The sequence below is a fragment of the Schistocerca americana genome, chromosome 5 (genome assembly GCF_021461395.2).
Source record: "Schistocerca americana isolate TAMUIC-IGC-003095 chromosome 5, iqSchAmer2.1, whole genome shotgun sequence".
Lineage (NCBI taxonomy): Eukaryota > Metazoa > Arthropoda > Insecta > Orthoptera > Acrididae > Schistocerca > Schistocerca americana.
Window position 1 is genome coordinate 518,364,582 of NC_060123.1, and position 72,089 is coordinate 518,436,670.

Consider the following 72,089-nt stretch of genomic DNA (forward strand, 5'->3'; position numbering starts at 1 on the left):
GGTCCCGGCGGAGGTTCGAGTCCTCCCTCGGGCATGGGCGTGTGTGTTTGTCCTTAGGATAATTTAGGTTAACTAGTGTGTAAGCTTGGGGACTCATGACCTCAGCAGTTAAGTCCCATAAGATTTCACACGCATTTGAGAATGCTCAAGGTGGGCAGACAAGTGAGGTGGTCACCCCTTCAGAATAACTAAGTGGGCTCGCCCAACGCTCAGGAGTTTCTGCTCAAGCTTCACCTTACACTTTTATACAATCTCGTACGCAGTCTTGGAGTGATGTCAGAGCAGTGCATCTCGTGTGAAAGTGTCTAAGTTGGAGGATTGATGTCATCTGCAGCTGGCTGCGTGGAGGTGCCCACGTACTGAACTGGTTTCTGTTGTTCAAAACCCACAAACGCCTTGGTCTGTGTTAGGATCACGTATAGGTAGGGCTTCAGAAGAGTCCCACATCAGTTTCTCCTACTGTAATCTTCTCGTACTTGGTAAATGTTATCCCTTTTATCACGATGTGGTAGTCTACAGTGTTGAGTGACGTAGTGGAGAACTGTTAAGTGTGATGGTTTGATGCGTAGTTGAATATAAGATGGGGCTCTAAGGTCATATCGTTCACAGAGTGAAGACTGTCCGCATCAACCCCGTGAGATGCTGCTGGAACCTGGTTGCCTACTACAGGATTGCACTACAGACTATTTCTTGTTGTGCTAATAACAGCTTCGCAAGGACTTACAGGCGTTTCATATCATTCTTCAATCATCAAGTTTGCTACCTCACGCATTTCAGATTTTCTGAATTGTAACTTTTTCTGTGCTTGTTTCATAGTGTGTCAATAAAAGCAGCGCATTGTGGTACCCAAGCATCAAAGAAGTGTTCACAAAATAGAGAAAATTGTTGCATTTGATAAAGTGTTTACGCACTGATGGTGTCGCATTGCAGATTGTTGATGAAGGTACGAGCATATGGTATAGGTCCATTGATACGTGAGCGGCTGGAAGACGTCGTAAGTAGTAGAACCCAGTATATTGTCTCCGACGGCGAGTGTTCCTCAGAGACAAGCGTATCGTCAGAAGTGTCCCAAGGAAGTGTGATAGGACTGTTATTATTTTCTATATACGTAAAACGTACTGTCGACAGGGTGGCCAGCAATCTAACGTTGATTGCTGATGATGCTATGGCATAAAGGAAGGTGTCGACTTGAGTGTTTGAGGATACAAGATGACTTAGACAAAATGTCCAGATGGTGTCATGAATGGCAGCTAGCTCTAAATCTAGAAAATGAGTATGAGTAAGAAAAGTAAACCTCTGATTTGCGGATACAGCATTAGTAGTGTCCTGCTTGACACAGTCACATCCTTTAAATATCTCGGCGTAACGTTCAAAGCGATCTGAAATGGACTGAGCATGAGAGGATTGTGATAGGGGAGGCAAATGGTCGACTTCGGTTTATTGGGAGAATTTTGAGGAAGTGTAGTTCATCTGTAAAGGAGAACGCGACCTATTCCAAAACGAATCTACTGCGGCCTACGTTTCAAAAAAAAAAAAAATGGTTCAAGTGGCTCTGAGAACTATGGGACTTAACTTCTGAGGTCATCAGGCCCCTAGAACTTATAACTACTTAAACCTAACTAATCTAAGGTCATCACACACATTCGTGTCCGAGACGGGATTCCAACCTGCGACCGTAGGGGTAGCGCGGTTCCAGACTGTAGCTCCTAGAACCGCTCGACCACTCCGGCTGGCCGCCTACGTTTCGCTTAAGGACCAAGAAGAAAAGATAAGAGAAATTATGCCTCATATGGACGCACATGTGGAGTCGTTTTATCGTCGCTCTATTTGCGAGTGGAAAATAAATTATTAGCAGTGGTTCAGGGTACCCTCCGCCACGCACCGTACGGTGGCTTGCGGAGTATCGATGTAAATGTAGATGTAGACGAGGATTACCTTGGTACGGTCTCAGGCTACTTTAAGATGATTCTATTGGCGAATCTGAGGATGCGTTTGAGAGGTTCCCCACATTTATCTTGTCGTATATTGGGCATGATTACACTTTATCCAACCAACCCAAAAAAGTACAGCCTCCAAAACATATTTTGTTCAGCGTAAGTTACGCCAATGATCACTAAAAGCCAGATATCATTAAAGTAACGCAATAATTAATTAACGCGAAGAAATGCGGAATTTTACAAGCAAACAAGGTGTTACACTGGCATAAAACTTGAATAAGCCTTTTGTAAAATTTATTGTGTTTCTCCACTTCGTGGAATTGACGTCGTATTTTTGTTGGTGTCCAGTAAGATTTTCTCAACCATTTTGACTTTTTCCTATTTCAAATTTTTAATTTTTAGTTTCACTCTAACATTTTAAGAATGTGAATAAAGTATTATTGTGAATACTGTCTAGCATTAGTTCATAAACAATGCAAAATCCCGGATTCAGTCGTATGGTGATGTAATTTCAGATCATCGAATCAAAAACATGGAATCCTTATTCGCGTTAACAATTTAAAAATATTTACTTTTGATATACTATCAAAATGCGATACTGCATAAAGACATTGCAGGAATGTAGCCACTGTACATGGTTGCTGGGAGCTGCAGCCCGCCAAGAATTCTATATCTGTGCCATGGTCTTCATAGCTCTTGCAACCTACATCCCCGATTATTTTCTGGGTGTATTCCAATCTTTGTCTTTCTCTAGAGTTTTTACCGTCTATAGCTTCCTCTAGTACCCTAGGACTTATTCCATGACGTCTTAACAGATGTTCCTCCGTCGGAAGTTCGAGTCTTCCCTCAGGAATGAGTGTGTGTGTTGTCCTTAGCATAAGTTAGTTTACGTTACATTAATTAGTGTGTAAGCTAGGGATCGATGACCTCAGAGTTTGGTCCCTTACTAACTTACCAAACTTCCCAAATTTCTTAACAGATGTCCTACAATCCTGTCCCTATTTCTCGTCAGAGTTTTCCATACATTCCTCTCCTCGCCGATTCTCCAGAGACTCTCCCCATTCCTTACATCAGTCCATCTATTTTTCAGCATTCTTCTCAAACAATTCCATTCTCTTCTCTTCGGGTTGTCCCACAGTCCATGTTTCACTACCATACAATGCTGTGCTCCAAACGTACGTTTTCAGAAATTGCTTCCTCTAATTAAGGTCTCTCTTTGATAGTAGTAGCCTTCTCTTGACCAGGAATGGTCTTCGTTGCTTTCACCGTCATGGGTTATTTTGCTTCCTAGGTAGCAGAATTCCTGAGCTTCAGCTACTTCGTGATCACAAATTCTGATGTTAAGTTTCTTGCTCTTTTCATTCCTGTTACTCCTCTTTACTTTTGGCTTTCTTCGATTTATTCTCAGTACATTTTCCGTACTCATTAGGCTGTTCATTCCGTTCAGGAGATCCTGTAATTCTTTTCCACTTTCACTGAAGATATCAACGTCATTTTAGATTCTTGTCATTGAAGTCCTTTCACCTCGAACTTTAATTCCAACCGTGATCTCTTCTTTTATTTCCGTAATTGCTTCTTTGATGTACCGATTGAACAGTAGAGGTGAAAGACTACATACCTGTCCTACACAATCCTTATACTATACTAGGCATGGCCTTCACCTCAACAGGAAAAGGAAGGGAAAACTGTCTGGGGTAATAGCAAATAACTTAAGGGGGAGCATCGTCACAAGTCGTAAAGTACCAGTGGTTACAAGTGACAGATCAGCAGTTTTTAGGGTAGGGAAGGCAGAAACAAAGATGTTCAGAGACAGGCTGAAAATGACATTTACATTGATAAAACAGGCAGTCAGAAAGAAAATTTTAACTGATTGAAACTAGTCATACTCAAAAATTGACGGGACAATTAGTTTCATCCAGTAGTAATTCAATCAGTGCACAAAATCAGATATCCTTACTGCATCAGAATATCCGAGTACTAAGGGGTAAGCGTAATGAGTTGCTTATTTGTTTTAAAGTATTAGAGCTGAGAAAACTAGTTGGTATAATCTGCCTCTCTGAACATCATGTGACCACTGATATAGATATGTGAAATGTTACAGGAATAAAGTTAGCTTCTTCCTTCTGTAGAAAAAATATGGAGATAGGAGGCATTGACACATTGTTAGAAACTTCTCTGATTTCAAAACACTGATATTAATAAATTTTGCTCAGAGCAGCACTTAGAAGCTTGTGCAACAGAAGTAGTATTTCATAATAAGCCGTTTGTAAAAGTAGGTATATATAGATCAACTTCAGAAATTTTTATCTCTTCATAAAAAATCTAGAAGCTCTGTTGTCCCATCTCATGGCATAAACGAGGAAAATGTCGTTGCTGGTGATTTTAATGTGGGTTTATTGAAAATCTATGTCAGTGAACAATTATTGCAGTCAGTAACACTATCATTCAGTTTAGTTCCTACTGTGAACTTTGCAACTAGGATACGTAAATGCTCTGAGACTGCTATTGAAAATATCTCTGTAGACAAATCTAGGGAAAAAGTCATGTCACAAGATCAAAAGTAAATGGGATATCTGATCATGACATGCAGCATCTTGTGTAAAATATTGAAACTTGTCAGGATAAAAAATGTATAAAATCTGAGTACAGGAGTGTAACAAATAAGTCAAAAATTGAGAAATTCAGGAAATTGCACAAAGACATGAACTGGATAGTTGTTTACAATACTTCTGACTCAAGTGGAAAATACTAAGCATTCATTAATAAAGTTTACACTTTTGAAAATAAACAATGCATTACACAAGGAATAAAGATATCATGTAGGACAAAAAGGAGACTGTATCTACTATCTAGGAACAGCTCTGATGTTGGAATTGTAATGCATTTCAAAGAATATTGCAAAATATTGAAGCAAGTAATCCAGATATCGAAGCTGGTTTATTATGAGAAAACGATAATTACATCAGGCAACAAAATAGAAACTGTATGGGATATAGTGAAGCCTGAGACAGGTGGGGCCAAGAAGGAAGAGGAACAGATAGTTCTAAAACTAAATGTGACTTTGGTAACAAGTCCATGTAGTGTAGCAAAGTCCATGTAGTGTAGCAAACTCTTAAACAAGTACTTCATTTCTGTTACTGATAGCTTGGGGTTATCAGGTTTGGTGAACAGTGCAATGGAGTACATGAGAACAGTCTTCAGTAGAATGGAAATGACACTCACATTTCCCAAAGAAGTTGCATCCATCATAAAATCCTTAAAATCTAAGTATTCCAGTGGGTGTGACAACATATCAATGAAGTTAATCAAAGGGTGCTCATGTGAGTTGAGTTCTGTCTTAAGCTATTTATGTAATCAGTCTCTTATCAGCAAAACATTTCTGGACTGGCTAAAATATGCTGAAGTTAAGCCTCTTTACAAGAAGGAGAATAAAGAAATACCATCAAACTATTGACCAATTTCACTTTTGCCAGCTTTCTCAAAAATATTAGAGAAGGTTGTGATCAAGAATCTCCCTAAGCATCTGACTGCAAATATTATATTGCCCAAGTCACAGTTTGGATTTCTTAAGAGTTCTGAATAGAGAAAACTATTTATGCTTATGGTGAGAATGTACTTAATTCATTAGATAATAAATTAGAGGCTACTGGAATTTTCTGGGACCTGTCAAATGCCGTTGACTGTGTGAACGACAGCATTCTCTTAAGTAAATTAGAATATTATGGTGTCACCGGCAGTACTGTGAAATGGTTTCAGTCTTATCTATCTAACAGGAAACAAAGAGTGTTGTCGCAAAATAACTGTGCAGTAAGCAGCCAGTCTTGATCTGATTGGAAATTAATTACATGTGGTGTTGCTCAAGGTTCCATCTTGGGTGCATGACCTCTTGTCTGTTACACTGCCAGATGCTACGTTTGTTTTGTTTGCAGATGATACAAACATTGAAATAAGTAGCAAGTCAAGTAAATATTTAGAAATAGCTGCTAATCAAATTTTCACCGATGTTAATAAATTGTTTAAAGCTAATTCACTGTCATTAATCTTTGAAAAGACCCACTACATGCACTTCAGAACCTGTAAGAGATTTCCTCCCAGCATGTGTTGTATAACATATGAAGACATGCAGATCGGAGGGATTGACAGTGCTTAATTTCTGCAGTTACAACTCGACAATAAATGCAGTTGGGAAGGGCATACTACAGAACTGCTTAAGCACCTAAACAAGTCTGTATTCACAGTGAGAATGATATCAGATCTAGGAGACATAAATATAAAAAACTTGTGTACTTTCCTTGCTTTCATTCTGTTATGTCTTACGGGATCATATTCCAGGGTAACTCATCAAACTGAGCAAAAGTATTTAGGGCGCAAAAGTGTGTGATAAGAATCATTTGTGGTGTAAATTCAAGAACATCATATACAAACCTGTTCAAGGAACTTTGTATTGTAACCACTGCTTCTCAGTGTATTTTTTCCTTAATGAAATTTGTTGGAAGTAATATACCTCTACTTCCAACCAGTAGCTCCATACATAGTATCAATATTAGGAATAAGAACAATCTACATAAAGATCTAAAATCACTTACCTTGTTCCAAAAAGGGATCCAATATTAAGCAACATACATTTTCAATAAACTGCCAGCGACCATTAAAAATTTGGTTTCAGAAAAGCATGGTTTAAACAGAGTTTGAAAGACTTTTGATAGGCAACTCCTTCTACTCTATAGATGAATATTTTAACAAGACTGTTAAGCCAGCTAAAGTAAAACAAATTCGGTTCTGACAGCACTTGGTCACAACAGTTAAGATTAGGTATTCCGTGTATGATAAATTTATTAATAGTGCGTAACAATGTTTCATTCTGACTGTGTGTTAATTCTGTAAATATCAGCTGTTCTATTTTACCGCATTGTATTCATCTATTTCGACAATCTCCTGAGAAATGATCAGAGTAGTAAGTATTACTTACACTGGAAGTTTTATGTTCTTATATTATACTTTCTGACATGTTCCACATCCACGAGAATCATCTCATTTGTTGGGCCTATGTAACTAAAACTGAATATAATTTAATATAATCTAACCTTAATCCGGGCACTTTGTTCTCAGGCTACCACTCTTATTGTTCCCTCTTGTCTCTTGTACATTTTGTATATTATCCCTATTTGTCTAAAAATTTCGAACATCCTCCAACATTTTAAATTGCCATACACTTTTCCAGGTGGACGGATCCTATTAATGTGTCTCAAGTTTTCGTCAGTCTTGCTTCCGTTATCAACAGCTATGTCACAATTGCTTCTCTAGTGCCTTTACATTTCCTAAAGCCAGACTGATCGTCAACTAACACATCTTCAATTTTCTTTTCCATTCTTCTGTATATTATCATCGTGTGATAATCTCCCCCTCGTAGAGGCTTTGAATTTATTCTTTCCATCTATCCACTCTCCATTCAATATTGGAATTCCCATTACACTGTTAATGCTACAACCCTTTACAGCCCTTTTATTTGGCCGAAGGTTGTTTTGACTTTTCTGAATGCTGAGTCAGTTCTGCACTTCCCGTTTATATCATTCCTAAGTGACATGTGTTTTTATATTCCTCAATTTCCCTAAAAAATTTTGTACTTCCTTCTTTCGTCGATCTCTGTTGTGCATGGTTTCTTTGCTGTTATCATCTTTATATCTTCTCTGTTTCTCTTGACAACTTCCGTGATTACCATTTCTAGAGGTGTCCATTCCTCTTCAACTGAACTGCATACTGAGTTATTCCTTACAGTATCTATACTATCAGAGAACCCCAAGTCATTCTCCTCATTCATTTGTACTTCCGTACCCCACTTGTCTGAAAATTGATTTTTGCTGACTATTCTCTTAAACTTCAGCCCACTCATCATCACTACTGAATTGTGATCTGAGTCTACATCAGCTCCTGGGTACGTCTTACAACCAAACTATGAAGTAATCTAACTGAATTCTTCTGTATCTTCTGGCCTTTTCCAAGTATACCTCATCCTCGCTATTATTATCTGAAATTTATTTCAGAGCTCAATTAGTTTTTCTTCTCACTCATTCGTACTACCAAGCCCGTATTCTCCTCTAACACTTTCTTCTACTCCTTCCCCTACAACAGCATTCAAATCACCCGTGACTATTCGACTTCATCTCCCTTTACATACAGGATGACCCGTGCAGTATCTTCATATACTTTCTCTATCTCTTCATTTTCTGCCTGTGATGCCGGCGTGTATACCTGAACTATCGTTTTCAGTGTTGGTTTGCTGTCTATTCTGATTAGAACAACTCTATGATTGAACTGTTCACAGTAACTCACTGTCTGCCATGTCTTCCTACTCGTAACAAATCCTACCCCGCGTATACCATTTTCTGATGTTGTTGATATTACCCTATATTCATTTGACCAGAAGCCCTTCTTTCCATTTCACTTTACTGGCCTCCCATTATGTCTAGATTGAGCCTTAGCGTTTCCCTTTTCAAATTTTCCAGCTTCCGTACAACTTTCACACTTCTAACATTCTACGCCCCGTATCGTAGATTGTTATCCTTCCATTCGTTATTCAGGCTTTTTCTCATGGTCACCTCCCCCTTGGCAATTCCCTCATGGATATCTGCTTGGAGGACAAGCTTGCAATCTTTTGCCAATGGAGAGATCATCATAACACATTTTCAGTAGTAGGGCATGTGCCTGTGGATGCACATTATGCGTCTTTAATGCAAAGGTTTCATTGCCTTCTGCATTCTTCCGCCTTTATGTGCAGTGTCACATCACAAGAGCTAAAGAGGACCTGAACCTCTGTCTGCTTCTCCGTCCCCTTTGACAAGGCCGTTGGCAGGATCTTCCACCGCCATTGCAGATTTTTATTCAGAATTTAAGCGGCGGCGGGGTTCGAACAAGAGACCGAGGAAGTTTTGACTACTAGTCAAAGACGTTACACCTTGACCATGGGTACAGTAATGTACGGTCCTGATGTTCATGTGGCGCTACCGAGAGGAAAAACAATTGTCTTCAGCATATGGCTCTGGCCCATCGTATTGCATCTGGAGCAGCAATCTGTCGGCACCATAGTGGCACAACGAATTGTTACAAATCGGCTAGACTTGTAGCGAGCATTCCACTGAAGCCAAATCACCGCCATTTGCGACTTCAGTGGTGTCAAGCGAGAGCTCATTGGAAGGCAGGTTGGAGGTCTATAGTGTTTTCTGATGAAAGCTGTGTCTGTCTCTGTACCAGTGACAGCCGAGTGTTCGGTAGAAGGAGGCCAGTTCAGCTCTGCTGAGTTTGCAACCAACCTGTCTGTGTGCTAGACACAGTGGACCAACACCTGGAGCTATTGTTTGGGATGAGATTTCGTGCGACAACTCCAGCGTCATCCACAAACAGCATTAACCGTCCGTGTATTGAACGACCAGGTGCAACAGGCGTGGAATTCCATCCCACAAACTGACGTCCGGCAACTGTACAACAAAATGCGTTCACGATTGCATGATTGCATTCGACTTTCTGTCGATTACACCGGTAACCAATGTACCACAATTTAACATTTGCAATGGTTTATGTCGCGCTTACATAAACCTGTGATTTTGCAATGTCAGTCACTTAAATATTTTATCTAGACAAATGTATTCCCGAAATTCCATTAATCTAGATTAATTACTTTTGGTGCTGCGATTATTTCTCAGTCATAGGCACTGAAGTCAGCTAACAAATGACCGCAATTACCTTAACATTATACACACACACTAACTGTTATAAGGAATCGATTTAACAGTTGTTAACAGAGCGCGAAAGCAGAGTTCTGCATAAACGCAAAATAGATTAGCGCCAACATGAATGATTTGCCTGGTAGTTTGATAAGAATTTTAATAAGTTAATGTTTATAACACGGCTGTTTGAGTAGCGCAGTATTGCAGCGGCGGTCTAAAGAAAGTTATGAGTTTGACTAGTTCTTGTCGTTCCGCTTTGAGATGCATAAAATATAAATCATAGTTTATTATTCCGCAGTTTTGAACGTATAATAAAATAATACCTGTCTTCAAATTATCTGAAAATGTATATTTCATATGTTTGAGATATGTAAATATCGTAAAATATGAGCTCATTGGAATGGTGGCCTCGTTCCAAGATTCTTACTTGACTGTGGCGGTAGGTCATGTGAGAGAAATTTTAAATAGTCGAGCAGAGTATGTTTCGGGGCTTTTTTGATGTTCTTGTCTGGATGGGTGATGCAGCTGGTAAGGTTTGCATGGCCAGTTAGTTAGTGAGCTAACTGATAGTTGGAGTTTTTTTTCTTTTTGCAGTTTATCAGATTAAAACTTAGAAAATATTTGAACAGTGAGTGCTAGTATAGCTATCAGTGGCTGACCTTTGCTATGGTGAATCGTTAATTCATATAGTCATTAATGAACTTCCTGAACGTTAGGAACTATATTCAGTTTAAGTGATTTGGGTGCGTTGCATAATACCTTTGGCTGACATTACTCATTCCCTCCAAAGGCTCTAACTGCTTTGTCATTTGAACGAACATGACACACCTTGAATCACTGAAAAGTTGTAGAAAGTAATCTGTTTCACTGATGCTTCACTTATATTATTTTGTAACATGCACCAACACAATGAACGATATCGACGCCATCCCTCTGTCAGAGTGACTATTTTCCTCCTTGCCCAGAAGTTTTGGTTAAGTTTGAAACAGTCAGGAAAAAATTTTCTATTTAAAACGCTCTTAAGAAGAAGACTTGGATGTACAGAAGAAACACAAGGTATCCTTTTTGCGCCAGCATATTTCTTATAAACTCTACTGTGTAATTTCTGATTGAGCTATTTTTGGTTTCAAGAAATGTGAGTTCATCTCTGCTTTCAATTGAACAGCAGGAGGAAGCGTGGACTTCCGTTGCGTCTTAACAGGGTAGGGTTAGAGGATGAATCGGTGACTAGGGAACTGACAGAGCTGACCATTATATGATGAAACACTGGCAATCACTCTGTTGCCGGATGGTTGGTGTGGCACACTTGTTCGAGGCTGTACAAGAGGTACGTGTCGATGAGGAAGAACTGGCAGGATCCCACTGAACGATACAAAATCTTTTCCAGCAACCAGGTATATCACGTTAGTGGTAATGTCTTGCACCAATGTTTTGGTTAAATCTCATTGCTAGCAAAAACTTACACTGAGGTGACAAAAGTCATGGGTAGCGATATGCACATATTCCGATGGTGGAAGTATTGCGCACACAATGTATAAAATGGCATTGTATTGGTGGAACTGTCATTTATATTCAGGTAATTCACGTGAGAAAGTTTCCGACGTGATCTCAGCCGCACGACGCGAACTAGCAGACTCTGAACGCGGAATGGTAGTTGGAGATGACGCACAGGGCATTTCACTTCGTGATTCGTTAGAGAATTCAATATTCCGAGATACATTGTGTGAAGAGAGTGCTGAGAATACCAGATCTCAGGTATTAACTCTCACCACGGACAACGCATTGGCCGGCGGTTTTTACTTAACGATCTAGAGCAATGGTGTTTGGATAGAGTTGTCAGTGCTAACAGACAAGCAACACTGAGTGGAATACCCGCAAAAATCAACGTGGGATGTACGATAACGTATCAGTTAGGACAGTGTGGTTAAATTTGACGTTAATGGGCCATGGCAGCAGACGACCGATGCGGGTGATCTTGGCCTGTAGTGCCTCTCCAGGGCTCGCGACCATATCGGCTGGACCACGAAACCACAGACCCAGGTCATGCAAGCCGTTGGTGGCTGCGTAATGCTGTGGGCTGTGTTTGCATGGAATGGACTGGGCAACTGACTGGAAATGGTTATTTTCGGCTAGGTGGAGACCATCTGCTGCCAGTCATGTACTTCGTGTTTCCAAACCACGTCGGAATTTTTATGGGTGACATTTCGCAATGCCAACGGGCCACAATTATTCGTGATTGATTTGAAGAACATTCTGGCAATTCGATCAAATGATTTGGCCAGCCAGTCTCCCGACATGATCCGAACAAACATTTAAGGGACATAATCGAGAGGTTAGTTCGTGCAGGATGTCCTGGACTGGCAACGCTTTCTCAGTTACGGACAGCTATAAAGGGTTGCCGCACTACGCCGGACAAAAGGAGGTCCGACACGATGTTAGGAGGTATCCCATGACGTTTGTCACCGCAGTGTATTTGCATACAAGCAAATCAAAAAAATGGTTCAAATGGCTCTGAGCACTATGGGACTCAACTGCTGAGGTCATTAGTCCCCTAGAACTTAGAACTAGTTAAACCTAACTAACCTAAGGACATCACACACATCCATGCCCGAGGCAGGATTCGAACCTGCAACCGTAGCGGTCTCGCGGTTCCAGACTGCAGCGCCAGAACCGCGCGGCCATTTCGGCCGGCAACAAATAAAAAGGAATACATCGACTTACAAATGAAACATTAGGTATCGTTTTTGGGCAAATATATTTCTTATATACTGGAGCTGTACAAGTTTTAGTGAATTACTATTGGTTTTAAGAACTGTAAAAATAATCTTGTCTGCTGTTTCTTTGAAGAGGTAGCTGCTACTACTCGAGTTCTTCGACGTCGTTCTCGTCGGACTCTGGAGGTGGTGGAGGAGGCCTGCCTCCCCCGCGGGGTCCTCCGCGGTGGTGTGGGGGCGGTGGCCCCCAGTGGCCCCCCATGGGGCCTGGGGGACCGTGGGGGCGGCTCGTCAGCATCTGCCGCCGCCGCATCCAGTCGCCGGGCTCTGACCCGTCCACCTCCACGAAGCTGGCGTAGCTCGCCATGTTACCCTGCGGCCAAGAGCAGAAACCTCCCAACGTCTGCAGAGTGACTGGGGTGGCTGCCGCATTCCAGCATTCAAACACATATCTTCATCTACAGTAGCGACAATAAGTATTTTGACAAACACATTTTCGCTTGCGTCGTCCGCTTCCCTGCCCAGCCGGTCCGTCTTGGCTCACTGTACAGCTGCACACATCCATATAAACAGATCCGACAGGAGTCGGTGCAGTGGCAGTAAGTACAACAGTGACAGTGTTGTTGTGGTCGGTCAAAAGGAATTTTTGACACTGGTTTATTGTCGGAAAACGAATGCCTAGGCCAGTATTACGTCGAATACTTTTGGTTTACATTAGTTTTTGTTTTGTGTCTTCGCAGTTCGCAATGTGCCGAATGTCAAAGAGAATTCAGTAGACCTCAAAACTGCGGTAATCGATCCCCTACAGCGATGCAAGTCTCAGGCAGATTGTGAGTGTTTGGAATGAGGAGAAGCGGTTAACAGGTACCACAAATCATAAATGAATACCGGGTAGGTCCAGCACAGTCACACTCCGGACGAAGAATCTCATAAGGATGATGTCAAAGAGCGACTCAAAGAAGACTGCTGTTGATATAAACAGAGAACTGCGTGAATTCCGCAACGTGGAAATATCGAACAGTACGGTAAAACAAATCCTCCCATAGTCTAATCTTCATGGCTGCCGCCCAAGCAAAAAGTCATTAATACTAGCAAATAACAGGAAAGCTTGACTTGAGTTTTCCAGAGCGCATAATGGTGACGGTACTCACGCCTCTAGAGAACACCGCACCAGAAGCGATAAGCCGCGGTCGAAACACTAGTAGCGCAGCCACTGTATGTGTTGGTAGTATGAACTATGCTGAGGTCCGCTAGGGGCCGTAGCTGCCAACCTACGGGCATAACATATGTGGATAGCGACTCGTCGATGCCTCGTTAAATACAGGAGCACTGAGCTACGGAGCACAATTCTCCTAGTGTGCCGTGTCGTGTACGGTCTCCATTTACCGCCGAGTCTGCAAGCTGCAATTGTCGTCCGTAGTCTCCAAGACTTAAGCTCTGCAGGTATCGTAGGCCAGCTCTGGACTCTGCGTTAGCATCATTTAAAAGCACAGTGATAGGAATTTAATATTTTAGAGGACCTGTAACAATTTGAAAGGTCTATATGTGCTGTACATTTCACAGGAAGAAGATTTGAGCTGAGTATTTCTTCATGTTTAACAAAAATCATTTTCTTACTGTTTGTTGGGAGTATTTCTGATTCAAGATAACGCACACCGTCCTCCAGCATTTCCATCACTGTACACATCTACAGTGGTCGCACGTGCGATGAACGTCTGATTCGTATTCCTCCGACGGGACCCGATATGTTCGAAGACCATCCGACGCAAGAAACGCTGTCCAGTCCAAGTAACCACTGTTAAGCATGGTGATGGGAACGCCGTGGTGTAGGGATACTTCTCCCATTCAGGTGTCGTCCTTCTGGTGCCTACTGAAGACATTATGGATCGTTTCAATTGTTGTGAAATCTTGAATACACTGATGTTGTCCCATGCCAAAGATAAAATAGGACATGCCGGAAATTTCAGCACAACAATTATCCTAAGCACCTTTTGCTAATGTCAAAGACTTTTTGAAAAGGATAAGAGTAAACCATAGCCCAGATCTGTCGGGTTCGACATGTGTGGGAGGAAGTCGGTCGAACGCTAAGGCAACGAAAATTCTCCAGCCGAGACTAATTATTGTAATCTGAGCTTAAAGTATGGCAGAAAATCCCCCTACATTGTTTGGCTGCTTTCATTGTCTCCATACCATTACGCTGAGCGGCTGTAATTATAGCGGAAGTTTATGCAGCCTGGTAGCAATGGCTGTGTACACTGATTTGAGTTCCACAAGTCTATTAAGCTGTAACATGAATTTTGTCAAACTACAGAAGTTTTGTGAGTCTGCCTGTGATATTTCCAGTTACGAAACACAATGTTCTATGTTTTGTTACATCAGTGCAGTTAGCGCTGTAAATCAAGTGACATAACAGTTATAAAGATTTTTCTTTGAATAAGTTGTTTTCTCATGAAAAGTGTAATTGTAAAAATACTTACTGTCGCTACTTTATATCTACATTAGTACAGAGTATATGTAAAGTAAACATTTCGATCAGGTCCCCATTTAATTGGCTTCAAGTTTTAATCATGGCTGTCTATCTTTACAAGAAAGAAAATACTACTGTGGCACATTACTGTACACTTGGATCCGCTGTAGGGGCGCTCCTGGTGTCATTCTAACATTTGGATGCAATACCGTAAGTTATCTCTCCACTGAGGTATCACTTCTTTCATACACTGTGAGATCATCTCGTAAGCCTAGACAAGGCCTTACAATTCAGTATAATTTTCTTTTCTTTCAGTCTACGATCACAGAACTTGGTCCTTAGAATACCGGTTTCGGTCAGAAATGTCCATCTTGATATCTGCACTAAAACACGTAAAACCCAAATACAAATAGTGGGCAGTCTATTTCTTAAAGCAATTAAATATGCCACAATGAAAAGTATTACTTTGAGAAATGTGGAAAAATGTGCTTAAATGTGACGAGGTATACCTGTTTTAAAACATGTCCTAATATAATGGAGCCATAGTAGTATCATCAAAAAAATACACACAAAATCAGCTTAGCACAGTAGCATATATTTAAAATATGAGGTGAAGTAAGCCACTTTGCCAGAAGTCATATTATTCATAACAAAACACGTTTGTCATAAGTTCGTATGCTGTCGTGTCTGTAGGCCTGCATGTATTCGTCAATTATAAAATTTTACAAATGCAGTGAAATGAAAGAGTACAATATGTAAAAACTGTACTGGGCTTGTAGGGTGTATAAGTAAATACAAGAAATTAAGAACACTAACAAATTCAAATTTTAAAATTATTAAAAACGGAATGGTTAAGTGACAATATGTGTTTATGAGACACCCTTGCAATTGCTGCATCTTTACAGTTTATGTAGCAGGTGCATTCAGTATATGCAGGATGGGGCAACGATACGTCTTGCTACTGATGTAAGACGACATGTAAAGCGTCAACATGGCCCCAGATGGATAGGTCGAACAGGTCCTGTACCTTGACCTCTGGATTTCTCTGTCCAGTGTCATCTCAAAAGTGAAGCACACTCATGGATAACTTTGAAGGATTGGAGCATTGAATTGTGTACTCTCAGAAGCTGCGATGTAATCGTAACATGTGCTCCAGGAAGTGTCGAATAAATTTGTTTTATTTCCGTATGCGGTCAAAAAACTCTTCGGTCCTTATACTACAGCTCTCAGTCAGCGTTGACCACCCTGAGATCTGTAGCAAAGCATGGGAAAAAGAAATACAAGAAGTGGACAAACGAGTCCTAAAAGAATAAAATGTTCCATAACTGAAAAACTTACTTTAATATATGTGGAAAAATGAGGTTCAAATATGACCTATACTTTTTGAAAACAAGTCCTAATATGAGAGCGTGCTGGGAAGAAATATCTCCGAATTTTTAACGTGGTAGCTGTTAAAGCTTTTTAAATAAAACGAACTTTATTAACATTCGACATTTTTATGTACATGTGAGACGATCCTTAGTCTCAACAGTGTATGTTTTAGTAATAAACTTTCCCGAACAAAGAACTTTATGACGCCACTGCGCTCCGCTTGACCCTTTTGAACAGAATATTCCCAAACTGAAGTAACGCACTCAATGGGGTCACACTTGCCTGGCGTAATTATGTAACATATACCAATGTAACACAAACAAAATTTGATTGATATCAGTGCCATCTTTGTGCGAGGATGAGAACTCTCCTCCTCACCGTCGCACACAGCCATCGGAGTCTTTGGCAATCCAGGTGTTGGAGTGCTGGAGACCGTTACATGTTCCTGTTTTTCGAATGCATGGATAGCGAGAAGTAGTTGCTCATTGTGGAGCGTATGTCACGCATCTTAGGTGGAAGTGGTTGTAGTCTGATATCAGGGGTACTTCTGGCAACAGACTTCCGCACATAGTTCGTGGTACATCAGAGGTATGGAAATGGTGGTGCGCTTAATGGCACTTCTACGTGTAGCCTTAGTCCAGTAGTGTGCCAGCACACGAAAACAAATTGTGTAGACCATCATGGCTCTGGGGATGACTCGTCTGTCAACCCATATCGACGTCATAATTCGTGGTCACCTGTAGACATTAAGACATGTTTCATTGCCTTTAGTCCAAGTATGCCTCGGACGGAGTGGTATTACACCACACAGGAAATCAAACAGTGCTGTCAGTGGCATAATAATATTACACGAATCTGACCTTATGTCGCATTTCTCACAAACATTGTCTGTTTTCCCAACTACTGCTGGACTTGACGCAAACCAAATCGTTAATAATTCCACCAGCACTATGTGAGCAATGGAATCCGGACATAAAAATATTTAAAAATTGTTTTCAATTCAAGTGTGAAAAATGACATTTTTGTAGTCTATTTTTATGAGTTAACATACACAGAGCACTTAGTAAGTAATGCAACACATTTTGTTCTCGTTCAGTTTCGGTTGAAAAAATGCAGAATTTGTTGTAGTGCATGGTGAAATTTTCCCGCTTCAGCCCCTATACTTTCATGAAGTTTCGATAGGTGATGACGCTATACGTAGCCTTCAAAATGGCATCGGTAACGGATGAGTGTTTCAAGCAGAGAGCTGTCATTGAGTTTCTTTTGGGGGAAAAACCAGAGCATCACAGATATTCACAGGCGCTTGCAGAATGTCTACGGAGACCTGGTAGTGAACAAAAGCACGGTGAGTCATTGGGCGAGGTGTCTGTCATCATTGTAACGAGGTCGAGCAGAGCCATCCGATCTCCCGCGTGCCGGCAGGCCACACGTAGCTGTGATTCCCGCAATGTTCGAACGTGCGGCCACTGTCATTCGAGGTGATCGACGGGTCACAATCAAAAACCTCGCTGCTCAACTGAATATCTCTGTTGAAAGTGCTGACACACTCGTCCACCAGTTGAGTTACTCAAATGTGTGTGAGGCCTGGGTTCCTCGCACCCTAACAGAAGACATAAGGAGCGACGAGGGACAATCTGTACGGGGCTGCTTGCGTGTTAAGAGGCTGATCGTGACAATTTTTTGTCTAACATCAGCACAGGCGGTGAAACTTGGGTTCATCAGTTCGACCGCAAACTAAATGGCAGTCCATGGAGTGGCAGATACAGTCATGGTGCCGGTCTTCTGGGACTCTATATGGGTTATTCTGTTTGATGTCGTCCATCGTGTCGCATCGATCAACTCTGAAGTGTATTGTGGTACCCTCAGGAAATTGAATAAACGGCTTCAGTGTGTTCGTCATCACAAAAATGCAAACGAATTCCACCTTCTCCATGGCAACGCAAGGCCTCACACATATCTCACACCCGAGAGGAACTCACAAAACTTCATTGGACGGTTCTTCCTCATCCACTCTAGAGCCCCGATTTTGCGCCATCCCACTTCCATCTGTTTGGTCCAGGAAGAATGCGCTTCTCGGGAAGCAACACGAAAATGATTGGGAAGTTATTGATGTACCAAGACGGTGGCTCTGACGTCGGCCAGTAGAGTGGTGATACAATGCGGGTATACTGACCTTCCCAGTAAGGGTGCATTGAACGTAGATTATATTGAAAAATATGGATTTGTAGCCAAAAGAGTGGAGAATCACATGGTGTGTTGGAATCCTGAATAAAACTAATCTGCTTTCAGAAAAAAATTTGTCGCATAGATATTGAACGCCCTTCGTATTATGCACTATTTCATGTGTAGAACAGATGTAACGAGAGTAATTAAACACGAGCTATATAAAAAACAACAAAATTAAAATGCTAAATAGAAGCTTGTTACTTACGTTGGAAATTAAATCAGAGACGCACTTGAACTGGTTGTAGACTGTATCACAGTCAGGATTCTCTTCTGCAACAGAAATAAACATTAGTTTTAAGGAACATTTGAAATCATAACTGCTGACGGACATATGGTACCGCCTTTCCAAAAATTTTAGTTTATGTATCGTCAATTTTTTGTTGTTGTACATGCGTGCTGCGTCATATATTCTATATTATGTCCAACACACGAGTTAGGATGTTCACTTTGATGCATAGCTCATGATCCTGCCTTCGTATAAGAGTACGAAATCTGAAAAAATGGTTTAGTGTCGTTGTGTTCCCCTAATGCTGATTTATGACTTTGAGACATCAGTATTTAAAGAATTCATAACAGGATATTTCAAAGCAAGCCAGTGATCTTCCGAAAGAGTCACTTGTGCTGAGATTTACGCAAACAGAGTGAAAGAGGGCAGGGATCATACTGCCTTTTACATAGGTCTGTAGCATCCTGGATAGTAAGCTACATCAAATCTGTAGTAAGATGTCTAAGATTCCACGCGCAAAGTTGAAACGTGAACACAAGAGAAAGTTCTTATTATATCACTGAGACGAGGATTTTATATGAAACATACGTCAACCAAGTCAAGGACTTCAGTCTTTTACTCACACCCAGAGATACAGGTACGCACACTACGTCTTCGTATTTTCGTATAGGATATGCTGGCACAGAAACTAACGAAAAATATCGACAAGGTTACCCTTAGATGTATGGCGTATGCTGGAAATAGTTCCATCTCCTCCCTCTCCCCCACAAACATTTCCAACTAATCACCCCACACAAACAGTGCTGCGACAAAAATGGTCACCGTTCTTGTAGTATGAATCTGAAGTTCTTGCCAGATAAGCAGTGTAATGTTTCACACCATTCAGGTAAAGAAAAGTGGAGTACGAAAATATGAAAACCCGAAGCTCTCTCTCTACGAATATGTGCTAAATTTTCGTGAATGGAATGCACTCTCCAACCAATGACCAGATGAGAGGAAACGGCGATTTTGACAGGACAGACGTATAAGTAAAATGGTCCGCTGAAGATGTCTTTAACAGAATAGGTGAAACGTGTCTGAGACATAAGAATTAAATTGCAGCAATATAAAGGCGTATGAATTTATGAAACGACTCATTGGAACTAACAACGACATGATATACTTAATGATTGCTGTATAATGCATATGTCAATTAAGAGAATAATATACTGGTGCCAACAATTCACAAACTTGTGAGGTATCTGCGGATACTTTGAAGAAGCCCCACAGTGTTGTCAACTGGTGCGCGGAGTGCACGCAAAGTACCATGGCCCACACCTTTGTAGACAGTATTGTATGGGGGTGGGGGGTGGGAGGGAGGCAACAGTAGTGCTGGGGACTCCATTGTAAACGACCGGCACAGAATAAGTGGGGTGCAGTTTCGACAGTTGAATTTGATTCACAAAATTATGTCTTGAATGACTTGATAGCAGAGCTACCAGAACTGCAAGCGATGATATTAACAGGCTGACTTAGTATACCAATAATTTGATGAATATAGATGTTTGAAATCAATAGTTTGCCACTACAGTACGTAAAAAGATTTAAAACATGTCTGCTTGGTTCAGCGACCGTTTCTAAAGTAGAATTGAAACAAATGAGCCCTCGGTCATAATGATTTAAGTCTTATTGATCAGGTTTCAACACTTCTAAGAGTGCCTTCATCAGAATTAAACAATTAAAATGGCCTATAACATAGTTACAAATTTATAGGAAAAGACGTTTTTTATGCAAAAAGTGTAAGCGCTGACTAACAATAAAAGACAGAGGCAGTACTTACATGTCACATATAGAATAATTAACAGACCAGAAGGGCTTTAGTCACAAAATATATAAAAAAGGAAAGCGTGAATGCGAGCCACTATGGGCTGCTAGTACCTGTACAGCCACAGTTTTTTTTATATATATTTTGTGACTAAAGCCCTTCTGATCTGTTAATTATTCTATAAGTGATATGTAAGTACTGCCTCTGTCTTTCATTTTGTGTCAGCACTTACACTTTTTATAGATAAAAAATATCTTTTCCTATAAATTTGTAGCTATGTTATAGGCCATTCTAATTGTCTAATTGTGATGAAGGCACCCTTAGAAGTGCTGAAACCTGGTCAATAAGATTTAAATAATTGTGATCGAGGGCTCATTTGTTTCAATTCTACCTAAAAACAAATTTTGTTAATATTTGCGTACATTTCTTCTGTTGCTACCTCACTTATGCTGTGTGTGCGTGTGTGCGTGCGCGCGCGCGCGCGCGCGCGCGCGCGCGCGTGTGTGTGTGTGTGTGTGTGTGTGTGTGTGTGTGTGTGTGTTCAGAATCCAGCACACAATACATGAAGACAATACGTTGATGAGACCAATTATCATCTTCAAGAGTGCTCCCACATATCATACTGCAAAGTTTGCACACAAATACTTAACTCAACATTCCAAATTGGGGTACAACAGACGTATAAAAATTTATTAGAATTAATGCAAAAGTAAAAGATGTATGTATCCTATCTACTGAAAAACTGATATCTTTCGGTGTGAAAGACACAAACGCTTGAGTCCTACCTGGTGACAACAACTAACATAAAAAAAGAAAAGATAGGAAACCCATAAATTTCAAAAATCTCCATAGTAGAACTGATAAAAATCGTAAAAATAATCACTGAAGCAAATCGACTGACAATTTAAGAATTCGTTATGTTTACAAATGGAGGAGCTCCCAATGAGCAGCTCAATCTCATACACACTAGCAGATATCCTAATGAATCACTTTGAAACCGAAATTTTTGAAGAAATAATACAAACAGATATGTAGACAATATCATATGCCTCAAAGAGAAACCTCAAGAATATATAATCAATTAATACAAGCAGATAAATGACTTACACTACAACTTTCAGTTCACTACAAAAATAGAAACAGAAGAAACAGTACACTTCCTTGAACTCAAAATCGCAAAGTCTAACACTAGACACAGCTTAAAAATGTTTATTCACAGACAAGTAGTTTCGGTCAAGTGATGACTTTAATGTCAGATTAACATTACAGCAATTCAGAGAAAGTTTCTTGAGTCAGTTACGTAGTTGCCTACAATCCGCAGCATCTGCCACATACACACATGTCTGTTGCCTTAAGTATTCATAGTCAGCTCTCGAATAGATGTACCATTCCAGTGAAGAGCATCCTACCTGGTCAAAGTCGTACCACAAGCTCAATGTAGTGTTAATCTGTGACTTGAAAATGGTTTGTCTGTTAATAACTATTGATTACAGCAGTTTTTGTGGTTCTACAACGTCATTTCTTAAATGCATTGAAGCTTTGTACCACTTTTAATCCCACATTCCCTAGCCTGAGAGAACTGATTAAATAATGAATTATAGTGCAATGAAAACATAAAAGCCTTTGTGGCCAGGGGAAAAAAGGAACCAGACAATCTTTTACCATGAGTTTTTAAAACATTTCGGGTATAGTGGTGAAATGACCCAGTGTTCAGTTTTTGACAGGCTGTCCTCTGGGCCCTCTTACCACTAAATCTGTGTGTGTGTATGTGGGAGGGGGGGGGGATTGGTAGTTGCTACAATCATAAAAATGGTTCAAATGGCTCTGAGCACTATGGGACTTAACTTCTGAGGTCATCAGTCCTCTAGAACTTGGAACTAATTAAATCTAACTAACCTAGGGACATCACACACATCCATGCCCAAGGCAGGATTCGAACCTGCTACAATCATACAAATCCTCAATAAGACAAACCAATTGAAGACTTCAGATACTATTGATGAAACTCATTGACATCATTAATGGCCAAAACGTTTGAAAAATGATAACTGCAGAACTCAATTCCATCCTTGAATCTTGAAACTCAGGAAACCCTAGAACAGGAGCAAGCAGGTTTCATAGATAACATGCCCACGTCAAACTCAGTTATGAAACTAATATAAAACGTCAAATCAGGATTCAATAAAAAGCAGAGCTCATTACAAGGATTTGTTGTTCCCCAAGTAGCACATTATGTCATGTGGAACAGCAAGCTTACGGTCCCTGGTCAAATTAATGAGATCACATAAGATAATTCATGAAATGACGTAATATTATGTAATTTCAAAGGGAAAAATATTTTTAGAAAACTTTAAGTATTTTTTAAGACTATTTGCATACTTTCAGAAGGATATTTCATGAAATAGTTGTTTGATTTTGTCGTTGTTGGATTGCTGATATCATTTGGTTTTCTAGAAGAAAATACATATACCCAACACTTTCTGTTGTCACCTACAATTATCAAAAATTAAACAGTAAATTGGCTCTAAATAAATATTTTTGTTCATGGCATGTACGAAAAGTAGTTTTAGTTTATTTGAACCCTTTCTGAGCACGATTGTTGTTTTTACATTGTAAATTAATATTTGAGGAAACCTAATCCAATTATTGTATATTTTCAGACATGGGATTAGCTACAGACCTTTCATCAACAAAATAGGGACTTGCTAAATGGCTCTTGACTGAAACTAATGTCTCTCAACGAGAAATAACAAAAAAATGCAGAATTTCTAAAAATTGATTTGTTGATTATAATAATAAGTTGCATAGCACGCGTAGCATGCGCCACTTGCGAAATATAGTATTGGAAGATAGCACAGCAACAAATAGCGCCATCAGAAAGAAACTTGAAGATGCAGAAGCTTCCATCTCTATCAGTACAGTTCACAGATTACTGTCTGACTTGACCTACAAGAGTTGCAGAACAGTTTGTAAACCTAGGTAAAACACCAGGATGATGAATCAACGCTTCAATGGGCAAAGAAGTACAGGAACTTCATTGTGGATGTCTCGAGCTCAATAAGTTTTTTTTTAAATATTTTGTCTTTCTCTTATAAAGAAATATTCCATTTTCATTTCACATCATAACAATTTGTTATACTGGTATGCTACAGTGACAAGACAAAGTCAAGTAGGAGAAAGCCTTCAGAAAAGTACAGTGATAATTGTGTCCTAAAGAATACCGAGCATCCAATCTAAGTCACAATTTGGTCTGTAATTTGTAGCAAGGGACTGGGAGGGCTACATAGTTTAAGGAGCATTGAGACTGTAGCAGTACAACGTTCTACTAACGCGTCTGCTTCAGTTACTTCGAAACTGGTTCAACAAACAAGTAAAATCAGTATTCATGCAAGATGAGTTTCCTGAAGAGTAAAAATGCACCTCTACTGGACTGACCAGGAATTCTTTCTGACTTGAACCCGACGGAGAAAATTTGGGATTTGCTAAAAAGGTAAGTGGCCAAAGACCCCTTCACAACTAAAATAAATTTGATTAAAAGAGCCCTATTTCACTGGATTCACAGTCAACATTTGAAAGACACGTCCTTGCGATGCATAGATGGTGTGCTTTGCAGAGCGCACTCTGAGATTTGTGCAAAGCGTGGTTTGACTAAATGTTAATAAAAACCATAAAGGTGGATTATTTTTATTTTGGCATATGTCCTTGCAGTAACCAAGTATATTTGGCATAACAAAACCCATAAAAATTTATGCAAAGAATTATACATTATTTTCAGAATTTTTTCAAGTAGTCATATTAATTTGTCCAGGGAATGTGAATAAATTCAAAATATTTGGAAACATGCTAGGTAGAGTAAAAAGATTCCTGACTCAAAATTGGCCGAAGACACGATAGAATGAGGTACAAACGAGGTAAAAACCAAACAAAACTGGAATACCATAGGGACAAGTCAGAAGCCGTAACTATTTAACATCTAATTAAATGGCCTGACTGGAGTGCTGATGAAGAGTGAAAATATAAATGTGAGCACGTTTGCATACGACATCGTAATATGGGCAATTGGCCAAAAAGCGCAAACTAGAAAAACGATTAATAAGGCATTTGATTCCTGCAATAATCATCTTTCAATAGTAAAATAATCATCAGCAAATCAAAAGCTGCTGAAGTGGAGTATTAGGTAATTCACCAACCATACAGACTTTATTAAGGAAAGAAAATTCAAAAAAAATGAAAGTCCTTAAGGGACCACCTGTACCAAATTGAGGATGCACTCAGAACAGCATAAACAAAACATTCAATATATATAAATGAAATCTGTTATTAAATCTGGACGTGAAAATTTCATTCTACAGCACAAAAACTGATAGTCTCATTAGAGAGAAACCAGGATCAAGCGTCTAGCCTCATAACGAAACAGTCAAAACTACACCCAACAAAAATAAAGAAGCAAGTCGTATGTACATTCATCAAAATGAAATCATCACACAAAGCAAACTGGACAGAAGTCTGCTTTCCTAGCTCCTTGAAAAACACAAACATTAACAACAGGAGCATGTGAAACGCTACTGAACAACCTAGACACAGATATAACTACAGAGAGTGCCAAATAACTTGTCAATCCTTTACATTAAAAGGGCATGGATACTCTATAGGCAATGGAGAACATTACTAAGAAGAAAACTGCAGATACGATATGAAAGGCAACGGCAAACAACGGTGCTAAATCAAAAATACGCATAATCAGAATGGCTTATAATGTCTGCGAATGGATCAAAGATTTATGATACACTGGAGCCGAGGTGTACATCAAATTGTTCTCTCAGTACTCCGCTCTCGTGCAACGTATGAGGAGCTTTGACGGTGAAATTCGTGCACTCCATCTAGCAATTAACTTATAAACACAATCAACTTATTTACAGTAGCTGCGGTACTGGTTAATTCTAGAGCAGCCGTTGAGGCTATCTCAACAAACTACTCCACAGAAACAACACCCATAACTGAAATAAGGCACGCCTTAAAGTATGTCGCGGACAGAAATAAAGAAATAGTTCTTCAGTTGATACCTTCACATTTACAAATCGACGGAAATGAGACAACTGAAATAAGACACGCCTTAAAGTATATCATCGACAGAAATAAAGAAGTAGTATTTCAGTTGATACCTTCACATTTATCAATCGACTGAAACGAGACTGCTCACCGGCTGACCTCTTGGCCAGACAAGGAACATATCAACAAGCTAACAAACATCCCATTCCGCCTGACATACTTAAGAAATTAATTCACGAGACAGTTCTGAATCAAGCAAACTCAATAAATACACTACTGGCCATTAAAATTGCTACACCACGACGATGACGTGCTACAGACGCAAAATTTAGCTGACAGGAAGAAGATGCTGTGATATGCAAATGATTAGCTTTTCAGAGCTTTCGCACAAGGTTGGCGCCGGTGGCGACACCTACAACGTGCTGACATGAGGAAACTTTCCAACCGATTTCTCATACACAAACAGCAGTTGACCGGCGTTGCCTGGTGAAACGCTATTGTGCTGCCTCGTGTCAGGAGGAGAAATGCGTACCATCACGTTTCCGACTTTGATAAAGGTCGGATTGTAGCCTATCGCGATTAGGGTTTTTCGTATCGCGACATTGCTGCTCGCGTTGGTCGAAATCCAATGACTGTTAGCAGAATATGGAATCGGTGGGTTCAGGAGGGTAATACGGAACGCCGTGCTGGATCCCAACGGCCTCTTATCACTAGCAGTCGAGATGACAGGCATCTTATCCGCATGGCTGTAACGGGTCGTGCAGCCACGCCTCGATCCCTGACTTAACAGATGGAGACGTTTGCAAGACATCAACCATCTGCACGAACAGTTAGACCACGTTTGCAGCAGCATGGACTATCAGCTCAGAGACCATAGCTGCGGTTCCCCTTGACTCTGCATCACAGACAGGAGCGCCTGCGATGGTGTACTCAACGACGAACCCGGGTGCACGAATGGCAAAACGTCATTTTTTCGGATGAATCCAGGTTCTGTTTACAGCATCTTGATGGTCGACATCCGTGTTTGGCGACATCGCGGTGAACGCACATTGGAAGCGTGTATTCGTCATCGCCATACTGGCGTATTACCTGGCGTGATGGTATGTGGTGCCATTGGTTACACGTCTCGGTCACCTCATGTTCGTATTGACGGCACTTTGAACAGTGGACGTCACATTTCAGATGTGTCACGACCCGTGGCTCTACCCTTCATTCGATCCCTGCGAAACTCTACATTTCAGTAGGATAATGCACGACCGCATGTTGCAGGTCCTGCACGGGCCTTTCTGGATACGGAAAATGTTCGACTGCTGCCCTGGCCAGCACATTCTCCAGATCGCTTATCAACTGAAAACGTCTGATCAATGGTGGCCGATCAACTGGCTCGTCACAATACGCCAGTCACTACTCTTGATGAACTGTGGTATCGTGTTGAAGCTGCATGGTACCTGTACACGCCATCCAAGCTCTGTTTGACTCAATGCCCAGGAGTATCAAGGCCGTTATTACGGCCAGAGGTGGTTTGTCTGGGTACTGATTTCTCAAGATCTATGCACTCAAATTACTTGAAAATGTAATCACATGTCAGTTCTAGTATAATATATTTGTCCAATGAATACCCGTTTATCATCTGCATTTCTTCTTGGTGTAGCAATTTTAATGGCCAGTAGTGTAAAAGGAAGCATTTGGGAAAGCATAGAAGACTGTTGGGAGCTATTCGGGAATAAATGGAGGACAAAGTAGTGGGCAACTTTCAGCTAACAACCGGAGATGACTGCCTATCCCAGCATCTACACAGGACAGGAGTACTTCCAATGAATGAATGTCGATTCATAAAACCGGTATTAGGGATTCAGATCATCCACTTACATGCTCAGGTTTTGATGGAGAAGCAAGAAAGGAAACTAAGATGTGCATATTATACAGGGAACGCAGAAATTATATGTTTTAACTTTTCCAAACCTTTGCATCATTGTTACATTTTCTTCTCTAAGTCGTTATGTACATGTAAATTTTACTGAAACGCCTGAAACTGCATGTTACAGTTTATCTGTAATTTACGTTGTATTATTACCCTTATTTTCAAAGTAACTGTGTACGAAGTTATTAAGACTTCCAGATTCAAATGAAGTCAAATGCCAAATGTATTACGAAGTAATTTCCAAGAAAGATAAGTGTAACAACATCACAATCTCATTGCTCTCAAGATAAAAGAATTGACACATTGGAATTACGTTGACATCTGGGAATTACCGCATACGTATTACCGAAGCCTGAACGCAGCAGATAAGATAATCTTCGACTTTCCACAGCCATGTACAGTCAGTGAACAGAATCTGTCTTAGTCGCCCTCATTTTTCTTTTTTCTTTTTTTTCTTTTTTTTCTGTGTTCACTTTCATAATGGTTCAAATGGATCTGAGCACTATGGGACTTAACATCTGCGGTCATCAGTCCCCTAGAACTTGGAACTACTTAAACTAACTAACCTAAGGACATCGCGCGCATTCATGCCCGAGGCAGGATTCGAAGCTGCGACCGTAGCGGACGCGTGGTTCCAGACTGAAGTCCCTGGAACCTCTCGGCCACAACGGCCTGCTGTTCACTTTCCATATTCACATTTTCCTACGGTCATTTTGTGTGTTGTTCTTATTGACCGAACATTGTCTGCCAGTCCCTTAACTGATGGTTAACTACAATAATGCACGTTTGCCTGTCATTCCCGTGTCTTCTAATTAATTAATTCTATTAGTCCAACTGGAAACTCAAGGACCTCTGGGAACAAGCTGTATGTTCAGTTGTGTCTGTAGCCGATTCTCACTTTATTGAGAGTTTCTCTATCATCTCCTTTTAACTACGTGTGATCAAATGTGGCGCCAAGGCGAATTAAGCCTGCAGTAGGAGAAAAGTTCGACGCTTTCGGCAACATTCAGCAGAGTGAGCTGTGGTACGAGTATCCCTGAGTCACGTCGGCCAGTAGCGCAGGATCTATTTTCACACAGTGATATAGAAAATAGTTTAAAGGACTAAATACTACAAAGAATGCGAGAGGAAAGGACTCTATAGAGAATCTTTACTATAAGAAGGGAGATGTTAATGGGGCATTTGCTGCGGAACGGCACTGAAATAAGCAGTAGAGAATGGAGAGGCAGATAAAGACTAGAATATGCAAAAAATTGATTACAGAGGATGTTGGATACAGTAGCTACCTAGGGGGTCAGAAGATTGGCGCAAGATAGGAAAAAATAGCTGCAGCATCTATGACAGACACATGACTTTTAAAAAAGCGAACTTCGTGTGAGAGAGAGGTGCTGCGAAGGCTGAAACGTGTCACTAACCAGAGGTGACACAAGCTTCCACGTCGTTGGATAGCCGGTCCATGTCGAGGGTGATGTTCTGGCCGTAGACGGAGGCCATCCTGCCCGCAAAGTGCGCGTCCGCTTGAATATTCATCAGGATCTGCCTCGCGTCCAGTACACCATCTCGAACCTGTGACGAAACACACAAATTAGAACCACTTTGAGGTTAAAACAAGGCAGTCGGTTGATTATGAAAATACATACTTGACACATTCTAGAAGATTTAAAAATAAAAACAGAGAAACGGCGAGATACATTGCAGAACTTATGTAAGGAAACTTTTCTATATGTGTTCAACCATTACCAAGCGAGAGATATACTGATCGATACATCTGACTGTGCAAGACAGTGCCCCATCGAAATGACGATTTCCCTGTCATCTGCGTTTCTGAAGATCCATCTCCCGCGACTTTTTGTGTGTCGTGATCGTTGATCATGTGGTCCACCCAAGTAATTAAGGCTCTGGCCGTCCCCATCCCTTCACTTGCCACCGTCTGCTGTTCGTTATTGTCACGTGACACATAGGGCCATATTGGGTCCACTCGTTTCGTGTGTATCGTGGGATGTGTTGCTTTACTTTCCACTGCTGTGCAGTTGCACTTTTCGAGGCCACAATTTCGAATCAATGGAAGACACCACAACAGGGGAAGAAAATGTTTAAGAAACCAAAATATTGCTGTGCTTTAGAATACTGGTTTTGTTGTGTGTTACGAAAACGAAACAACGGAATTTAGAGCAATATTATGCCATTAAGTTTCGTGTTAAACTCAGGGAATCAGCGAGTGTGACATTTGAAAAGTTGAAAGAGGCTTACGTGAAACAATCCTTATCAAGAGCAGAAGTTTGTCGCTGGCAAAAATCATTTTTGGATCGCTGAGAACACACTGAAAATGAACCTCGTTCAGGGAGACCTTCCACTTCAATAACCGACGCAAACGTCGTACATGTGCGTGCTCTTGTGAGATTGTTCCTCCAGCACGTGCTGTCAAATATTAAAGATGCCCTAGGAAGGCCCAGGAAAAGAATGAACCATGAGAGAATGCGCACTTCAGCCAAATGGCTCTGAGTACTATGGGACTTAATTTCTGAAGTCATCAGTCCCCTAGAACTTAGAACTGCTTAAACTTAACTAACCTAAAGACATCACACACATCCATGCCCGAGGAAGGATTCGAACCTGCGACCGTAGCGGTCGCGCGGTTCCAGACTGTAGCGCCTAGAACCGCTCAGCCACACCGGCCGGCCCGCACTTCAGCCAAGTGGATGCTGTATCATGAGGAAGTCCAATGCCACACGACCACTTTCATCCCGGAATTCTAGACTTCAAGAGGCATTCCAGTTGTTCCATAGCCCACCCCCCTATTCACTTGATCTGACTTTTTTTTCCTGACATTGAAAAATGTCTCAAAAGGACGTCATTTTAGGACTCGAGAGAACATTCGAAGGAATGTAACCGGCACCTGAAAGGCCCTACCAGTTGATGCGTTTCAGCGCTGCTACCAAGAACAACGACTCCGACTTTGCAGGGACAAAATTATTGTTTGAAAAAAAAAACTTTGGTGGATAAAAAAACTCTAATTACTTTCCTCACATAAATGGTTCAAATGGCTCCAAGCACTATGGGACTTAACATCTGAGGTCATCAGTCCCCTAGACTTAGAACTAAGTAAAGCTAACTAACCTAAGGACATCACACCGAGGCAGGATTCGAACCTGCAACCGTAGCAGCCGCATGTTTTCGGAATGAAGCGCCTAGAACCGCTCGGCCACAACAGCCGGCTTTCCTCACACATCTCGTGATTTAGTGGCCTCTTAAACTATAAGGTCTACAGCTGCAGTCTAGGGCCTTGCAGCCATTCCACTGCCATCGCCTCTGCAGGTAAACTCCTTGCTCGTTGCCTCTACTTGTGTGGGCAGGCACTGTTGTCGTGTGCTCTCCCCTTCTGCACTGGGTCCACGCCACGGCACGCCTTGACCAATGCTATTTGGCGCGGCTGTGGGGCGTCTTCCTGCTGGAGTTGGCGGTCTTGTCTTGACGTTGGCGCCATCGCTTTCTCGGCTGAACGACACTGCTGGCTGCCTGTGATCATGAGTCGCAAGCTGACCACAGCATCCTTCAGCGGCTGTGTACGGTTTACACTGAGCTGGAATAAGTCATTGGATACCCTCTAATAACGTGTTGGACATTCTTTTCTCCGGCATAGTACGGCAACTCGACTTGCCATGGACTCAACAAGTCGTTGAAGTCCTCTGCAGAAACACTGAGCCATGCTGTCTCTATAGCTATCCATAATTGTGAGAGTGTGGCCGGTGCAGTATTTTGTGCACGAGCTGACCTCTCGAATATGTCCCATAAATATTGGATGGTATCCGCGTCGGGCGAGCTGTGTGGCCAAATCATTCACTCGAATTGTTCAGAATGGTCTTCAAACCTATCGCAAACTGCTGTGGCCCAGTGACATGACAGATGGTCATCCATAAAAATGCCGTCGTTGTTGGGGAACATGAAGTCCATGAATGCCTGGAAATGGTCTCCAAGTAGCCGAACACAGCCACTTCCAGTCAATGATCTGTTCAGATGGATCAGAAGATCCGGTCCATTCCTTGTAAATACAGCCCACACCACGGAACCACCACCAGCTTACACACTGCCTTGTTGACAACCTGGGTCCATAGCTTCGTGGGGTTTGTGCCACACTCGAACCCTACCATCAGCTCTTAGCAGCTGAAATCGAGACCCATCTGACCAGGCAAAGGTTTTCCAGTCTTGTAGAGACCAACCGATATGGTCAAGTGCCGAGGAGAGGCGCTGCAGGCGATGTCTTGCTGCTAGCAAAGGCACTTGCGTCGGTCGTCTGTTGCTGCAGCCCATTAACGCCAAACTTCACTGCCCTATACTAAAGGATAAGTTCGCCGTGTGCCAGACACTGATTTCTGCGGTTATTTCACGCAGTGTTGCTTCTCTGTTAGCACTGACAAATCTATGCAAATGCCACTGCTCTCGGTTGTTAAGTGAAGGCCGTCGGCCACTGCGTTGTCTGAAATTTGGGATTCTCGGCACACTATTGACACTATAGACTTCGTAATATTGAATTCGCTAACTATTTCCGAAACGAATTGTCCCATGTGTCTAGCTCCAACAACCATTCCGTGTTCAAAGTCCGTTAATTCTCGTCGTGCAGCCGTAATCACGCCGGAAATCTTTTCACATGAGTCACCTGATTACAAATGACAGTTATGCCAATCCACTGCCCTTCACACCATGTATGTCACCTCAGTGCATATACTGCAGGGGTTTGCTTCTCTCGGCGCCGTCACGCCTATTGTACTTGATGTACGATAAACGAATGTTTTACCAATGACGTTTGTAAGACAAGGCGTTACATTGCCAGGAGACAACTCGCGACTCCACTGCTACCCAGCGCGTCGTGGTGGACTACTGGTATCCTGATCTCCAACTATCCCATTCCACCACCCACAATAGAGGCCTACCATTGTGGACTGTATAGATCTCTTCGTTTCCGTCATTCCCGTCAACACGCGACCCGTAGCGTATAGTTGCTTATACATGAAATGCATTCGCAGTTACGAGTATCAACGACCATCAGCTGCAGACCGGAGTATCGACACTGAAAATTTATGCCAGACCAGGACTCGAACCCGGAATTCCCGCTTATCGCGACCGGTCGCCTTACCATTTGGCTAACCGAGCACGACTCACAGCCAGAGTCAAACTTCCATATGCTGTAAACCATATCTCTATAACCTGTACTCGTACATCCATTATACAGGGTGGTCCGTTGATCATGACCGGGCCAAATATCTTACGAAATAGGCGTCAAACGCAAAAACTAAAAAGAACGAAATTTGTCTAGCTTGAAGGTGGAAACCAGATGGCGCTGTGGTTGGCCCGCTATATGGCGCTGCCATAGGTCAAATGGATATCAACTGCGTTTTTTAAAGTAGGAACCCCCATTTTTATTACATATTCGTGTAGCACGTCAAGAAATACGAATGTTTTAGTTGGACCACTTTTATCGCTTTGTGATAGATGGCTCTGTAATAGTCACAAACATATGGCTCACAATTTTAGCCGAACAGTTGGTAACAGGTATGTTTTTTAAATTAAAATACAGAACCTAGTTACGTTTGAACATTTTATTTTGGTTGTGAACTTATCATTTCTGAGAACGCATACTGTTACAGCGTGATTACCTGTAAATACCACAATAATGCAATAAATGCTAAAAATTATATCCGTCAACCTCAATGCATTTGGCAACTCGTGTAACGACATTCCTCTCAACAGCGAGTAGTTGGCCTCCCGTAATGTTCGCACATGCATTGACAATGCGCTGACGCATGTTGTCAGGCGCTGTCGGTGGATCGCGATAGCAAATATCCTTCAGCTTTCCCCACAGAAAGAAATCCGGGGACGTCAGATCCGGTGAACGTGAGGGCCATGGTATGCTATTCAATACCGCTTCAACCGCACGCGAGCTTGTGCCGGACATCCATCATGATGGAAGTACATCGCCGTTCTGTCATGCAGTGAAACATCTTGTAGTAACATTGGTAGAACATTACGTAGGAAATCAGCATACACTTCACCATTTAGATTGCAATCGATAAAATGGTGGCCAACTATCTTCCTCCCATAATGCCGCACCATACATTAACCCGCCAAGGTCGCTGATGTTCCACTTGTCGCAGCCATCGTGTATTTTCCGTTGGCCGATAGTGCATATTATGCCGGTTTACGTTACCGCTGTTGGTGAATGACGCTTCGTCGCTAAATAGAACGCGTGCAAAAAATCTGTCATCGTCCCTTAATTTCTCTACTGCCCAGTGGCAGAACTGTACACGACATTCAAAGTCATCGCCATGCAATTCCTGGTGCATAGAAATATGGTACGGGTGCAATCGATGTTGATGTAGCTTTCTCAACACCGACGTTTTTGAGATTCCCGATTCTCGCGCAATTTGTCTGCTACTGATGTGCGGATTAGCCGCGACAGCATCTGAAACACCTACTTGGGCATCATCATTTGTTGCAGGTCGTGGTTGACGTTTCACATGTGGCTGAACACTTCCTGTTTCCTTAAATAACGTAACTATCCGGCGAACGGTCCGGATGATGTCGGCCAGGATACCGAGCAACATACATAGCACACCCCGTTGGGCATTTTGATCACAATAGCCATACATCAACACGATATCGACCTTTTCCGCAATTGGTAAAAGTTTCCATATTAGCACGGGTAATGTATCACGAAGGAAACACCGTCCGCACTGGCGATATGTTACGTGATACCACGTACTTATACGTTTGTGACTATTACAGCGCCATCTATCACAAATCGAAAAAATTGGTCTAACTGAAACATTCGTATTTCTTTATGTACTACACGAATATGTAACAAAAAATGCGGATTCCTTTTTTTTTTTTTAAAAAAAAAAAAAAAAGACAGTTGATATCCGTTTGACCTATGGCAGCGCCATCTAGCGGGCCAACCATAGCGCCATCTGGTTTCCCCCTTCAAGCTAGACGACTTCCGTTATTTGTAGTTTTTTCGTTTGATGATTATTTCGTGAGATATTTGGCCCGTTCACTATCAATGGACCACCCTGTATATATTCCCGTACAGAGGAGACATTTTATTTGAATGTCACTTCTCCGGTGTCGGCGGATAAATACGATATTGCAGTGCCTGATTTATTCCGAATTACGATGCAATGTTTCATCGGACATGTATGCACGAATAAATATGGCTGCAAGCTGCCATTAATGATTTACATGTAGTGTCATAGTCTTCTTCAGATTTTTTGAAATGGCTGACATGTTTCATTTACCACTGATCAAAATATCTTTTCATTATATTATCACGCAGGTAAACACGTTAGTATCCCATCTTCAGTACGTTCTTATACAGTTTCTATCAGATCAACAGGAATGCCATCTGTCAGTCGCCGTAAATTCGAATTCCCATAAGACTATGTTAATTTAGACGTTCCACGCTTTTTCACCGAAAACCTAAATAAGTGTACGGAGAAGGAGGTTTGTATCCTATTCCGTTCGTATATGTTGCTAACATTAACAGTAATGGACCCTCCCACTCGCTCGTTTATCACATGCCAAATGGAACCATATACCTAAAAGTGGTCTTGACGAAAAATGTGTGTTTGACATAAGTTGTTAAGTACTCACCAATCGATTTGTCACTAAAGCGCAGCGGAGCATGCACTGCAAGAGAGAAAAGAATATATGAAACAACACATAGCACACCCGAAACATTGTTTCATGCACGAAAACATTATACTTTTTTCCTGTGTGTAATATTAAGAAATGAAAAAATTACCTTTTGATCATCAGAGGTTTCATCGGGAACTTCAAAGTTTCTGACGATTTTCATCATAGTATCTGTAACAGAAGAAACTTTATTATACTCGTGCAAGTAATTCAATACCAAAACGAAGTTTCGTGCGAATAAACTTGCCATTTTTTTCTATTGTAATTTTAAAAAATCTCATCCATATAACAGTAGGAAAAGGAGATGCCATAAGACGGAAAGGATGTTCATTTTATCAACACAGTGTAGCTATTCACAATTCAGGAAGTTTCAAAGATTTTCTGACACAGGCGAGCTAGTAATATTGTCAGCTTAGCGATTAAAAGGAAAGTAAGTTCGGATAGTGCAAACAAGTCTAGGAATGGTTGCCAAGGTATTTCTTCCATTTGCCTACCCTACCCGTAATTGACGAAATGACTCGTTAAAAGTGCTAAGAGAAATCAGTTGACTTTTGTCAGTTACTGTTTCTTATCATTTCTGCCTTGGAATCCACAGCGAAACGTATGTTAGCTTACCGCGCGTCCTAAACAGCAGAGGACTAAATGGGACCTCAAGCAAACGGTGAGAGCAATTAAGGCAATTCTTATGAACGATATATGTGAAAGATCGTGAATTTCCTGCGATTCCCTTGCCTGTCTCATCAAAAGTAGCAGCAGCTACTTATACAGTTAGCCTGTGCCAGCATAACGGTCCACATCTTGCTACAACATCGTATAATATATTTTTCAGAGGATGAAATAATATATCATGGCTATGCGAAGTTCATTCATTCATGTTACATTTATAATTCATTGGTGTTGATATTCGTCATTTTTTGTCGTAGGTAATATATGTCGAATACAAGGTGCTGGTTTTATAGAAACAAGTAAAACAGCATTTAAAAAAGGTTATTACTTAAAAGCATATACCTTTATTTGTCTGCAGTTCTACGCAATTTCCACCAATGCTGTAGTGCTCATCATAACGAACGGCCAACTGCCAATTCCAGTCTCATAAGATCCTAAGAACTAATTTGGGTGCCACTGTTGAACGGCTGTTTTGAAATCATCGTCACTGTCCGCTCAAATGCTTTTCAAGTGCTAAGCGCTGGATACTACATCACTGCTATACCGAGGGTAATCAAGTTGTCCTCAGCCAAACGTTGCGATTCATTAGGCCGTGTGTGGATGGATGGGCATTGTCATGAAGTTAAAATGATCCCTTTAATGAGCTCTCGAAAATAATTGTGTTACTCTGAAGCAAAAAAATCACGAGCAACATTGGAATGAGGAGGAAGAGATTAGTGTTCAACGTCCCGTCGACAACGACGTCATTACAGGCGGATCTGAAGGAAAGCGGCAGTGACCTTTCGAAGTAACCATCCCGGCAGTTTTCTTAAGCGGTTAGGGAAGTCACAGGAAATCTAAATCAGGATGGTCAGTCCTCCCGAATGCAAGTCCAGTGTGTTAACCACTGCACTGCCCCGTTCGGTACAAGCAACATATCCGACCTATCCCATTAACACAGTAAACATGAGCTTGTTTGCATCAAGTTAACTTTTTTTGATTATGAATGCCTCCATACCCTGGATTGTTGTTTCGTTTCGCGTGTAACTTACCGATCCATGATTCGTCATCATTCATCTTTGTTACAGTATCGTTCAATGGTATTCAAAGCACTGGAAAGTCGATTGTTTGAAAACCTGATTTAAATTTTCCACGACTTCCTTAAATTAGTACCGGCAAATTCTCGGATGATTCCGACTATAAGGTCACGGCCGATTATCTGGCCATCCTTTTCATACTACACCTGCATATATCACTTACGTGTTTTTTTAACGACTATAACACGACAACATGCCCAATAATCTTGTAAAAGTGTAAAAATGATTCACGGATGACTGAAACTACTACTAGTTCCACTATTACTACACATCAGCAGCGCTTTTGATTGGCAGCATAAACGCACCTTCCAGTACTTTAAGAATTCTGAATGTTTCCAGAATGAGATTTTCACTCTGCAGCGGAGTGTGCGCTGATATGAAACTTCCTGGCAGATTAAAACTGTGTGCCCGACCGAGACTCGAACTCGGGACCTTTGCCTTTCGCGGGCAGGTGCTCTACCATCTGAGCTACCGAAGCACGACTCACGCCTGGTACTCACAGGTTTACTTCTGACAGTACCTCGTCTCCTACCTTCCAAACTTTACAGAAGCTCTCCTGCGAACCTTGCAGAACTAGCACTCCTGAAAGAAAGGATATTGCGGAGACATGGCTTAGCCACAGCCTGGGGGATGTGTCCAGAATGAGATTTTCACTCTGCAGCGGAGTGTGCGCTGATATGAAACTTCCTGGCAGATTAAAACTGTGTGCCCGACCGAGACTCGAACTCGGGACCTTGCCTTTCGCGGGCAAGTGCTCTACCAACTGAGCTACCGAAGCACGACTCACGCCCGGTACTCACAGCTTTACTTCTGCCAGTACCTCGTGTCCTACCTTCCAAACTTTATTGTATCTCAGTTGGTAGAGCACTTGCCCGCGAAAGGCAAAGGTCCCGAGTTCGAGTCTCGGTCGGGCACACAGTTTTAATCTGCCAGGAAGTTTCAATTCTGAATGTATTTCATAACACCTCTTGAAATTTAAGATAACCCATTAGATCAGATAGTCTCTTTCACTGAACTTTTTCAGCAACTTTCTGTAACAAGTGTTCAGTGATGACGATCCCGCCCACATAGCACTCCATCACGAACACCATACAATCGTCTATCATCCATTGTATCTCATATTCTATCCTTGATAGAGTTACTTCATGAGCTTCACTAATCTATCGATGAATTTTAACCGCTCCCACGTCTTTCGATAAAAAAAAATAAGAAATCAGTGTCAGTATTCACACTCAATGGGATTATCAATTAATTAGGATATTTTAAACAAGCACAAACAAACGTAAGCACCGACGCGTACTTCCACTGCAATATCTGTGGTCAGACAATAAACGTACGTACTCCCCGTGTTTGCGTTGATCCCATACAGCAGTCTCAAGCGGTGACATTTAAAACCTGTATTTAACTTTAAAAACACGTCTGGTACACCCGATGGCTCGCGTAAGCCGTAACACCACTTTTATTTCGTAAACGGTTATCAAATCGAGTATTTCGGTGAAAATTAGACGGACGTCTCATTTTGTTATGCGTTTGATCACTCTTGCATCAATCGAGATTTCTGACAATAAAACGCAGGCTTTGGTTTGCCTTCCCCACAACATTTTCCAATTTAAATTGTTCGTAATTGTAATTCCTAGGTATTAGACCGTTCCATTCAGCAGATCACGTAATTCTTCTTCCCTGTCACTCAGGACAGCAATGTCATGGGGGAATCGTATCATTAATATCCTTGAAATTTAATAACACTCCTGAACCTTTCTTTTATTTCCGTCATTGCTTCTTTGATGGACAGATTGAACAGTAGGAGCGAAAGACTACATTCTTGTCTTACACACTTTTTAGTCCGAACGCTTCGTTCTTGGTCGTCCAATCTTATTATTCCGTCTTGGATCTTTTACATAGTGTATATTACCAGTTTCTCCCTATAGCTTACCCCTATTTTTCTCATAATTTCGAACATCTTGCACCTTTTACATTGTCGAATGCTTCTTCCAGGTCGACAAATCCTATGAACGTGTCTTGATTTTTCTTTAGTCTTGCTTCCATTATCAACCGCAACACCATAATTGCCTGTCTGGTGTCTTTACCTTTCATAAAGCGAAACTGATCGTCGTCTAACACAAACTCAACTTTCTTTTCCATTCTTCTGTATATTAACATTGTCAGCAATTAGGATGCATGAGCTGTTAAGCTGATGGTGCGATAGGTCTCGCACTTGTCAGCTCTTGCAGTCTTCGGGATGATATTTTCCCGAAAGTCAGTAGTATGTCGCCACACTCATACATTCTACACACCAACATAAACAGTCGTCTTGTTGCCACTTCCCCCAATGATTTTAGAAATTATATCTATGTGTCATCTATACCTTCTGATTTATTTTACCTGAAGTCCCCCAAAGTTCTTTTAAAGGCTAATACTGGATTCTTTATCTCTTCTAAATCGACTCCTGTTTCTTCTTCTATCATATCAGACAAATCTTCTGCCGCATAGAGGCGTACGCTTTCCACCTATCTCCTCTCTCCTCTGCATTTAACAGTGAAATTGCTGTTGAATTCATAATGTTACCACCCTTGCTTTTAATTTTAATGATTCTGTATGATGAGTCAGTCCCTCCGATATTCATTTCTTTTTCGATGTCTTCACATTTTTCCTGCAGGCATCTCGTCTTAGCTTCCCTGTATTTCCTATTTATTTCATTCCTCAGTGACTCATATTTCTGTATTCCTCAATTTCCCTTAACATTTTTGTACTTTCTTCTTTCATCGATCAACTGAAATAGTTCTTCTGTTATTCATGGTTTCTTACCTATTACCTTGTTTATACCTATGTTTTTCTTTCGAAATTCTGTGAATACCATTTCTAGAGCTATCCATTCCTCTTCAACTGTACTGCCTCCTCTTCTGATTCTTGAACAGAGTATTGGCTTTTACGATCTGAAATTTATTGCAGAACTCAATTAGTCTTCCCCCTCTCTCATCCCTCGTATCACGCCCGTATTCTCCTGTAACCGTTTCTTCTATTCCTTTCCCGACAACTGCATTCCAGTCTCCCATAACTATTAGGTTTTCATCACCCTTTCAATATCTCTCTTCAGCTTCGGCTTGCGACGTCGGCATTTATACCTGAACTATCCTTGTCTGTGTTGTTTTACTGTCGACTCTAATATGAACAACAGTATCATTGAACTGTTTACAGTACCACACTGTCTGCCCTACCTTCCTATTCTTAACGAATCCTACTTCCTTTATGTCATTTTCTGCTGCTGTTGATATTATCCTATATTCATCTGACCAGAGATCCTTTTCTCTATTTCATTTCACTGACCTCTACTTTGTCTATATTGAGTCTTTGCATTTCTCTTTTCAGATTTTCGAGCTTCTCTACCACGTTCAAGCTTCTGACATTCCACGTCCCGGCTTGTAGAACGTTATCCTTTCGTTGATTATTGAAATTTTTTCTCAGCGTCACCTCCCCCTCGGCAGTCCCTTCTCAGACACTGGAATGGGGAACCATTCTGGAATCTTTTTCCGCTGGAGATGTCAACATGACACTTTTTCAATTACAGGTCATATGCCCTATGGATACACATTACGTGTCTTTAATGCTGTGGTTTCCATTTCCATTACCTTCTGCATCCTCATGCCGTTGATCATTGCTGATTCTTATACCTTTAGAGACAATAGAGTGCCTTGAACCTCCGTCCGCTCCTCCCTCCTCTGCCCTCTTTGAAAAGATCGTTGGCAGAATGACAGTGACTTCGTATGCTGGAAATCTTTGACCGCCGGTGCTGATTATTAATCAAAATTTAAGCGGTGATGGGTTTTGAATCCGGTACTAGGACGTTTTTGTACTAGCCAAAGACGCTCTCTCTAACCTTGTTTTTTTCCCATAGCAAATATCACTTATAAGCTAAAGATCTTTTGTTACGGCATACGCCAACGACCTTTTGTTATTGCTAAGTGAAAGTCCAACAAACCTACGTACACACATCCTGCAGGTATTTGCTGATTTACTTGCCTGAACAGAGTGGGTGCAGAATTTAGATTTGAAACTTAACCCATTTGAAACGTAAGCAGTCGTAGTCACTCAAAAACTTTTTATAAATATTTATTTATCGTATCAAATATATGATATTTAATAAATATCAGTACACAGAATCTCTTCCATTCTTAATTGTAAACGATACAGAAATAACTTTTCCTCTTGGACCGTCGCTTGGACTCGACTGAATACAAAATCCAGTCTGTAAGAAGGTATCACCGTCACATCATTCGCTACGAAAATATAACAATATTCCCTTTCGAGCTGAAAAAGAAAGTCGTAGAGTCTCTAATACTCCCCATACTTGATTATGATGATCCTGTTCTCAAAGAACTTCTGTACGACCACTTACGCCGGCTAGAACTGCCGATAAATGTTTGTGTAGAGCACATTTGTGACTTAGCTATTTCGACCATATCACTCCTGCCTACTAACAATACTCATGTCTACACTCATGTCTACACGCTGATAAGCATAGGTACTATCATACTCTAAGCTCCATAGTTTTCTCAGGCACTGAACTCCCTCTTATTTATTTTCAACTCTTACTATACTTTCAGAATAGCATAGCAGAAATACTTATTCTCAAAAAGATAAAATCCTCTCTACAGCATTACATAACACTGCGAAATTCTCTAGATCATTTATTGTGTCATGAATTCATCTTTGGAGCAATCTTTCTCAGAATACCAGAAAAATTAAATTCCTTTCAAATTTCATAAAACAGCTAATGATTCATCTTCTATCACAATAGCAAATTTCTCTCATATACTCTCCCTCACAGCTCTATCTCCCTCCTGTGCATACAGTTCTCTATTTAAATTCTGTCCTTTCCTAACAGCAACTGTCACTGTCATTTCAATCGTCTCTTCTTTCTTCATCTCTTCCGCTTCTGATAATGCTAAGCGATGCTTCAAATGCGCTACACTAATCTATATGATTCATAATGCCATTTATTGTTAATATTGGTAGTTGCGCCAATAATAATAATAATAATTTTGAGTGCTATATAATAATATGGTTTGTGTTGTTCCTGGCCATACATAAGAGAGGACCGTAAAGCTCTAATCTGGTCAGGCTCAATAAGAATAAATAAAAGCGTAAAATTTGCTATGCACTACATATGTGTCTGCTTATGATACCTTTTGTCTTTTAATGATAATGTATTTCAGTATTAAAGTCTGAAACACCCACAATGAAAAGGAACGATTCACTTTTAATTAACTTTAAATTAACATTAAATTCAAATAACAATTCTTGTTTAAATTACGAACTTTGTATTTTGTTTTACTAGTGTATTACATGTAATTTAAACCAGTTCAGTCTAATTCTATATATACCAAACAGAAGAACTGTCCAATTAGTTATATAAATTAATAACGAACACACAATCTATAGTTTTCTACTTACCTCTATCTATATCACCCACCGACGAAGCACATCGGCCGAAAGGTCTAGGACCCTGCAGAAGAAACGTCAAAAATTGTTTCAAGTATTCATTATACTCTATACTACAAAAATTATTCTTAGTTTAATGTTTAACAGGTTTGCCTTTCCCAGAACATACATGTTGTCTTTGTTACTGTTCTTACGGCTAACAAATCAGTATTTACGTCCTTATTATTCTGAATAGTGTTTTTTCTTTTGTATTGGTAAAGTCAAGTGACATAAATAACCCAATAACACAGACACTCTGAAAGGTGTACATCATTACTCTTTTTCGTCAAAAAAATGTAACATTAAAAAAGCCATCAGCCGTGTGTATTTTGAATGTATTTTATTTATGGGAGCAGTTTTGTTGTTCCAGTACTCCGTCTTTTGATCCATAACTAACGTGTAGGAGGAATCCAACCTCATGTGCAGTCTAAATGGGGGTCAGCTTTAAGTAACTCTTACCCTTAAACTTTTGGTTTCAACAACGCTATCGCTTCGTTCATCAACTAAAGACTGCTAAAAAAACTATTTCCGTCATTACATCTTCAATGTACATGATGAACAGTAGGAAGAAAGAACTTCATCTCTACCACATGCTCTTTTTGACCTGAGACTGTTATTCCAGTCTTATTGTTTCCCTCTTGATTGTTATACACATTTCCTATTATCTGTCTGTCTCCCAAACATCTTGCACCATTTTACGTTATCTAACGCTTTTCCTAGGTCGACAAATCCTACAAAAGTGTCTTAACTTTTCTTATCTTGACCACGATATCAACTGCAAGTTAGGAATTCCCTCTCCGGTAATTTCTTAAATCAAACAAATCTCCATATTAGATACACGCACTTTTCCTTTTTAATTCTGTGTATATTCTTCTTCTTTGCTACTTGTATACGTGAACTATTAAGCTAACTGTGCGACTCGCGCATGTATCTCGTATTTGATTGTGTAGATGGCGTTCTTCCGATAGCCTGATTATATGTTCCAGAGTCATAGGTTCTACAGTCCAGTCTAAATTTTCGTTTGGTCATCATCTCCCCAATGATTTTAGAATTTCTAAGTCAATGTTGTCTACGCCTCCTGCTTTACATTTGATCTCAGTCTTCAATAGATCTTTCACACACTGCCTCCAATACAGGAGCCCTTACGTTCAACTCGAATCCCTTTCTCCTTATATCACTTAAAACAGTTTTTGCAATTCGCAGGGGCCCTCGACGTACCCTTTTACCAACCCGCTCTCTCATTTGCGTTTAACAGTGGAATTCTTTTTCAACTCTTAATACTGACTCCTTTGGTTTTAATTTTACCGAAGGATGTCTTGACGTTCCGATTACCGGTTCCTTCTGGATTTCTTCATGTATCGCCTGCAGTCATTTCGCAAAAACTTCCTGCACTTCATATCAATTTCATCACTTTCCATTGCTCTGTCCCTTTCTTTTCATAAATGTTTCTGTATTTCATTCTTTCATCGATCAATTCAAATATTTATTCTGTCGCTCAGAGTTTCCTAGGTTACTTTCCTTCTACTCATCATGTCTGTCCAGGTTAGTAATTGCCTTCTGTGATATTCATCATCGAAATATCTACAGCCTCAGAGAACGTAAAACGCTGATTATCTTTCCTCCGTTGTTCAGTATCCCATTTCCTTACACACATTCCTGACAGTTATCTAATCTTCAACATTACTAAACTGGGAACTGAGTCTGTATCTGCTCCTGGTCACGTACTACAGTATCTCTTTTCAGAGTCTTTGTCTTATGATCACCTGATCCATCTGGCATCTTCCTCTAGGATTCAAGTGCTACTCTCAAACGAAGGCGTTGGCATAAGACAGGAATTCGTCACGTGACGTACCAGGCAAGTAGGAAGATTGGAAAAATTATTCTCGTGTTTCTAGGCCTTTTCCAGATATACCTCTTTCTCCAGCGATTCTTGCACAGTGTATTTGCTATTAGTAGCGGACATTTATTGCAGTACTCAAGGAGTCCTCTTGCTCTCTCATTCCCATTGCCGAGTCCGTATTATTGCACAGAACTAACTTTTATTCCCTCCACTTTTATAGCACTCCGATGCTCCATGATTATTATACACTACTGGCCACTAAATTGCTACACCACGAAGATGACATGCTACAGACGGGAAATTTAACCGACAGGAAGAAGATGCTGTGGTTGCAAATGATTAGCTTTTCAGAGCATTCACACAAGGTTGGTGCCGGTGGCGACACCTACAACGTGCTGATATGAGGAAAGTTTCCAACCGGTTTCTCATACACAAACAACAGTTGACCGGCGTTGCATGGTGAAACGTTGTTGTGATGTCTCGTGTAAGGAGGAGAAATGCGTACCATCACGTTTCCGACTTTGATAAGGGTCAGATTGTAGCCTATCGCTATTGCGGGTTATCATATAGCGACACTGCTGCTCGCGTTGGTCGAGATCCAATGACTGCTAGCAGAATATGGAATCGGTGGGTTCAGGAGGGTCAACAGATGGGGACGATTGCAAGACAACAACTATCTGCACGAACAGTTCGACTTCGTTTGCAGCAGCATGGACTATCAGCTCAGAGACAATGGCTGCGGTTACCCTTGACGCTGCATCACAGACAGGAGCGCCTGCGATGGTGTACTCAACGACGAACCTGGTTGCACGAATGGCAAAACGTCATTTTTTCGGATGAATCCAGGTTCTGTTTACATCATTATGGTGGTTGCATCCGTGTTTGGCGACATCGCGGTGAACACACATTGGAAGCGTGTATTCGTCATCGCCATACTGCCGTATCACCCGGCGTGATGGTATGGGGTGCCATTGGTTACACGCCTCGGTCACCTCTTGTTCGCATTGACGCCACTTTGAACAGTGGACGTTACATTTCAGATGTGTTACGACGCGTGGCTCTACCCTTCATTCGATCCCTGTGAAACCCTGCATTTCAGCAGGATAATGCACGACCGCATGTTGCAGGTCCTGTACGGACCTTCGGGATACAGAAAATGCTCGACTGCTGCCCTGGCCAGCACATTCTCCAGATCTCTCACCAATTGAAAACGTCTAGTCAATGGTGGCCGATCAACTGGCTCGTCACAATACGCCAGTCACTACTCTTGATAAACTGAGGTATCGTGTTGAAGCTGCATGGGCAGCTGTAGCTGTACACGCCATCCAAGCTCTGTCTGACTCAATGCCCAGGCGTACCAAGGCCGTTATTGCGGCCAAAGGTGGTTGTTCTGGGTACTGACTTCTCAGGATCTATGCACCCAAATTGAGTGAAAATGTAATCACATGTCAGTTCTAGTATAATATCTTTGTCCAATGAATACCCGTCTGTCATCTGCATTTCTTCTTGGTGTAGCAATTTTAATGGCCAGTAGTGTATTTTAATCGCCCACTGCATTATGAGTTACTCGTTGAGTGCCATCGTACGCTCTCTCTCTTCATTTTCTGCTTGTGATGTCGATACATAAACACGAAAAATTGTTGTTGGCGTTGCTTTTCTGTCGATTCTGGCGAGAATAATGATCGATCAGTCTGCCTGTGGCAGCCATAGTGAGCGGACATGCGGTGTTGGTGTGCGCCGCGAGTGGGGCTGTTTATGTGTGCTAGAGTGCTCTCTGTTTCCTTTCACAGCGTGCTTCCGTCACGGTTCGGTAAAACTATCGCTTTTGAACTAAAACAAATGAAGTAAAACTGGATGATGAGGAATTCTCAGGCTTTCATATGTGTTAGTGTATTGAAAGGAGGAGGTAAGATGGACATCAACAAAAACAAAACAAGGAAAATGGAATGTAGTCGAATTAAAATATGTTCTGCAGAGGGAATTAGATTAGGAAACGAGACGCTTAAAGCAGTAGATCTACATCTACGTCTACATGATTACTCTCCAATTCACATTTAAGTGCTTGGCAGAGTGTTCATCGAATCACAATCATACTATCTCCCTACCATTCCACTCCCGAACAGCGCGCGGGAAAAACGAACGCCTAAACCTTTCTGTTCGAGCTCTGATTTCTCTTATTTTGTTTTGATGATCATTCCTACCTATGTAGGTTGGGCTCAACATAATATTTTCGCATTCGGAAGAGAAAGTTGGTGACTGAAATTTCGTAAATAGATCTGGCCGCGACGAAAAACGTCTTTGCTTTAAAGACTTCCATCCCAACTCGCGTATTATATCTGCCACACTCTCTCCCCTATTACGCGATAATACAAAACGAGGTGCCCTTTCTTGCACCCTTTCGATGTCTTCGGTCAATCCCACCTGGTAAGGACCCCACACCGCGCAGCAATATTCTAACAGAGGACGAACGAGTGTAGTGTAAGCTGTCTCTTTAGTGGACTTGTTGCATCTTCTAAGTGTCCTGCCAATGAAACGCAACCTGCTCGCCTTCCCCACAATATTATCTATGTGGTCTTTCCAACTGAAGTTGTTTGTAATTTTTACACCCAGGTACTTAGTTGAATCGATAGCCTTGAGAATTGTACTATTTATCGAGTAATCGAATTACAACGGATTTCTTTTGGAACTCATGTGGATCACCTCACACTTATCGTTATTTAGCGTCAACTGCCACCTGCCACACCATACAGCAATCTTTTCTAAATCGCTTTGCAACTGATACTGGTCTTCGGATGACCTTACTAGACGGTAAATTACAGCATCATCTGCGAACAACCTAAGAGAACTGCTCAGATTGTCACCCAGGTCATTTATATAGATCAGGAACAGCAGAGGTCCCAGGACACTTCCCTGGGGAACACCTGATATCACTTCAGTTTTACTCGATGATTTGCCGTCTATTACTACGAACTGCGACCTTCCTGACAGGAAATCACGAATCCAGTCACACAACTGAGACGATACCCCATAGGCCCGCAGCTTGATTAGAAGTCGCTTGTGAGGAACGGTGTCAAAAGCTTTCCGGAAATCTAGAAATACGGAATCAACCTGAGATCCCCTGTCGGTAGCGGCCATTACTTCGTGCGAATAAAGAGCTATCTGCGTTGCACAAGAACGATGTTTTCTGAAACCACGCTGATTACGTATCAATAGATCGTTCCCCTCGAGGTGATTCATTATGTCTGAATACAGTATATGCTCCAAAACCCTACTGCAAACCGACGTCAATGATACAGGTCTGTAGTTTGATGGATTACTCCTACTTCTTAAACACTGGTGCGACCTGCGCAATTTTCCAATCTGTAGGTACAGATCTATCGGTGACAGGAAATGTATATGATTGCTAAGTAGTGAGCTATTGTATCAGCGTAATCTGAAAGGAACCTAATCTGGACCTGAAGACTTGCCCGTATCAAGCGATTTGAGTTGCTTCGAAACCCCTAAGGTATCTACTTCTAAGAAACTCATGCTAGCAGCTGTTCGTGTTTCAAATTCTGGAATATTCCATTCGTCTTCCCTGGTGAAGGAATTTCCGAAAACTGCGTTCAATAACTCCGCTTTAGCGGCACAATCGTCGGTAACAGTACCATCGGCACTGCGCAGCGAAGGTATTGACTGCGTCTTGCCGTTTGTGTACTTTACATACGACCAGAATTTCTTCAGATTTTCTACCAAATTTCGAGACAATGTTTCGTTGTGGAATCTATTAAAGGCATCTCGCATTGAAGTCCGTGCCAAATTTCGCGCGTCTGTAAATTTTAGCCAATCTTCGGGATTTCGCATTCTTCTGAACTTCGATGCTTTTTCCGTTGCCTCTGCAACACCGTTCGGACCTGTTTTGTGTACCATGGAGGATCAGTTCCATCTCTTACCAATTTATGAGGTATGAATCTCTCAATTGCTGTTGCTACTATATCTTTGAATTTGAGCCACATCTCGTCTATATTTGCATAGTCAGTTCGGAAGAAATGAAGATTCTCTCTTAGGAAAGCTTCTAGTGCACTTTATCTGCTTTTTTAAATAAAATTATTTTGCGTTTGTTTCTGGCGGATTTGGAAGAAACGGTATTGAGCCTAGCTACAACGACCTTGTGATCACTAATCCCTGTATCAGTCTTGATGCTCTCTATTAGCTCTGGATTGTTTGTGGCTAAGAGGTCAAGTGCGTTTTCGCAACCATTTACAATTCGCGTGGGTTCGTGGACTAACTACTCGAAATAATTTTCGGAGAAAGCATTTAGGACAATCTCGGAAAATGTTTTCTGCCTGCCACCAGTTTTGAACAAGTATTTTTGCCAACATATCGAGGGAAGGTTGAAGTCCCCACCAAATATAACCGTATGAGTGGGGTATTTATTTGTTACGAGACTCAAATTTTCTCTGAACTGTTCAGTAACTATATCATCGGAGTCTGGGCGTCGGTAGAAGGAGCCAATTATTAACTTAGTTCGGCTGTTAAGTATAACCTCCACCCATACCAATTCACACGGAGTGTCTACTTCGACTTCACTACAAGATAAACCACTACTGACAGACACAAACACTCCACCACCAATTCTGCCTAATCTATCTTTCCTCAACACCGTCTGAGACTTCGTAAAAATTTCTGCAGAACTTATTTCAGGCCTTAGCCAGCTTTCTGTACCTATAACGATTTCAGATTCTGTGCTTTCTATTAGCGCTCGAAGCTCAGGGACTTTCCCAGCACAACTACAACAATTTACAGCTACAATTACGACTGTTCCTTGATCCAAGCACGTCCTGTATTTGCCATGCACCCTTTGAGATTGCAGCCCATCCCGTACTTTCCCGAGGCCTTCTAGCCTAAAAAACCGCCCAGTCCACGCCACACAGCCTCCGCTACCCGTGTAGCCGCCAGCTGAGTGTAGTGAACTCCTGACCTATTTATTCAGCGGAACCCGAAACCCCACCACCCTATGGCGCAAGCCAAGGAATCTGCAGCCAACACGTTCGCAAAACCGTCTGAGCCTCTGATTCAGACCCTCCACCCGGCTCTGCAGCAAAGGTCCGCAGTCGGTTCTGTCAACGATGTTGCAGATGGTGAGCTCTGCCTTCATCTCGTAAGCAAGACCGGCAGCCTTCACCAAATCAGATAGCCGCTGGAATCCAGAGAGAATTTCCTCAGACCCAAAGCGACCCACGTCATTAGTGCCGACATGTGCCACCACCTGCAGCTGGCTGCACCCTGTGCTCTTCATGGCATCCGGAAGGACCCTTTCCACATCAGGAATGACTCCACCCGGAATGCACACGGAGTGCACACTGGATTTCTTGCCCTCCTTAGCCGCCATATCCCAAAGGGGCCCCATTACGCGCCTAACATTGGAGCTTCCAACTACCAATAAGCCCACCCTCTGCGATTGCCCGAACCTTGAAGGCTGAGAATCATCCTCTGAAACAGGGCAGGCAGCTGCATCTGGCTCAGCCAGAGACAGTACCTGAAACCTGTTTCTCAGACGCACCGGGGAGGCTTTCTGATCAGACTCTGGGGACGTCTTTCGCTGCCTGCCACGCCTTGGAACGACCTCCCAATCAACCACAGGCGAGAGTTCAGCCCCACTGCGGGCAGCAAACGGGGCAACCACAGCGGCAGACCGATCTGGGGACAGACGGGACGAGGTTGACATCCCCGTGATACCCAAGTCCGGCTCCCCACAGTGGTGCCCATTGGCAACAGCCTCAAGCTGCGCGACCGAAGTCAGCGCCGCCTGCAACTGTGAGCGAAGGGATGCCAACTCAGCCCTCATCCGAACACAGCAATCACAGTTTTGATATTTAAGCAGAAAAATAAATGATGGCTGAAGCAGAGCGCATATAAAATGTAGACTGGCGATGGTAAAAATAGCGTTTCTGAAGAAGAGAAATTTGTTAAGATCGAGACTGATGACCTCAGAAGTTAAGTCCCATAGTGCTCAGAATCATTTGAACCATTTTGTTAAGATCTAATATTGATATATGTGTTAGGAACGCCTTTCATCTAGTATTTGTATGGAGTGTAGCCATGTATCGAAGTGAAACATGGTCATTAGCAGTTTAGACAAGAAGAGAATAGAAGCCTTTGAAATGTTGAGCTACGGAAGAATGCTGATGGTTAGGTGGGTATATCATGTAACTACCGAGGAGGTACGGAATAGAACTGGGGTGTCACAATCTGACTAGAAGCAGAGGTAGATTGGAAGGACACATTCTGGGACACCAAGGGATCACTAGTTTGGTACTGGAGAGAAGTGTGGCAGGTAAAAATCTTAGAGGGAGACCAAAAGATAAATATAATAAGCAGAAGAATGTAGGTTGCAGTAGTTATTCGCAGATAAAGATGCTTGCACAGGATAGAGTAGAATGGAGAGCTGCATCTAACCAGTCTGAAGACTGAAGACCACAACTACAGCAACAACAACATTAAAAGAGCGTATTTGTGAGACGCATAAAATTTAAGCACGATGGTAGTTTGGTAAGCACAGCTGCCATTACTTGTGCTGGTTTCGGTTTAAGAGCTGTAAGAATTTAAATCAGCACTTTAAAGTTCCACCTGGTAAAGTACGAAGTATTAACGATGGGTTGGAGAGGATACATTGTCAGATGGAGGTCTGCATGGTAAACTAAATGAAATTAGGTTAGCTAGAGTGGAGTTTCAGAAGCATATAGAGTTTTGTCTCTTTACCTGTAAGCACAAAGGATTTAACAAATGAACATTAACCCTGTACTCAGCAGAACATTTTAATAATTCTTGTGATCGCAGAAGACTTTTAAGGGACTTGGTGATAACGGCTACCACCGGATAAGTACACATGCAACTAGTTTGTCAAGGTGAAATTAAATCAGTGCATCTTACATCCCTTTAAGCGAATACATCTGAATGGGGTGAAGAAATGAAACTAATGCTCTGAAAACAAATGTAGTGCAAATACATCAGAGTCAGCTATATCAAAAACAGACAGGAATAATATGGAGCAACAGCGTCCAGAAAATTCAAACGTACGGAAGCAAAAATAGGGCATATAGAAAACAACAAACTGAAGTAATTATTTCCAGGAATGACAGGTTCACTTGATCAAGAAGTAAGTAAGGCTCGAGTAATTGTGGAAAAGGTGGGAAAAGTTATGTAAAACACGAGTAAGAAACAAACGATCAACAGGTGAACAAATTACTGCGGAATTGGAGCAAACGGAGACCTGAATGTTACTCAGTATGAGGACTATGAAATTAAGGAGCGCAGTGTGGCTAATGATGTAGGAAACAATACTGTGATGCAACCTAAAAGGCCGACATGATGTATCCCTAACAGAGAAAGGTCCAGGAGCAATTAACATCACAAAAGAAGGAAAGACGATGAGAAAGACTACACACGCTCTGTGGAGAAAGGTTACATACACTCCGTGTGTGAGCATCAAGAAAAGTTCTGTACCCACAAGAATGTAGGGACATTGGACTGGCGAGCGGTATACAGAAATACGGACCCAGGGCTGATGAACCTCTAGGCACACCGGGAGAATTTCAACTTTAGCTTCTTTTATTTGGCTCATATATGCTATAATTAAACGGGGCAGGCCTATAACACTGCAACAATTATGTAAACAAACTCACGAGCAAATAGAAAATATCAGTAATTGCAGATTTTCTGTATCGCTTTTCTGTTGACGCAGCTGATGTACAGTACGTTTCCTCAGAGGAAATCCATGTGACGTTCTACGAGTCTTATATGAATATCCGCAGGACTTGTTGATCATGGAGGAATTCTGTTTTCGGAAATAAAACTCTCAGATTCGCGTCGTGAAATTTCTGGACTTCTTTTTGGCAAACCAACACTGAAAATACCAATTGTTGGTCAGGTAATAAAACTGAGGGATCCAAATATTAAAGTAGTATGTGTATTTGCTGCATAAGAACACACAGATAATTACCTAAGGCAATGATTTCTACTGTATGTTACATATTATTGACCAACATCCAAATTTAACAGACTGAAGCCTTGGATTTCATGACACTTGGAAACCAACACATGTATAGGTACCGACCTACACCTGTCTAATGAACGCAGCAGTAACAGGCTGGATAGTATTTCTGCGAAGGTCATCGAAAACGAATCTAATTAAGCCTGACATCGTTCCTCTCACCTTCTCTGATTATTACTGTTACATAACCCATATCGAGATACTACCACAGCAAAGATCAAGATTTTGAAGCACATCATTATGCGAAGGATTGGAATAATTTAACAGCGTATGGTGGCTTGTATAAGACAAGTACAGAAATATTCTAACGCTTTTGAATGCTGGGTAAAACTGGCAAACCGGCGGACTAAGAAGTTTCTAATACGCTTTTGAAGCTGCAAAAGACGGGTACAAGAAGACATCTTGAATTTCGAATATTCATGTATCTGTAAATCTCGTACCACACGTACAGACCTCGTGTGTGATATACAAAGTATTGATAAGGTTTATGTTAAAATTTAAGCTGCCACATAGCAACAGCTGGAAGGTCTTAAAGAAAGAACCTAAGTGATAAACGAAGCCGAGGCATAGTAAAAGGTATGCAAACAGAGAAAGTAAATGTAGTAAGAGAGCAGAAAGGTGTTCTAAAGAAATCATACCAACATTTGAAACCTTTGTGGAGAGGGTGTTACCGGTGATTAGAAAACTCACGATGTGACAAAAAAGCTCGGCACGAACAAAGAGATTCTTCAATAAATAAGACGATTAGCAGAAGGGAAACCACCGGGCTTAGAATGAACACCAGCCGAGTCTTATGAGATTGTTGGGAGAGGATAAATCAGCAAACCACCAATATAATGAATTGTATACGATATTCTGCAACATTTTGATGAAGGAATAGCCGTACTAATCCCAATTTGATAACATTACGCAACAAAAGCGAGTGCAGACGTATTACCAGTTGTCTTCTTGAAAGCATTCGATAGAAGAAGCCGGAAGTTCCTTTACAGAATAATGACCGCGAAAGGGCTTAATCCCGAATTCATAAAACCACTAAGTCATATACAGCTTGTGAAGCTCGACAATTGTGATAAATGGACAAAGAACTGATAAAAAAACATAAATCGCTCAGTAAAACAAATATACCCCTTATCCATGACGGTGCTCCCGTTAGTGCTGGATCTCCTTTGTCAATAATAGATCATGAAATTTCATTATTAAACGCCGTTAGTGTATTTTCTGCGTCTGTAGCAAATGTGGATGTTGTCGGAATAGCGCTAAAGAACCGAGAAGATATGACTAAAGTTTTGGGAATGTTGCACAAGCAAAGAGCAGCAGGAGATGCTAAAGTGAATAGCCACAAGGCCGAGATTATTATATTAGGAATGCGTATCAGAGTAACCAACAAACATGCGTTTCGGGAGACAGAGACACGAAAAATATTAGATGTAATTTACAACTCTCAAAAAATAAGTAACTGGAGAAAGGTGTTACGAGTTTTTAGAGAGAAAATGAAAGGCAAATACTGAAAGAGACTTTTCATTACTCCAAAATAGAGGCTGTTAATAATCTATTTTGGCTAAAATACGGTATAAATCGTACCAGTGCCGAAACAAATCGTAATTTGGATAAAATCTTAAATACACTGGTGTATCTGGCAGCTTAATATGCTCAAGGTTAAAATGTCAACTTTAACTTCATCGTAGCATAAGGAAGATTATAGTTGTGGGATGTTAAAAGGCAATGTGATGCCGTATTCTTGTAGGATATAAATCGTGGAAGGAAGTAAAAGAACTACGGAATGGTTTAACAGCTGTGATTTTGAAACATATACAACAACGAAGCGTTAACCTACCTAGCCAGTATATCTCAGTCATTTCTTGAACTGTACGGGGCCATATTACAAGGAATGCAGCTGTATAATCGATGCAATAAGATGCAAAACCTTCAAAAAAACTGCAGTATATAAAGGTGCTCCATAAATCCGAAGTTAACAGTATTCTAAGGCAATAAACTGCCAGAGAACGAACGTCAGTATAGCAAATATATCCAAAGGACATTTAACTTTGTTTTGTGAACTTGATATCTGGGAGTAAATTAAACAGCAGCAGTAAATACAAAGCTTAGCTCGATTAAGCTACATGAAACAAACAACTAAAAATTTCGAAAAATTTCATATTACTGCCTTGAGGAGTTGGTCAAACTCTACACTTACACGATCAGTTTCAGTCGGCTGCCCATCATCAGGTTCGTAAAGGTATTCACAGCACCATGTCAGGCGAAATATAAAATCATTATGACCAGATGATAAAATCATGAGTTATACACTGTTGTCATACCGCGATATAAATTACATTGCCAGTTTATAAATCCTGTGCTAGGTAGTGTTCTCACTCATGTTATAAATGCAATCGGCGTTAACACTATGAACAGATTCATACCGCATGGAGAAGACCTCACAGACAAGACCATGTAGACAAGAAAGTGGTATGAGTATCAGAACAATGTATAATTCACGATTTTGTCACCCGACGATTAGGATTTTCATCTAGCATGGTACTATGAACACTGAAACTGCTTGTGTAAGTAAAGAACTTTATCAGAAACTCAAGACGGTAATATGACATTGTTCAAATATATGAGCTGTGGGAAACAACCTCCTGGAAACTGGTAACAGTCGTCTCTGCGGGGGGAAAACAGTCTCGGAAATTTCTGTCAATCAAATACGAGAAAAGTACAAACTAAACTTAGTGTGTAGAACAAACTCAAGACATATACTGACGACGAAATTCTTATAGAGAGGAGACAAAATGCGAAAATATTGCAGCTGTGCTATGCCAGTCTATATGAGTTCTTTAGCCGTATAATCAGTATGAACGAGTATTGTATAGCTATTATCAAGAGACAAAGGAAACTTGCGGATACACCACCACCATAAAGTGCAGTTACCCAACTGTCATCGGGGTAGGTGACGTTCAATGTATTCCGGGACTGCCATGGTGCGATTCCAAGAAGTTGTATTCGCAAGGGGCAAATCGCCTAAAGAAGCCACAGGACTGTTGAAGGAATGACGTTTCAGTCGGCTGTAGAATGATTGTTCTGAAGGTAATTTACCATCTGTAACAATCACATTAATATCAAATTAAGTGTTTCAGCCGAAATCAGATATATTTACATCGTAACACATGACTTGGTTCATTCTCATTAATACAGAAACCACAATGTTCACCCATGCAGTCAATCCAGTGAGGTTTCTACAGTGATGGGAGTGAACCACGACAAGTATTTTATGATACGAGGATGGCCGATTCCAGTCGAAACTGGTCGTTTCGTTTGAAATTAGTGTGACTGTGACGGAAAATAAATTATTTTCGAGGCGTTGTGGGAAGTTGTCCAAGAGGGTGTTTTTGTTCCACGACAACGCCTCAGGTCATTCTGCACGGGACAGAGTGCAACACAAGTTGCTCCTTTGGGCTATCAAATTTTGCCTCACCTTCCTCAATTCTCCTGACATGGCGCGCAGTAGCTATGTCACGGCGTGGCAAGGATTTCCGGGATGATGAGGAGGTGGGTATTTCCTGAACAACCGATGCAACAAAGGTCTCACCCAGGTTATCCATCGTTTGAAAGAACGTAACTATCCCTCCTATATGGTCACACACAATGACGTGATAAAAATCATGGGATAGCAACATGTCCGTATACAGATGGCAGTAGCATTACGTACACAAGATCTAAAGAGCACTGTCGGAGCTGTCATTTGTACTCAGGTGATTCATGTGAAAAGTTTTCCGACGTGTTTGTGGCCGCACGACGTGAATTAACAGACTTTGAACGCGCAGTGGTAGCTGGAGCTAGACGCTTGGGACATTCCACCTAGTAACTCATTAGGGAATTCAATAATCCGAGATCCATAGTGTGAAGAGCGTGCCGGGAATACTAAATTTCACTGCCGAGAATAATAGATTACAAAGAAGTGACCGTGCGCCTTCACTTAACGGCCGAGAGCAGTGGCGTTTGCATAGAGTTGTCAGTGTTAACAGACGTGCAAGAATGTGTAAAATAACCGCAGAAATCAATTTGGTACGTACGACGAACGTATCCGTTAGCACAGAGTGGCGAAATTTGGCGTTAATGGGCTATAACAGCATACAACCGATGCGAGTGCCTTTACTAACAGCACGACATCGCCTGCAGCGCCTCTTCTGGGCTCGTGGCCATATCGGTTGGACCCTCGTCGACCGGAAAACTGAGTCCTAGTCATACGAGTCGCGATTTCCGTTGGCAAGAGCTGATGGTAAGGTTCGAGTGTGGCGCAGACCGCACGTAGCAATGGATCCAAGTTGTGAACAAGGCACAGTGCAAGCTGCAGGCTCCCCATAATGGTGTGGGCTGTGTTTACATGGAATGGATTGGGTCCTCTGGTCAAAATAATTTTCCGCTACTTGGAGACGATTTGTAGCCATTGATGGATTTCATGTTCTCAAACAACGATGGAATTTTTATGGATAACAATAAGCCACGTCACCTGGTCGCAGTTGTTCGTGACTGGATTGAAGAACGTTGTGGACACTTCGAGCAATGATTTGTCCACTCAGATCGCCCGACATGAACCCCGTCGAACATTTATGGGTCACGATCGAGAGATCAATTCGAGCATAACATCTTGCACCGGCAAAACTTTCGCAGTTATGGCTCGGGACTTGTTGCGTCCATGCCAAGTCGATTTGTTGCACGAAGCAGGGCAAAAGGAGGTCCAACATTACATTAGGAGGCGAAGGTAACTCCATCTTCTGGTGGAGTATGGGACTACGGCTGTTCAATGTTCAATCAAGACAATACCAATCGCCGTTATATAGGTTTATTTCTAGGCAACCAGTTCCGACGTTACATTACGCCATCTTCAGACCAAAAATGTTCCAATCCAGTAACCTTCGTGTTACAAATATAGCAGCGCCTTTAACTGGTCTCGTAATAGCCATTAGGAGACCAGTTAAAGACACTGATATATTTGCAACACGAAGGTTACTGGATTGCAGCAGTCTTGGCCTGAAGATGACGTAGTGTAACGTCGAAACTGGTAGCCTAGAAATAAACCTATATAACGGCGATTGGTGTTGTTTTTATTGAACATTAGGAGGTATCCCATGACTTTTGGGACCGTAGTATATGAGATGTGAAAATGTCAAGCAGCCTGTTACAGTCAGTTCGCTAGCCCGCTGAATGGCAAGCAGACTTGCCACAGGAGCAGCCGCACTTACCCTGTGAGCGGTGACGCTACCAGCCGCCAACAGCAGAGCCAGCAGCAGCGCTGCCGGAGAGAGCACGGTGGTCGCCATGGTGTGTGGCGGTCGGCGGCCGGCGCGCCCGCTTTATACCGCGGCGGGCGGATGCCGCCGCTTCCGGCAGCCTCGGTGCGCCTTTCCACTTGCCGGGACTCTGCTCCGCTCTTCAGCCGAATCGCGGGTGACGCCACGCTCTGCAAAAAAACCCGTGTCTGAGATAAGGCGCTGCGCGGCGTGGCGCGGCCGAGCTGTGTAAATAAGCTGATACTGTCGCTCCCTAGTTTGCGGGCAACGAAGGCTTCGCCGAAACGCCGCTCCCCACCAGTCGTTGCAAAGATGGAAGGCAGGTTAGGGTTGAACAGTGTTTCGTCATTCCACAAAACTTTAAGCAACCAGTATCTCCAACATCCTCAATGAAATTAATACAATTATAAAAGTTCAAAAAGACAAACGCTCTTGTGGGGTTGATGGTATTTCAAACAGAATTTCGAAAAGTTCTCGCAAAATCATAAGTAATGTCCTTAGTGATATATACTCGTACAATGCATCATTGGCACACCGAATTTATCCAGACAGGTTTAAATATGTAGTTATTAAGCCACACCGCCGCGCGGGATTAGCCGCGAGTTCTAGGGCGCTGCACTGATCGACTGTGTGGCTGGTCCCGGCGGAGGTTCGAGTCCTCCCTCCGCCATGGGTGTGTGTGTTTGTCCTTAGGATAATTTAGGTTAAGTAGTGTGTAAGCTTAGGGACTGATGACCTTAGCAGTTAAGTCACATAAGGTTTCAAACACACTTGAACACACACACTATTAAGCCACACCGTAAGAAAGGTGGCAAGAAAAACAATCATTCAGTTTCCTTACTGATACATTTTTCCAAAATATTCGAGAAAATAATATACTCAAGAACAGTTGCACAGCCGGCCGGAGTGGTCGTGCGGTTCTAGGCGCTACAGTCTGGAGCCGAGCGAACGCTACGGTCGCAGGTTCGAATCCTGCCTCGGGCATGGATGTGTGTGATGTCCTTAGGTTAGTTAGGTTTAATTAGTTCTAAGTTCTAGGCGACTGATGACCTCAGAAGTTAAGTCGCATAGTGCTCAAAGCCATTTGAACCATTTTTGAACTGTTGCACTCTCAAAAGGAAACAATTTGCTTAGTATATTACAGTCTCAATTCCAGAGAGATTGCCCGACTGAGAATGCTATTTATACAGTCACTTATCAAAGAGTACAAGCCTTAAATTATAATATATCTCCAACAGCTATTTTTTGCGATCCCTCCAAGGGCTCCGATTGTTTAGACCATTATATTCTCTCAGAAAAACTCAAAGTTTAGGGAATTGATGGTTTTACACACAGCTGGTTTGAATCATACTTGAAAAACAGAATGCAAGACATCGTGCTTAGTAGTTCAGACAACGTCGCAAAGGTAGAAAAAACTAGTGCCTGGGGTAAAATCAGAAAAGGAGTCTCTCAGGATTCAATTTTGAGTTCAAATGGTTCAAATGGCCCTAAGCGCTATGGGACATAACATCTGAGGTCATCAGTCCCCTAGAGTTAGAACTACTTAAAACTAAGTAACCCAAGGACATCACATACATCCACCCCCGAGGCGACCCTAGCAGCAACGCGTTTCCAGACTGAAGCGCCTAGAACCGCTTGGCCACAACTGCCGGCGCAATTTTGGGTCCAGTCCTGTTCTTCATACCGGTTTTAAAAAGGAGGTGTCGACTACTTTGAGAGGTGGTAGTGCTCATCGAAACAAGAAAAATAAGTCCAATAAACACGGATCCGGATACACATACTTTCCGAGATAAACGGGTGTTTATAGGAGGGCCTGCGCGATGCTTGGTTGTGGATATTGGCACTGTCGGCAGGGCATCGTGATGTCTTACTCACAGTACTCTACCAACCACTAGGTGGTCTGCAGTCAGTTGTGTGGTTCGAGTCGTGTTGTAAGCTACGTTAGTTTTCGTCGTATTTGTGTGCCTTATTGTACTGCACTGTCAATCCAGGGCATGAACCAGAAATGCATTACTCATTAACGAATTGTCTACCTTACTGGAGGCTGTGGCATTGCAACAACGAATACAATGTGGTTCATGCATGATGGCGCACCAGCTCACTTTCGTCACAATGTGCGCGAACATCTGACGCAGGTATTTCAGGACCGCTGGATTAGTCGGGGAAGTCCCACACCTTGGCCTGCTCGTTCCCCCGACCTCAATCCCCTAGACTTTTGCTTATTGGGACACTTCAAGGAATTGGTCTACACCACTCCACTCAACGATGTGCGGACTCTACAGGGTCTCGTCTTCAATCCGTGCCAGCAGGTACAACAACTGGGTTTACGTCAGAAGGCAGAGAGTTGGATTGTCGCGAATGGGAGCCACGTTGAACACCTCCTTCAAACACATGTTTGTCGCAGAAAGTATGCATTTCCAGATCCATGGGACTTATTTTTCTTGTTTCGATGAGTACTACAACCTCTCGAAGTGTTCGACACTTTTTTTAAAAAAAACTGTGAATGACTTCCCGTTTAACATTCGACAAGCAAACTCGGTAATTTTTGCAGATCCCTTTAGAGAGAAAACAACAGAAAATGGACTCACCCTGAAGTTTGAAAAAACACACTATATTCAGTTCTATACAACCAATTGTCATGCAAACTATTGATGTAGCACGTGAAGAGAAGTCTGTAAGTAGGGCAGAATGCTCTAAATTATTGCGTATACATACTGATTAAAACGTGAACTGGAAGATGCATATTACTGAGCTTCTCAGGCAGTTGAGTTCAGCTGTTTTTGCTCTTTGTATGATTGCTTATCTTGGAAACCAACGTATCAACCTACAGACAAATTTTGCACATTATATATATGTCGTACGGAATAATTGTTTGGGGTAGCTCATCACTTAGAAAGAAGGCATTGACTGCACAAAAGCGAGAAGTAAAAACAATATGTGGTGTGCACTCACGGATCTCATGTAGGTATCTTCAAGGAGTTGGGTATGTTAACTGCGCCAGCACAATAAATATTTTCCCTAATGAAATGCGTCAAATATAGTCCATCACAATTTGGGGAGAATAGTGTTGTAGATATCCACAACACTACACCGAAAATGACCTTTATCACCCATTGTTAAATCTTTCAGTGGTTCAGAGAGGAGTTCAGCACGTACCAGTAAAATTTTTGATTATATGCGCAATAACCTAAAATTTCTGACAGGTAGTGAAGCGAGGTTTTAAATGTAATTTAAAATCATTTCTCCCGTACAATTACTTTTATTCCACTGACGAATTTCTGTTTACAAACTGGTATCCAGTAGAAAAGAAAAAAAATTAAGTGTAGTTTCATGAGTAGAAATAAAATGATAATGCGCTCATTAACGTTAACACTAATCAATAATACATATCGTTTGCAGTAACTCGTTCCACATCATTTCGATAAAAGAATTGTTCAAATCATCTATGGAACACGTAACTAACTAACTACCTAACCAACTACCTAGTTGTAATAAGCCTCTTCACCGTTTGATATTCAGTTATCAGTTTTCGAACCAAACGTTGATCATTATTTTAAAGTAAGTCGCATCGAAACCTGCATCCACATCTAAAACTCTATTATTTAGCTAATTATCTCGTTGCTCGTCTCGTTGGCTTCTGTAGGCACGATGCTGTTCGCGAACCCTATTCGCTTGCGGAGAAACATTAACTCATAAAAGGATTGTGATATTCAAGTGGTTTCCAAAGATTACTGAGTAAAATAAAGTTCTCGAACTTTGAAATAATTATATTCAGCAATATTTCACACTTATAACTACTGAATCAAAATTCATCTCCCTTTAGCAGTTCTACAAAAGCACATGAGCACCATTTGAGCAAGTCTTTCGCCAAGACTGAAGGACTCAGGAACCGAGTAGCAAGACGCCCCTCCCTTCTCCCCCCCCCCCCCCCCCCTACAAACTGCGATTCTGAGAGTGGCCTATTTAGACATATTCGTTACACTGTTTTCGCACTATAACCATACCAATATCATTTTGAAGAAAGAAAATGTGGAGGCAAGGCTGTCCGCTGTTGGCGATAATTTTTTAATGTATTCAAGACCACGCTCTCACCAAGACAGTGCACGACGGACAAGAACAGAGATATAAACCAAACTGTTTCTGACGATAACAACCTCTGGTACATATTTAAAAAACATTAATAAAATGAGTTTACAGAATTTAAGTAAAATGCTTAAACATTGATTCAGATATGTAGAATATTAATATTTAAGTGTGAAATAAATGGTTTTTGTGAACATGTATTTATATGAAGTCTGGTGAAGTAGGATTGTGCTATTTCACTGGTAATTATGACATGGTACGTCACAGCTGGATTCGGATTTGGGAGAACGCTAGTTCAAATCCTCGTACAGTCATACAGAATTACAAACAATCCTGTTGGCAGAACATCCGCAACTGAGCATTATAGCAGAGGTTGAAAACACCGCTTCAGTTGTAAATTACTTTATTTTCACACGACCGGTTTCGGACTGTAATAAGCCCATCCTCAGGAGTCGTACTGGAAATAGCAAAAGATGGGAGATAATTTTCACAAGCCGCACCACACATAAAAACAAAAAAAAACAAAAAATTTCCCAAACAGTTTTAAAAACCTTTAAAAAACATTTCGAAACCGCGCTCATAGGCAGCACACCGCGCCTGTTACAAGCGGCTCTTGGGGACCACAGCACAACGTTAAGTGTCGTGATATCATTTGTATATATTCCCTACCCAGGCAGTTGTCGGTAGTACTGTCTGGTGCCAATTGCGCATTGACATGGGTTTCATAGCACCTAGCCCGACCGGTGGCTTCGAAATGTTTTTTAAAACTTTTTTAAAACTTTTTGGAAAAATTTGTTTTTTTGTGTGTGCGTGTTGCGGCGAGTGAAAAGTATCTGCCTTCTTTTGCTACTTCCAGTACGACAGCTGAGGATGGACTTATAACAGTCCGAAACCGGTCGTGTGAAAATAAAATACTTTACAACTGAAACGGTATTTTCAACCTCTGCCATACAGATTTAGATTTTGAGTAATTTTATTAGATCACTTAAGGTGAATAGTGAGATGATTTCTTTAAAAAAGGCATGGAAGATTTCCTTTCTCAATCTGAGCTTGAGCTCCGTCTCTAATGCCCTCCCAGTCGACGGGACGATAAACTTTGTTCTTCCTAACTCTTCACATTTTTCAAGACTAACCACCCTAGCGTCAGCCTTAGCCGATTTACAAGAGTCACGCTAGCGTGATGTACCGGTCGCACAGAACACGGCTCGCCTTTTGCCCTTCATATTGGAAAACGTTCACCATCAGTGCCTAGCCAGGAGGAAGAGGGGAGGTGGTGGCGTAAGTTCCTGATTCAAGACTTCGCGCAAACATAATGGTTTTGACTCCTACCCTCTAAGCAGTCTCATGAAATTGATTAGTTGCTTAGATGTGTGGAAAGCTCGAGTTCGATAACATAAGCATCCTTACTAAAATAATTTTAGACTATTGTACCTAAATTATTTAAAAGTAAGACCCAGAAGGTGATATTTTAAATAGAACTCTTATTCCTTCTCACTCACTTGCACTCAGACTTCGACACAGAGGTACAAAAGGACTTCAGAAATTAATTGCATATTGTTGTGATAGTACAAGTAACTTTTATTGAATGCTACATTATATTTCAAAGTGACACAATTACATCACGCTGTTTTTCAACCGAATCAGCAAGTCTCTGTAAACTAAGATCGAAACGGTCCACCAATCGTTTATTTCTTTGATGGCAGAAATCCGCTTCTGGTCACGGAGCCATTCGAGAACGGCTGTGTGAACATGCACATTGCTGCAAAATCTACGAAAGTCGTGAATCGTTTTTCGATCGTCTGGACCTTGTCGTCTGTGGCCGATGTCTATGGCTTTCACTCCCGTTCAGAATCATACATGTCTGTGTCAGATCAGTGGAATCATCACACTACAACCAGATGCAACATTGCATTTGTGCACAGACTATTAGATTTCACGGTGAATCTGAGTGAGGTGTAGATATTTTTCCCACAAGAATCGTACTGTCCAGTGTATTACAACGTTGTAGTATGTTACCGGTTCCCGCGTTATTTCACTCCCTCACAGTGGTGCACGGGTTGGCCGTACCTCAGCAGAGCTGTCTCTGCAGAAAACTCAGAAGAGATACTCTCTTTTGACAATGTGCCAGCCGGCCGGTGTGGCCGTGCGGTTCTAGGCGCTTCAGTCTGGAACCGCGTGACCGCTCCGGTCGCAGGTTCGAATCCTGCCTCGGGCATGGATGTGTGTAATGTCCTTAGGTTAGTTAGGTTTAAGTAGTTCTAAGTTCTAGGGGACTGATGACCACAGATGTTAAGTCCCGTAGTGCTCAGAGCCATTTGAACCATTTGACAATGTGCCACTCTTGGTGCGTAAATGGTCCTAGCGTGGACGGGAACGACATGTGCAACTTTCTTTTTGAAGTCTCATCGTACACAAGATTCAGTCTACAGCCGTTTTGTATAATTTTTTGTTAAAACCCACACTTCAACACACAATACCTAAAATAACGTAATAGGGAATAGTGACAGCTTGACCTCTTAGAAAAGAAAAGCATCAACTAGCCACCCAGAAAAACAATAATTTTTCAGTAAAGTCTCGTTTCACCGCCTCGTGAAGCCAGGACATAAAACAAAGTCGATGGTAATCTGTTTGTTAGATGGGGACGTTAAACCTGCAGGTTCCGTCGGTGCTATTCGAGAGGAGTAAGTTCTTCCTTTCTGTATTATAGTGTTGTAAAGTAGAGTAGTGACACTACTTTTATAAAAAGCAGCTGCGCTTGCGGCGGCCGTGAAACTAAGAGTAGCAGCAAGCACGTCACGTGAGGGTGGCCGGTGGTCCACTAAAGATAACACATCCCCGCCCGACGACCGAATGGTTAGTTCGTATCTCGCCATTGAAGCCTTCGTTACGCTATATCCACATCCACCCCTTTCATCACCTTTCTGGACCTAAGAACTTGATTTCTGACCTCTCATTAAGCGTATTCTTTGGTGGCTCTGGCTTTGTTCATCGGTACAGTTTTTGAGCTGATGATAGTTCCAGTTTTAACGTTCGCTCTCTACTGTGTTTTCGGCGATCCATTTTGCATTCATCTCAGTTTCCACGCGGTATGTGGTTCGTGCAGTTAGTTGGTTGGTTGATTTGAGGGAGGGGACCAAACAGCGGTCCCATCTGTTTAGGGAAGGATAGGGAGGGAAGTCGACCGTGCCCTTTCGAAGGAACCGTCCCGGCATTTCCCTGAAGCGATTTAGGAAAATCACAGAAAACCTAAATCAGGATGAGCGGACGTGGGTGTGATAAGTGTCCTCCCGAATGCGAGTCCAGTGTGCTAACCACTGCGCCATCTCGCTCGGTGTTCGTGCAGTTACCTGCCTGGTTTTTCTCATAGTACAACATGGGAACCATACTACTATAATAGTTAAAAGGGAAGGAACAAATGCTGTACTGACACTAACAGACCTTCGATGTATTTATTTCTACCATTATTAGCCCATACGACAAAATTGTTAGGCAGTACAGTATTCCATCTTACCCATTTTAAGGAAAAACCTGGCTAATTTCGTAGAAGAGTGAAACTAGAAGAGTGAAACTAGCTGGCTCATTAAGATTGTGTGCAAGACCAAGATTTGACCAGGGTGCATGAGAGGTGTTTGAAAACATGTTGACAGCCACCATTCCGAAACAACAGCGTATAAATCGGCAGATGTGTTTCACACCGGACATAGTCAATCAGTGATCAACATAATGCACAACAGGAGCACTCCAGCCTTAAGAATCTGATCAAAAGTATCCAGACTCCTCTTTGTAATGCGGAATTGAACATTAGATGTCACGAGAGGCTGACCCGCCATTATAAAAGGAGGCGGGGAGTGTAGTGTTGTCCCTTGAGAAACAGTAACAGCTGGAAAGGCCTGTCAGAAGAGCTCAGTGAATTCGGACGTGGGTTCTTCATTGGATGTCGCCTGAGTAAAAAATCCATAGGGACATTTCAACACTTCTAAAGGAGCTCAAGCCGACTGTTGGTATTGTGGCTCTGAAGTGAAAACGTGAAGGAACCATCACACCTGAACCAAGACCAGGAAAACCACTTAACTTCAGAAGAGGGACCGCTGAGCAATCCAGAGAGTGATTATAAAAAATCTCATGAAAGGAAATTGGGGAAGGAACCATTCGTAAGTTCCAAAGTGCAACGAGGAGTCCAACTAGCACTATGACTGAGTACAAGAAGCTGAAAAAATTGGAATATAACGGTGGTGCAGCTCCTCATATGTCACACATTTCTGTAGTCAAAGCTGAGAGGCTCTTGAGACAGTGGCGTCCCGACGCCGCGGGGCCATAGATGGCTGGAAGCGAGTGACTGGAATGATGCCCTGTTGCAATGTAGGGGTTTGGGTTTAAGAACGCGAATTGCCGTAAGGTGTAGCGCCAAAGTGAAGTATACCTGAGGAGTTGTAAAAGAGGGGGGGTTCTCGGGTTCAGTGTATGGACTCTTTATTGTGATTAAGAAAACGCTAAATGCGGAAGAATTTGGACTGATTTTACCGTAATGCGTACAACACGAGTAGAGGATCACTTTGGAGACGATAACTCAGTGAAACACTTTTAGGATGGATTAGAAAGTAGACTTCGCTCCAGACCACAGCGTCCCACATCATTACCTCGTCTGACTTTGGCTCTTAATAACAAATGGGCTGGAATTGCTTCACAGACATTCACACATCTCATTAAAAGAGTGAGTGCCTAGCACAGCTCAAGTCGTAATAAAGGCGAAGGGCATACACAACATATATTAATTTCCACTAATAGGTCTCCGGATGCTTTGTATCAGATAGTATATGAAGAGAAAGTCACCAACTTAACCGGTCGAAACACCTACAAACAAATAGACCCACAATATCTGAGCTTATACACTCAAGATAAATGGCGTAGCTACTATGCTGGAAAAGTGCGGCCCTGTCGTTACAGTCATTTTGTGACTTTGGTTATTATTATCGCTTTGAGCGCCGTCTGAAAGACACCAGAATAGTTTTTGTTGTCTTGCATATATTTTTGGGTACGTCGTAGTTTTAGTAGTGTAGATTTATGCCACCTGCAGTGTGCCACTTTGAATGTTTAGAGCAGCCAGTTGGTAGCCTCAGTACATTGTCTGCCTGTGTGCAGTGCAGTTGCGTTCAGTGAGTTAGTGTTTATATAGCAGCTTTCGGTAGGATCAGAGACGAACTGCTTGCCAAAAACAAACTTACATTAGCCACAGTGATGTCGGAAGATGCTCGTCCTTGTAGATCGAAAATAGAAAACGTTAATATCTTATTAGTAAATTCCAGGGCATCCAAAGATACGTCCCAGAGCTAATCGCGCTAATGCAAAGTTATAATGCTCAGATAGTATTAGGAACAGAAAGTTGGTTGAAATCAGAAGTGAATAGTAACGAATTCCTAAGTTCAGATTGGAATATTCATCGTAAGAATAGGTTAGTCACCAATAGTGGTGGTGTATTTATTGCAGTAAAGAATCCAATAATATCTAGCGAGGTTGTCACTGGACGGCCGGTGTGACCGAGCGGTTCTAGTCGCTTCAGTCCAGAACCGCGCGACTGCTACGGTCGCAGGTTCGAATCCTGCCTCGGGCATGGATGTGTGTGATGTCCTTAGGTTACTTAGGTTTAAGTAGTTCTAATTTCTAGGGAACTGATGACCTCAGATGTTAAGTCCCATAGTGCTCAGAGCCATTTGAACCATTTGTTTATCACGGATTCCGAATGTGAATAAATCTGGTAAAGTTAAGCATCAAAGATCGCTAAGAAATCGGATGCATTTATAGACGGCCTAGATCAGGAGCTGTGTAGAGATAGAGCGCTACCGAGAGCTCTTGCAGGAAATTGTTAGTAATTTCCCTAATCATTTAGTTCTAACAGGGGAGACTGCAACTCGTCAGGTGTATACTGGGAGATGCTCTCAAAACTGATGCCAGGGACAGGGATTTGTTAGACATTATTCTGAATGTCTTGTCTGAAATTTAAGTTTGTATAGCAAGTAGACTGTTCTCGTTCTACTGATTTTTGTTATTCGGCCTTAAATTTGGACTTGTTCTATCAAGAAGTAACGGAAGAAACCTTAAACAAGTCTTGTCTGAAAATTACTTCGAGCAGATAAATAGAGAACCAACTGGCGAAGGTAACGTCCGAGACCTCCTAGCAAGAAACAGACCGGAACTTACCCAATCGGTTAACGGATAGACGGGCAGCAGAGATCATAAGGCTGTGATAGCATTCTTGACGACAGGTTTGACAAGGAACGTTAAGAGTCCCAGGAAGCTAACTAAAGAGTATCTGAGTAATGAGAATCAAATATTCAGTGCTGAGAACGAAGATGTGGTGCACAAACGGGAAAAATTTAAAAGCAGCCTTCAATATGCTTTAGAAAAGAACGTACGGAGCAAGGTCGTAAGGTATGGGAAAAACCCAGAGTGGTTCAATAGCCGTGTTAGAAAACGTCTACGTAAAAAATGAGAGTTTCATTATAGATTCAAGAGAAGACAAATGATAGCCGACAAAAAAAATGGTTCAAATGGCTCTGATCACTTTGGGGCTTAACATCTGAGGTCATCAGTCCCCTAGAAATTAGAACTACTTAAACCTAACTAATATAAGGACATCACACACATCTATGCCCGAGTCGGGATTTGAACCTGCGACCGTACCGGTCGCGCGGTTCCAGACTGTAGCGCCTAGAACCGTTCGGCCACGCCGGTCAGCTAGCTGACAAACGAAACCTGAACATAGCGATAACGAGCATGAGGAGAGCAACGAGACAGTCGTTCAACGAGTTTGAAAGTAAAATTTTGCCTACCGATCCTATTAAAAACAGTAAGATGTTTCTGTCTTAGTTAAGATCAGTAAGCGGTTCAAAATCCTGTATACATTCATTCAGTCAGCATACTGGCATCGAAACGGAAGATGACAGAGAGAAGACCGAAATACTGAATTCGTTCTTACGAAACTGTTTCACTAAGGGTGATCATAACACTGTCCCTCCCTTCAGTCATCACGTGAACGTCGAAATGGCAGATGTTGAGATAGCGGATGGCGGAATAGAAAAGCGACTGCAATCGCTTAGTAGTGCGAAGGCATCAGGACCGGACGAGATGCCTAGAAGATTCCACGAAGATTATGCGAAAGAACTGACTCCCCTTCTAGCCTCAGTTTGTCGTAGATTGCTGGAGCAACTAAGGGCACGTAGCGAATGGAAAAAAAGCGCAGTTCATTCCCGTTTCCAACAAGGGTCGCGTTACAAATGATCCTAATTATAGGCCATACCATTGATGTCAACCTGTTGTCGAACTATGGAGCATGTTTAATGCTCAAGAATTATGAAGCTTTTGGCGAACGAAATTAACGTGGATTCTGGAACTTAGATGGCACTGTTCCTCCATGAGATCCATAGAGCTACTGACAACGGTGTTCAGATTGATGCAGTGTTCCTTGACTTCTGGACGGCGTTTGATACCGTCCCGCACTGCCGTTTAGTGAAACAAATACGACCTTACAGAGCATCGGACCAGATTCTAACTCTTCCTTGCAGATAGAACTCAACACATCGCTCTAACGGAACACAATCGACAGTTGTAAAGGTAATTTCCAGAGTACCTCAAAGAAGTGTGATAGGCCCTTACTGTTATCAATATATATAAATTACATAATAGGAAGCGTCGGAAGCTCTTTAAGACCGCAGATGATACGGTCGCCTATAAGAAAGTAGTAATACCAGAAGACAGTATCGATTTGCGAAATTGACTTTGTGATTGGTGCTGGGTCTGTTAGTTGACCCTGAACGTAAATATACGGAAGCGCCAAAGAAACTGGGATAGGCAGGCGTGTTCAACTATAGAGATATGGGTACAGGCAGAATATGGCGCTGCGGTCAGCAACATCTATATAAGACAACACCTATCTGGCCCAGTTTTTACATCAGTTACTGCTGCTACAGTGGCAGGTTATCAAGATTTAAGTGATTTGAACGTGGTGTTATAGTCGGCTCACAAGGGATGGGACACAGCATCTACGAGGTAGTGATGAAGTGGGGATCTTCCCGTAAGACCATTTCACAAGTGTACCGTGAATATCAAGAATCCGGTAAAACATCAAATCCTCGACACTGCTGCGCCCGGAAAAAGATCCGGGAAGAACGGGACCAACGACGACTGAAGAGAATCGTTCAACGTGACGGAAGTGCAACCCTTCCGCAAATTGCTGCAGATTTCAATGCCGGGCCATCAACAAGTGTCAGCGTGCGAACCATTCAACGTAACATCATCGATATGGGCTTTCGGAGCCGAAGACCCACTCGTGTGCCCTTGATGACTGCACGACACAAACCTTTACGCCTCGCCTGAGCCCTTCAGCTCCGACATTGGACTGTTGATGACTGGAAACATTTTGTCTGGTAGGACGAGTCTCGTTTCAGATTGTATCGAACGGATGGACGTGTACGGGTATGGAGACAACCTCATGAATCCATGGACTCTGAATGTCAGCAGGGGACTGTTCAAGCTGGTGGAGGCTCTGTAATGATGTGGGGCGCGTGCAATTAGAGTGATATGTGACCACTGATACGTCTGGATACGACTCTTACAGGTGACAGGTACGTAATCATCGTGTCTGATCACCTGCCCCCATCCATGTCCATTGTGCATTCCGACAGACTTGGGCAATTCCATCAGGACAGTGTGACACCTCTGCGTGCTCGTGGTGGCCTTACACAATATTATGCAGGTGTAAAAATTTCTTTGGCTCTTCAGTGTAAATGTAATACAGGGTGATTCAAAAAGAATACCACAACTTTAAAAATGTGTATTTAATGAAAGAAACATAATATAACCTTCTGTTATACATCATTACAAAGAGTATTTAAAAAGGTTTTTTTCACTCAAAAACAAATTCAGAGATGTTCAATATGGCCCCCTCCAGACACTCGAGCAATATCAACCCGATACTCCAACTCGTTCCACACTCTCTGTAGCATATCAGGCGTAACAGTTTGGATAGCTGCTGTTATTTCTCGTTTCAAATCATCAATGGTGGCTGGGAGAGGTGGCCGAAACACCATATCCTTAACATACCCCCATAAGAAAAAATCGCAGGGGGTAAGATCAGGGCTTCTTGGAGGCCAGTGATGAAGTGCTCTGTCACGGGCTGCCTGGCGGCCGATCCATCGCCTCGGGTAGTTGACGTTCAGGTAGTTACGGACAGATAAGTGCCAATGTGGTGGCGCTCCATCCTGCTGAAATATGAATTGTTGTGCTTCTTGTTCGAGCTGAGGGAACAGCCAATTCTCTAACATCTCCAGATACTGCAGTCCAGTTACAGTAGCACCTTCGAAGAAAAAGGGACCAAAAACTTTATTGGCTGAAATAGCACAGAAAACGTTCACCTTAGGCGAGTCACGTTCATACTGAGTTGTTTCCCGCGGATTCTCAGTGCACGCTGTCGTCGATTCACTTCTGCCGTACTCAATAACACAAAAAGCTTTCTGTTGAGCGGTCGCCATCTTACCATCAACTGACGCTGACGCCTAGTCAACAGCGCCTCAAGCAAACAAATGTACAACTAAATGAAACTTTATAGCTCCCTTAATTCGCCGACAGATAGTGCTTAGCTCTGCTTTTGTCGTTGCAGAGTTTTAAATTCCTAAAGTTGTGGTATTCTTTTTGAATCACCCTGTATATTGCGCGTACATAGGAAAATAAATGCAGTACTGTACAGCTACACTACCTATCGTAGCCGCGTGGGATTATCCGAGCGGTCTTAGGCGCTGCAGTCATGGACTGTGCGGCTGATCCCGGCGGAGGTTCGAGTCCTCCCTCGGGCATGGGTGTGTGTGTTTGTCCTTAGGATAATTTAGGTTAAGTAGTGTGTAAGCTAAGGGACTGATGACCTTAGCAGTTAAGTCCTATAAGATTTCACACACACACCTATCGTAAAATATCTAAGAGTAACTGTCTAGTACGACCGTAAGTGAAATAACCACATACAGCAAATAGTAGGAAAAGCAGATGCTTCTCTGTGATTCATAGGTATAATCTTAAGGAAATGTAACTCCACAGAGGAAGTGGTTTACAAGGCGCTTGTTCGATCAATTCTAAATGTTTATCAATGGGAGATCGTTACCAGGTAGGACTGATAGAAGAGACAGAGAAGATACAAAGGACAGCGGCGCGTTTCGTCACAAGATCGTTTAGATGCTCCACAGACTCCAGTGGCAGACGCTACAAGAGAGGCGTTGTGCATCATGGAGATGTTTACCGTTGTAATTTCGACAGTTTATTTCCCGTGAAGAATCGGAGAACATATTACTTCCTCCCAAATACATTTCGCGAAATGATCACGATTAGAAAATTCGAGAAGGAGACTTACCGACAATTATTCTTCCTATGCGACATTCGCGAGTGGAACAGGGCAGGGCGGATCAGTTATAAGTTCCAGAAGAGCCATCGCCAGGTGGCTTGCGGACTATGATGTAGATGTAGA

General features: G+C 41.9%; 1 protein-coding gene across 1 annotated transcript; it reads right to left on the reverse strand.

Annotated features, from left to right (window-relative positions):
- Positions 1-12,394: 12,394 nt before the first annotated feature.
- LOC124615864 lies at positions 12,395-57,594 on the reverse strand. The gene is made up of 7 exons (XM_047144024.1): positions 57,455-57,594; positions 42,316-42,367; positions 35,232-35,293; positions 35,081-35,116; positions 28,852-29,002; positions 18,642-18,706; positions 12,395-12,745 (listed from the first exon to the last, which is right to left on the reverse strand). The coding sequence occupies exons 1-7, from the start codon at positions 57,530-57,532 to the stop codon at positions 12,518-12,520; spliced, it is 672 nt and encodes a 223-aa protein (XP_046999980.1). The 5' UTR covers positions 57,533-57,594; the 3' UTR covers positions 12,395-12,517.
- Positions 57,595-72,089: the final 14,495 nt, after the last annotated feature.

Coding starts and splice junctions, on each gene's coding strand:
- LOC124615864 (XM_047144024.1), bottom strand. CDS start 57,532: ATGGCGACCACCGTGCTCTCTCCGGCAGCGCTGCTGCTGGCTCTGCTG. Junction 42,368..57,454: donor GTAGCGTCACCGCTCACAGG/GTAAGTGCGGCT, acceptor TTTCTTCTGCAG/GGTCCTAGACCTTTCGGCCG. Junction 35,294..42,315: donor GGTGGGTGATATAGATAGAG/GTAAGTAGAAAA, acceptor CTTCTGTTACAG/ATACTATGATGAAAATCGTC.